Below are 72089 nucleotides of genomic sequence, written 5' to 3'. Positions count from 1 at the left end.
CACGGCTGCTGCTGGACATTTAGCCTGTCAGCATCACCTGTTGACACTAAACCCTCAGTATAGTGCCATCCCTGGAAGAACCCAACCTGCTCACTGGTGGCAAGGTGATTGATTGCATTGGACCATTTGTACCCTGGAGGGGCTAGTGGTTTGTCTCTACTGGAGTTCATCTGGATTCCAAGTATGGGTTTGTTTACCTTTCCTGTCCACCCAGTACCTTGGCCAGCACCACTATCAGAAGACTCACAAAGTGTCTGACTTTCCATCATGGGATCCTGGGTAACAAAGTCTTAGACCGAGGGCCTCCCTTTATGATGAAGGATGTGGACATGATATTCCACATCACTCAGAAGCTGCCTGTCTGAAAGAATGCTCAAATGGCCTCTTAAAAGCACAGCTAAGACACCAGCTCCAGGATGATACCATAGGGGGTTAGGATGCAGTCCCTCAAGACGCAATATATAATTTGAACCAACAGCCATTATATGATGGTGTGTCCCTAAAAGTTATAATGCATGGATCTGAGAACCAGAGACATCACTACCCCTCCACCATCACTCCCAGCAACCCACTTAGGGAATCTGTATTTCCTCTCCCTGCAATTTTAAGCTCTCCTGAACTAAAGGCCCTGGTTCCTAAAGGAGGGTGACACAGTAACCATTCCACTAACCTAAATCTAAGCTGCTATCTGGTCACTTTGGACTCCTTATGCAGGCAAAAAAAAAAAAAAAAGAAAGAAAGAAAAGAAGAAGCAGTTACTATATTAGCAGAGTAATTGACTCTCACTATCACAAGGACATAGGATTGCTGCTATATAATGAGGACAGAGAAGAGGATTCTGAAACTCAGAGGATTTCCAGGGGTGCCCCTTGGTCTCCTATGCCCAACTTTAACTCTGAAGAGGCAATTACAGCAACCCCAGCCTCCTTCTGGCATGGAAACCTGGGGCTCAGAGCCCTCAGGGATGAAGTTCTAGGCTAAATCATCACACCAGCAGAATTGGTGGCCAAAATAAGTCCAGGAAAATATGCTCAACGTCATCCGTCATTAGGGAAATACAAATACAAACCGCAATGAAATATCACTTCACACCCACTGGGAGGTCCACAGCCAAAAAGAAGAACAAGTGTTGGTGAGGAAGTGAAAAACTTGGAACCCTCATCATTGCTGGTGGGAAAGTAAAATAGTACAGCTGCTTTGGAAACAGTGTGGCAGTTTCTCAAAAAGTTAAGCTTTGAGTTACCATATGACCAAGCAATTCCACTCCTAGGTATATACCCAAGAGAAATAAAAACATATGTCCACACAAAGACTGTACATAAATGTTCATAGCAACACTGTTCATCACAGCCAAAAAGCAGAAACAACCCAAATGCCCACCTTGAATGGACAAAGAAAATGGTATATTCATGCCATAGAATAGTATTCAGCCATAAAAGGAATGATGTACTGATACATGCTGCGACGTGGATGAACCTTGAAAATACTATGTTACTATGGAGAACAGCATGGAGGTTCCTTAAAAAACTAAAAATAGAATTACCATATGATCCAGCAATCCCACTCCTGGGCATATATCTGGAAAAGATGAAAATTCTAATTCGAAAAGATACATGTACCCCAATGTTCATAGCAGCCCTATCTACAATAGCCAAGACATGGAAGCAACCTAAAAGTCCATCAACAGATGAATGAATAAAGAAGATGTGGTATATATACACAATGGAATACTACTCAGCCATAAAAAAGAATGAAATCATGCCATTTGCAGCAACATGGATGGACCTAGAGATTATCATACTAAGTGAAGTCAGACAGAGAAAGACAAATATCCTGATATCACTTATGTGGAATCTAAAATATGACACAAATGAACTTATTTACAAAACAGAAATAGACTCACAGACATAGAAAACAAATTTATGGTTACCAAAGAGGAAAGGAGGGGAGGAATAAATTGGGAATTTGGGATTAACAGCTACACACTACTATATATAAAATAGATGAAAAATAAGGAGCTACTATATAGCACAGGGAACTATATTCAATATCTTGTAATAACCTATAATGGAAAAGAATCTGATCTGTATATATATATATACATATATATTATATATATGTATATATATATATATATATATATGAATCACTTTGCTGTACACCAGAAACTAACACGACATTGTAAATCAACTATACTTCAATTTTAAAAAATTAAAAATTTTAAAAAAGAAAATACTGTGATAAGGAAAAGAGGCAAGGTGGAAAAGACAACATATTATATGATTGCATTCATAGGAAATGTCCAGAACAAGCAAGTCCACAGAGACAGAAAGTAGATTGGTGGTTGCCAGGGGTTGGATGGGGCGGGGTTGGCCGTGAAGGGAGTGGGACGTGGCTGCTAATGGCTATGGAGGGGTGAAAGTGACCTGAAATTAGATAGTGGTGATGACTGTACAAATTCGCGAGGATACTAAAAACCACTGCACTGTCCACTTTACAAGAGTGAATGTTATGGTTTGTGGATTTTATCTCAATAAAAAGAAAGGTATGAGAAAAAAATTGCTGGCCAAAGTTGAGGAGAGTTGAGAATGGTGATTGGAGATAAATGACGGCCTCAGGACCAAATGAAAGAGCAGAGATGGAGCTTATACCACGGACCCTCCTTTTGGCAATCTTTTTTTAAAGAAATTGTCATGATGGGCCACCACCCAGAAGGATCGGTGACAGGACAGAGGGAAGAACACAACGTGAAGCATGAGGGAATCCAAGCACACACCCTTCGCTGTAGCTTCGGCAGCAGCTAGTTTGGCCTCAGGGCTCTCTCTGGCCACAGGCAAGGAAGCCCACTTGGTCCACCTGCAAGGAAAGCCTGGAGTGCCCTTAACAAATGCTGATAAGAACTGATGGGGGACTTCCGTGGTGGTCCAGTGGTTAAGAGTCCCCTCTTCCACCGCAGAGGGCATGGGTTCGAGCCCTGGTCGTGGAACTAGGATCCCGCATGCCGCGCGGTGCAACCGAAAACGAAACAAAAAACTGATGGATTACCCAGCAATTACATTTATAATACTTTATACTATGAGACATTCTGATATGGTGTGTACAAAGATACAGTGTGTGTAGGATGCTAATGATAGCAGTGACGACAGCAACAAAAAAGGAAAACAACCAAATGTCCATAATAAAGGATGTAATAAATATACAGTAAAAAAAAAAAAAAAAGAATTGATAGATTAACAGCCCATCTCTCTCTTTGGGTTGCCTTAACTCTGTGGTGCGTGTTCTATACTATCTCCCCGAGTTCCCCAGTGGGGTTTGCACCCCAGTTGCCCACAGCAGTAACTTGTTGCACAAAACATTTTTAATTGGCTTCCTTCCTTTCACTGTCTTGTGACTCTAATGCCCTACTGAGGCTTCCTGGGATCAGCTGCCCAACAACCTACTTGCATTCACACCCTTGTCGCAGGATCTGCTTCTAGGAAAACTCCACTGGTGACAACTCCATTCCAGGCAGGGTCTCCCCAGTTGCCATCAGTACATTCAAGTTTACATTTTATCCTTTCCTCAAACTAAACTGGGAGGAGAGGGGTAGGGTGGAGATAGATTGTTTCTCCTGAATTACTTTATGGCCCTGGGAGGAGGGTAAAGTGAGGATCTCTGAGAGCACTAGGCATTTTCAAGGAAAAGTGACAACTCTTTTTTTTTTTAAACACCTTTATTGGAGTATAATTGCTTTACAATGGTGTGTTAGTTTCTGCTTTGTAACAAAGTGAATCAGCTATACATATACATATATCCCCATATCTCCTCCCTCTTGCCTCTCCTTCCCACCCCTCTAGGTGGTCACAAATCACCGAGCTGATCTCCCTGTGATATGCGGCTGCTTCCCGCTTGCTATCTGTTTTACATTTGGTAGTATATATAAGTCCATGCCACTTTCTCACTGCATCCCAGCTTACCATTCCCCCTCCCTGTGTCCTCAAGTCCATTCTCTACATCTGCGTCTTTATTCCTGTCCTGCCCCTAGGTTCTTCAGAACCATTTGTGTTGGGTTTTTTTTTAGATTCCACATATATGTGTTAGCATACAGTATTTGTTTTTCTCTTTCTGACTTACTTCACTCTGTATGACAGACTCTAGGTCCATCCACCTCACTACAAATAACTCAATTTCATTTCTTTTCATCGCTGAGTAATATTCCATTGTATATACGTGCCTCATCTTCTTTATCCATTCATCTGTTGATGGACACTTAGGTTGCTTCCATGTCTGGCTATTGTAAATAGAGCTGCAATGAACATTGTGGTACATGACTCTTTTTGAATTATGGTTTTCTCAGGGTATATGCCCAGTAGTGGGATTGCTGGGTTGTATGGTAGTTCTATTTTTAGTTTTTTAAGGACCCTCCATACTGTTCTCCATAGTGGCTGTATCAATTTACATTCCCACCAACAGTGCAAGAGGGTTCCCTTTTCTCCACACCCTCTCCAGCATTTATTGTTTGTAGATTTTTTGATGATGGCCATTTTGACCAGTGTGAGGTCGTACCTCATTGTAGTTTTGATTTGCATTTCTCTAATGATTAATGATGTTGAACATCCTTTTATGTGTTTGTTGTCAATCTGTATATCTTCTTTGGAGAAATGTCTATTTAGGTCTTCTTCCCGTTTTTGGATTGGGTTTTTTGGTTTTTTGATATTGAGCTGCATGAGCTGCTTGTAAATTTTGGAGATTAATCCTTTGTCACTTGCTTCATTTGCAAATATTTTCTCCCATTCTGAGGGTTGTCTTTTCGTCTTTTTTATGGTTTCCTTTGCTGTGCAAAAGCTTTTAAGTTTCATTAGGTCCCATTTGTTTAGTTTTGTTTTTATTTCCATTTCTCTAGGAGGTGGGTCAAATAGGGTCTTGCTATGATTTATGAAGAGTGACAACTCTTTGAGATTTCCAGAATTCCCTTGGACCCCAGCAAATTTTCAACAGTTGCCAATGTTCCCTATTTTGTCATATTAGAAGCTACTCCCACTGTCTTGAAAGAATCTTGGTGATCCTTTCCACTGGAGTGGAATCATGCCCTGTGAAATTTCCTTAAGCTTTTCTTTCACGGGAACATTTTAAGATGTCTTTGCACGCTGACAAGTGTTTCTAGATGTAGGCACTGCACCTTCACTAGCACAATATACGTGATCTAAAAGAGGTACTTCAGGAATTCCCTGGCGGTCCAGTGGTTAGGACTCCACGCTTCCACTGCCGGGACCCGGGTTCCATCCATGGTCGGGAAATTAAGATCCCTGCAAGCCGCACAACTCGACCAAAACAAGGGTGGGGGTGGGAGGTAGTATTTTAAGTGGAGGAGCAAAGTAAGCCTTTGCATGCCACCCCAGAAGCTTAGATTTTCAATGGTCCCACGAGGTTCATCTGGGATGTAGGGCTCAGGGGACCTGAAAGCAGACTTGATGGAGGCTGCTATGAGGCTATACAGTCCTGGTGGACAGAGAGTCCTGCTATTTTTCTTTCTTTCTTTCTTTTTCTGTTTTTAAGTGGGGTGGCTGGGAGAGAGGTGCATGACCAGTGTCTCTGTAGGGAGAGGAAGCACTTAATAAACCAACTCTAATTTGCTGGGTAGGGTTTGTGGCAGCATAAGTAAAGGATTAATTAGCTTCAGGCCTGGGCTGTGGCAGGTCTACCTGAGAATGACCCCAGGTCTCTGAGTTCTCACAGTGCAGTTTCCTTGGAAAACAAAGAGTTAGGGTGAATATGGAATGTCCTGAGTTTTTTCTGCTGTGTGGGAATACAGGAATGCACCTGTATTGGAGGCTCTCTGAATCTGCATGTGAGCCTTAGGGCCGTGTGACTAACATGGTATAAAAGATGGGTAATAAGTCAAGGCTGAGGCTTCTCTGTATAAAGGTGATGTCTACACACTTTGGCTCTTGTCAGGGCAACTGGACACAGGTGTTGGATGTCACAACTAGGAGAAGGATGCTACTGGTATCTAGTGAGTGGAGGCCAAGTATGCTGTTAAATATCCTACAATACACATGACAGCCCCACAACAAGAGATTATCAAGCCCAAAATGTCAATATAGTTCTGAGGGTGGGAAACTATTAAAGTCTGTGATGCCTCGAAAGTCTGATAAATAGCCAACCCAAACTTGTAACCAAAGCTGTGATGCTACAGGTTGACCTCGATCTTGGTCCCCAAAAGTGTACTCATGCTGCAGGGGTAAGAATGTTACTTCTTTACACCCTGGCCACGCTGAGGATTATCAGTTTGTTTACTCTCTCCTGGAAGCAGAATGCTAGTACAGAACAGAGACCTGACTTTCATCAGGAGAGTGGTGAGGGACCCAAAGGGGGTTTCTTACCCTCCAGTGGGAGCAGTTTTGAAATTTTCCACTAGGGGGCAGCTATCAGCAGCATCCCCTCTTAAAGGTGGCTTAAAATTAAATCAAAATAAAACTAAACAAGAAAAGACCTGCTACCTGTCACCATGCTCTCCTAAAGAGAAGTGAAAGAGCCTGGAATAAGAGAGACACATGGCTTAAAATCCCAGCTCTTCCATTTACCCATATTTGCCCAAAAAATAAGAGATGCTGATGAATAGCACATTCTGTTTTTCCAAGGAAATTTTTCAGTGAAAAATATATGTAAGCACTCTCAACATATTTGTATGGAAAGTTATTTTTTAAATGACTTTATAAAGACAAATTTGCTTTTAAAAATATATAGTAAAAATATATATAGTGTAACTTTTATAGTTGAACATACACATGGAACAAATGTCAAAATGTGCAAAAGAATACACAACGGAAAGTAGATCTCTATCATGCTTTTTATTTTATGCCATATCATTAAATTGGCAAAAAATTAAGAGTGTTGTCAAAAATAAATTTTAAATGGATCAAAGACATGAATGTAAGGCCATACACTATAATCTCTTAGAGGAAAAGCTAGGCAGATCACTCTTTGACATAAATTGCAGCAATGTCTTTTTGATCCACTTCCTAGAGTAATGAAAATAAAAACAAAAATAAACAAATGGGACCTAATTAAACTTAAAAGCTTCTGCACAACAAAGGAAACCATAAACAAAATGAAAAGACGGCCCACAGAATGGGAGAAAATATTTGCAAACGAAGCAACTGACAAGGGGTTAATCTCCAAAATATAAAAACAGCTCATGCACCTCTATATTGAAAAAACAACCCGATCAAAAAAAACGGGTAGAAGACCTAAATAGACATTTCTCCAAAGAAGACATACAGATGGCCAAAAAGCACATGAAAAGATGCTCAACATCACTAATTATCAGAGAAATGCAAATCAAAACTACAATGAGGTATTACCTCACACCGGTCAGAATGGCCATCATCAAAAATCTACAAATAATACATGCTGGAGAGGGTGTGGAGAAAAGGAAGCCCTCCTACACTGTTGGTGGGAATGTAAATTGGTACAACCATTATGGAGAACAGTACAGAGATTTCTTAAAAAACTAAAAATAGAACTACCATGTGATCCAGCAATCCCACTCCTGGGCATATATGCAGAAAAGACGAAAACTCTAATTCAAAAAGATACATGCACCCCAGTGTTCATAGCAGCACTGTTTACAGTAGCCAAGACATGGAAGGAATCTAAATGTCCATTGACAGATGAATGGATAAAGAAGATGTGGTACATATACACAACGGAATATTACTCAGCCATAAAAAGAATGAAGTAATGCCATTTGCAGCAACAGGGATGGACCTAGAGATTATCATATTAAGTGAAGTAAGTCAGTCAGAGAAAGACAAATATCATATGATATCACTTATATGTGGAATCTAAAAAAATGATATAAATGAACTGATTTACAAAACAGAAATAGAGTCACAGATGTAGAAAACAAACCTATGGTTACCAAGGGGTAAAGGGGGGGGAAGGGATAAATTGGGAGATTGGGATTGACATATACACACTACTATATATAAAATAGATAATTAATAAGGACCTACTGTATAGCACAGGGAACTCCAGTCAATACTCTGTAATGACCTATATGGGAAAAGAGTCTAAAAAGGAGTGATTACGTGTATATGTATAACTGATTCACTTTGCTATACAGCAGAAACGAACACGTTGTAAATCAACTATATTCCAATAAAAAAAATTAAAAATTAAAAGTGTTGTGATTCTATGTGTTGGTATGAATGGAGAGTCATAGACACTCCTTTACTGCTGGTGGAAATATGAGTGGGTACAACCACTTCAGAAAACAGTACGACATTATTAAAGTTAAAGATGTATAATTCCTCTCCTCGTATATATATGCAATACATGTATACATCTGAGAACATTCATAAGATCATTGTTCATAATGCTGTTGGGAACATCCCATATGTCCATCTATGGTAGAATGCATAAATAAATTATGGTATATTCATGCAATTGATACTATACAGAAGTAATTATCTTTTTGATCTCAGGACTCCTTTACACTCTTAAAAACTACTAACCACCCCAAAGAGCTTTTGTTTACATTTATACCTATACGTATTTACCATGTGGGAAGTTTGAACTGAGAAACTTTTTAAATGTTTGTTAATTCAGTTAAAAATAATAAATATATACCATAACATAAATAATATTGTTATGAAAAATAACTTTTTTTAAAGCCTTGCAAAAATGGCGACATTACATATATGCAAATCTCTTTAATGTCTGCCTTAATAGAAGGCAACTGCATTCTCATATCTACTTCTGCATTCATTTGTTGCAATATCTCACCTCATGTAGTTCCTAGAAAGCTCCACAGTACATTTTTTTCTAGAAAGCTACACAGTACTCATGAGAGAATAAAGATAAAAAAGGCAAATCTCTTCTTAGTATTTATATGCTATGTGTGTATACTCGGTACTATGAAAACAGTTTTGACCTCTTGGATGGTCTGATTTTAAGAAGCACCACTACATAGCGATGAAAATGAATGAGCTACATCATTATATGCCTCGTCATAGAGAGTTCTCACAAACATATTGAACAAAGGAAGCAAGACACGAAAGAATACGCTCAGGGGAAGGGGGAGAATGGGGAGTTAGCGTTTAGTGGGTACAGAGTTTCAGTTTTCAGTTTTGCGAGAGTAAAAATGTTCTAGAGATGAGTGGTGGTGATGGTTGCACAATATTGTGGATGCACTTAGTATCAGTGAAATGTACACTCAAAGCTGGTTAAGATGGTGAATTTTATGTTACATGCTGTTTTCCCCCCAGTTAAATGGTTCCTTAGATATGACACCAAAAGAAAAAACTGATACATTGCACTTTATCAAAATTATAAACTTTTCTGCTTCAAAGGACATCATCAATAAAGGGAAAAGGCAAACCATATAATGGGAGAAAATATTTTAAAATTATATATCTGATAAGGGAACTATATCCAGACTATATAAAGAACTCTTAAAACTCAACAACAAAAAGACAAATAACCCAATTTTTAAATGTTCAAGGACTTGAATACATATTTCTCCAAAGAAGATATACAAATGGCCAATAAGCACATGAAAAGATGCTCAACATCATTCAGAAAATACAGGGACTTCCCTGGTAGTCCAGTGGATAAGACTCTGCGCTCCCAATGCAGGGGGCATGAGTTTGATCCCTGGTCAGGGAACCAGATCCCACATGCCACAACTAAGAGCCCACATGCTGCAACTAAAGATCCTGCACATGGCAACGAAGATCCCGTGTGCCACAACTAAGACCCGGCACAGCCAAATAAATAAATAAATATTTTTTAAAAAGAAAATACAAATCAAAACCACAATAAGATACCACTTTATATCCACTTGATGGCTGTAATAAAAAAAGAGGCAATAACAAGCCTTGTTGAGGATGTGGAGAAACAGGGACCCTCATACATTGCTGATGGGAATGTAAAATGGAATAGCTATCAACTATACTTCAATTAAAAAAAATTAAAAAAATAAAAATGGGGACTTCCTTGGTGGTCCAGTGATTAAGACTTCACACTTCCAATGCATGGGGCGTGGGTTCAATCCCTGGGTGGGGAACTAAGATCCCACATGCCGTGTGGCATGGCCAAAAATATTTATGTTAATTTAAAAAAATAAAAAATAAAAATAAATAAAATGGAATAGCTGCTATGGAAAATATTTTGGTGGTTCCTCAAGAAGTTAAACATAGAATTATCATATGACCTTGCAATTCCATTTCTATACTCAAGAGAATGGAAAGATCTGTCCACACAAACACTTGTGCATGAACATTCATACAGCATTATTCATAATAGCCCCAAAGTGGAAACAATCCAAATGTTCATCAGGTGATGAATGGATAAACAAAACTATACAATGGTGTACTATTCAGCCATAAAAAAGCTGGACAGGGGACTTCCCTGGTGGTGCAGTGGTTAAGAATCCGCCTGCCAATGCAGGGGACACGGGTCCGAGCCCTGATCCAGGAAGATCCCACATGCTGCAGAGCAACTAAGCCCGTCATGTGCCACAACTACTGAGCCTGCGCTCTAGAGCCCGTGAGCCACAACTACCGAGCCCGCGTGCCACAACTACTGAGCCCGCGTGCCACAACTACTGAAGCCCCCATGCCTAGAGCCCATGCTCCCCAACAAGAGAAGCCACCGCAATGGGAAGCCCACGCACCACAATGAAGAGTAGCCCCCGCTCGCCACAACTAGAGAAAGCCCGCACGCAGCAACGAAGACCCAAGGCCACCAAAAATAAATAAATAAATTTACTTTTTAAAAAGTTACAGAAATTACTCCAGCCTCAATTTTTATAACACATTGTCTTAGAGACTTCTTTTAAGAATGATTAGCTTCTGTGTCACAGAAATATTTTTATTAAAGTATATTAATTCCTTTCAGTTTTTCTTTGTTAGTAAGTCCAAGTAAAATTAAATGTAAAACTTGTATTAAAAAACAAAAAAGAGAGAAGCCACTGCAAAGAGAAGCCCACGCACTGCAACGAAGAGTAGTCCCTGCTCCCTGCAACTAGAGAAAGCCTGCGCGCAGCAACGAAGACCCAATGCAGCCAAAAATAAATAAATAAATCTATTAGGAAAAAAAAAACAAAACTGGACAATTATTTGGCAAAAAGTACTAATACATGCTACAACATGATGAACCTTGAAAACATGAGCTAAGTGAAAGATGCCAGACACCAAAGAGCACGTGTTGCATGATTTCATCTACGTGAAATGTCCAAAATAGGCAAATCTTTGAAGACAAACTATGGTTTGGGGCAGGGCTGGGGGAGGGGAGGTGGGGTCAGGCAGGCATGCATGGGGAGTGACTGCTAATGGGTTTCTTGTGGAGGTGACAGAAAATGTTCTACAATTAGTGGTGATGGCTGCGTAACTCTGTGAATATACTTAAAGCCACTGAATTTATATGTTTAAAAGGTAAATCTTATGTATGTGGATTATACCTCAATAATGCTGTTATAAAGATATATGGTGGCAAACAAGCATGTGAAAAGATGTTCCTCATTGTTAACTATTAGGGACATATATATGAGATACTCCCACATATCTGTTAGAATGGCCAAAAAGAGGAAAAAGACGGACAATATCAAGAACTGACAAGGCTGTGGACACACTGGAAATCTCATACATTGCTGGTGGGAATGCAAGATGGAACCACTTTGGAAAACGGTTTGGCAATCTTTTTGTAAAGTTGCACATACACGTACCTTAAGGCTCAATAACCTATTCCTAGGTGTTTACCAAAGAGAAATGAACACGTGTTCATACAAAAACCTAAACATGAGTTTTATAGCAGTGTCATTACCAGAACAAGAAAACCCAAGGACTTCCCTGGCGGTCCAGTGGTTAAGATTCTGTGTTTCCAATGCAGGGGGCGTGGGTTTGATCCCTGGTCAGGGAACTAAGATCCCACATGCCACACAGCACAGCCAAAAAAAGGAAGGGAGGAAGGAAGAAAGGAAAAAAAGAAAGAAAGAAAGGGATGACCCAAATATTCAAATGATGAATAACCAACCATGGTTCATCCATGCAATGCAAGAGGAGTCCGCAACAGAAAGGAATGAACTGTGGCTATAACAGCGTGGATGAATGTCAAATTAAATAGGTTAAATGAAAGAAGCCAGCCCCAGAGGGCAACATACAGTATGATTCCATTTATAGGATGAACTGGAAAAGGTAAAACTGTAGGAACAGGAGACAGGTCGATGGTTGTCAGGGGCTGGAAGTAGAGGGAGGGGTTGACTGCAGAGGAGCACGCGGGAATTTGGGAGGCGACGGAAATAGCCTACATCTTGACTGTGGTGGTTGGTACGTGATTGTATGTGTCTGTCAAAATTTGGAAAACTGTAAACTAAAAAGAGTGAATTTTTATGTATGGAAATTATACTTCAGTGATTCTGACTCAGAAAAAAAACAAAACCAAAGGGGGAAAGAAAGTGGTTCTTCCTCTCATATGGTTGGACCAATCTAATTCCATTTTCCCTTCCGAGAAAGCAATCACTGTTACCAGTTTGTGTATCCTCTCAGCTTCTCAGAAATACTCTAGATATATACAAGTGCATATGTATATATGCATGTATATATATATATATATATGCATGTATATATATATATACATGCACAGATATGTATACACACAATTTTAGAAGCCTATTATACACTGGTTTTTACTGTGCTTTGCACTTTATATATTTTGAATATCCTTCCATATCAGTACAGAGCAGGCTGTCTCATTCCTTTATCTATTTTTTTAAATTAATTTATTTATTTTTATTGGGTTGTGCCGGGTCTTAGTTGTGGGCAGGCTCCTTAGTTGTGGCATGCGAACACTTAGTTGGGGCACGCAAGTGGCACGCAAGCGGATCTAGTTCCCTGACCAGGGATTGAAGCTGGGCCCCCTGCACTGGGAGCGCAGAGTGTTAACCACTGCACCACCAGGCAAGTCTTATTTTTGAAGCAGGCAGATAACTTGACTGAACTCAAGCTACAGGCTGCCCCCCGCCTCACCCCGGGTCTTAGCTGAAGTATATCCGTTCACTTTGTTTAACCGCAGCTGGAGTTGCCCTGTATACAAGGGTTCTGCTAGAGATTGGAGCAGGGCTCATGTATAGAATGGGGGGGTCCTCTTCTCTGGATCTCCCTTTCCAGGATTGCCCCCTCAATTTCCAGAGGCTGTGTTCATGCACACTTAGCTCTCTGATTCTTCAAGCCAGTAAACCAGGCATTCTGGCAGAGATGCAGCCACCCCCACCCCCACCCCCTTTGCCCTGCCTTTGAAAATGGGACATACACCCGGGTCCTGTCCCTTTCTTCTACGTGACAACACCCCTTCAGCAACGGTCTGGTTTTGGTCATTCTCCAGTGCCCTCAGGTAGTTAAGTGTTTTACATTTTATCCAGCATTTACAGCTGTTAGCTGCACCGGATTGCTCTGGGGAGGTGCTTGGCCATGACTGCGAGAAGGAGTTTGCCTCACTCTTTCTAATGGCCACATTGCACCTTCAGGACAACCCTGCAGGAAAGGTAATATTATTGCCCCCTGCCTGCAGAGCAGTGGGTCATATGGGCCCATTAGACCCCAGATCCTTTGAGCATTTTGGGATCGAGTGTGATTCTTTTTCCAAAGATTTTATTTTATTTTTTAACCATCTTTTAAAATTGAAGTAGAGTTAATTTACAATGTTGCATTAGTTTCAAGTGTACAGCAAAGTGATTCAGTCATATATATATTCTTTTTCAGATTCTTTTCCATTATAGGTGATTACAAGATATTGAATATAGTCCCCTGTGCTATACAGTAGGTCCTTGTTGTTTATTTATTTTCTATATAGTAGTGTGTATCTGTTAATCCCAAATTCCCAGTTTATCCCTCTTCCCCCTTTCCCCTTTGGTAACCACAAGATTGTTTTCTATGTCTGTGAGTCTATTTCTGTTTTGTAAATCAGTTCATTTATATCATTTTTGTTTAGATTCCACATATGTGATATCATATTATATTTGTCTTTCTCTGTCTGACTTACTTCACTTAGTATGATAATCTCTAGGTCCATCCATGTGCTGGAAATGGCATTATTTCATTTTTTTATGGCTAATATTCCATTGTGTATATATACTACATCTTCTTTATCCATTCATCTGTTGATGGACACTTAGGTTGTGTCTTGGCTATTGTAAATAGTGCTACTATGAACGTTTGGGTGCATGTATCTTTTCTAATTAGAGTTTTTGTCTTTTCCAGATATATCCCCAAGAGTGGGATTGCGGGATCATATGGTAACTCTATTTTTAGTTTTTTAAGGAACCTCCATATTGTTCTCCATAGTGGCTGCACCAATTTACACTCCCACCAACAGTGTACCAGGGTTCCCTTTTCTCCACATCCTCTCCAGCAATTTTTATTTGTAGACATTTTGATGATGGCCATTCTGACCAGTGTGAGGTGACACCTTGCTGTAGTTCTTTGTGGGTTTTTTTTTTTTTTTTTTGCCCATGCTACGTGGCTTGTGGGATCTTAGTTCCCCGACCAGGGATTGAACCTGGGCCCTTGGCAGTGAAAGCACAGAGTCCTAACCACTGGACCACCAGGGAAGTCCTGATGCCTCATTGTAGTTTTGATTTGCATTTCTCTAATACTTAGCGATGTTGAGCATCTTTTCATGTGTTCGTTGGCCATCTGTATGTCTTCTTTGGAGAAATGTCTATTTAGGTCTTCTGCCCATTTTTTGATTGGGTTGTTTTTTTGACAGTGAGCTGAATCAGCTGTTTGTATATTTTGGAAATTAATTCCTTGTCAGTTGCATTGTTTGCAAATATTTTCTCCCAGTCCATAGGTTTTTTCATTTTGTTTATGGTTTCCTTTGCTGTGCGAAAGCTTTTTTTTTTTTTTTGATTGACAATGTTTTATTTCTGTTGAACTGCAAAGTGATTCAGTTATACATATATATATACATTCTTTTTTACATTCTTTTCCATTATGGTTTATCACAAGATATTGAATATAGTTCCCTGTGCTATACAGTAGGACCATGTTGTTTATCCATTCTATATATACTAGTTTGCATCTGCTAATCCCAAACTCCCATTCCACCCATCCCCCACTCCCCCTTCCCCTTGGCAACCACAAGTCTGTTCTCTGTGTCTGTAAGTCTGTTTCTGTTTCATAGATAGGTTCATTTGTGTCGTATTTTAGATTCCACATATAAGTGATATCACATGGTATTTGTCTTTCTCTTTGACTTACTTCACTTAGTATGATAGTCTATGTCCATCCATGTTGCTGCAAATGGCATTATTTCATCCTTTTTTATGGCTGAGTAGTATTCCATTGTGTATGTGTACCACATTTTCTTTATCCATTCATTTGTCGATGGGCATTTAGGTTGTTTCCATGTCTTGGCTATTGTGAATAGTGCTGCTGTGAACATAGGGGTGCATACACCTTTTTGAATTATAGTTTTGTCTGGATATATGCCCAGGAGTGGGATTGCTGGATCCCACTCTATTTTTAATTTTTTGAGGAACCTCCATACTGTTTTTGACAGTGGTTTCACCAACTTATATTCCCACCAACAGTGTAGGAGCTTTCCCTTTTCTCCATACCCTCTTCAGCATTTCTTATTTGTAGACTTTATAATGATGGCCATTCTGACCAGTGTGAGGTGGTACCTTATTGTAGGTTTGATTTGCATTCTCTAACAATTAGTGATGTTGAGCACCTTTTCATGTGCCTGTTGGCCATCTGTATGTCTTCTTTGGAGAAATGTCTATTTAGGTCTTCTGCCCATTTTTCTATTGAATTGTTTGGTTTTTTTTGTTTTGTTTTGTTTTTTGTTTTTTTTCTTTTGCGGTATGCGGGCTTCTCACTGTTGTGGCCTCTCCCGTTGCGGAGCACAGGCTCCAGACGCGCAGGCTCAGTGGCCATGGCTCACGGGCCCAGCCGCTCCGCGGCATGTGGGATCTTCCCAGACCGGGGCACGAACCCGCGTCCCCCGCATCGGCAGGCGGACTCTCAACCACTGCGCCACCAGGGAAGCCCAATTGTTTGGTTTTTTGTTATTGGGTTGTATGAGCTGTTTGTATATGTTGGAAATTAAGGCTTGTTGGTCATATCATTTGCAAATATTTCCTTCCAGTCTGTAGGTTGTCTTTTCATTTTGTCTATGGTTTCCTTTGCTGTACAAAAACTTGTAAGTTTGATTAGGTCCCATTTGTTTATTTTTGCTTTTATTTCTATTGCCTTGGGAGACTGTCCTACAAAAACATTGGTATGATTCATAGCATACAGCTCTTAGAGTTTTGATATGCAGTCTGTAACCACCACCATGATCAATGTATAGAACAGTGTCATCACCCACAAAAGTTACCCCATGCCTCTTTGTAGTCACCCCCTCTTCAAACCTCAGCTTTTGGAAAGCACTGATTTTTTTTTTTTGTACCTATAGTTTTGCTTTGTAAGAATGTCATATATATATATATTTCTTGACTCTCTATTCTGTTTTATTGATCTAGATATCTACACTATCTCTAGTACAGTGCTGTCTGGACTATTTTTTTAACATCTTTATTGGAGTATAATTGCTTTACAATGGTGTGTTAGTTTCTGCTGTATAACAAAGTGAGTCAGCTATACATATACATGGGGATATATGTCTGGACTTTTTAGCTTTTATAGTAGGTCAGAAAATCAGGTAATGTGAATCTTCCAACATTGTTCTTCAATTTCAAAATTGTTTTGGCTATTCTAATTCCTTGACTTCTACAAATAAATTTTAGAATCAGCTTGCCAATTTCTACAAAAGTCCTGCAGGGATTTTGGATCAGAATTGCACTGAATCTGTAGATCAGTTTGGAGTGATCAGCTTTAAAACAAGAGCTTTTAAGTTCACTTAGGTCCCATTTGTTTATTTTTGCTTTTATTTCCATTATTCTAGAAGATGAATGCTAAATGACCACAATTCACGTCAACGAGTGTTCTCCTAGCGTATGTTTTCCTCTTGGAGTTTTATTGTATCTGGTATGACATTTAGTCTCTAACCCATTTTGAGTTTGTTTTTGTATATGCTGTTAGAGAATGTTCCAATTTCATTCTTTTATGTGCAGCTGTCCAGTTTTCCCAGCGCCACTTATTGAAGAGACTCTTTTCTCCATTGTGTATTCTTGCCTCCTTTACTGTAGATTAATTGACCATAAGTGCATGGGTTTATTTCTGGGCTTTCTATCCTTTCCATTGATCTATATGTTTGCTTTTGTGCCAGACCATACTGTTTTGATTACTGTAGCTTTGTAGTATAGTCTGAAGATGGGGAACCTGATTCCTCCAGCTCCGTTTTTCTTTCCCAAGATTGTTTTGGCTATTTGGGGTCTTTTGTGTTTTCCATACAAATTAAAAAATTTTTTGTTCTAGTTCTGTGAAAAATGTCATTGGTAATTTGATAGGGATTGCGAATGTGGTTTTTTGTTTTGTTTTGTCTTTTTATTTTGGCATCTATGCACTTAACCACGTGCAACCTAGAATGTGGTGGTTCTTAATCCTGGATGTGCATCGGAACCACCTGCATATCCCGCCAAGCCCTGCTGAATCAGACTTTTTGGGCTGTACTTTGGAAAGAAGCTCCATGCCTCAACACAGAGTCAGGGCTCAAATATGGGCATGCCTTTCCCCTCCCGTCTCCCTTTTTCTGCCTCCCTGGGGAAGATTTCTACCGCCAGCCTCTTCCTCTACCAAGTCTCAGACCTAGATAATTAGGGTTACCTTTGACCCATTCCTGCCAGATCTATGTCACCAGCCTGCACAACAGGTGGAACAGGCTCCAGGAGCTGCAGGAAGAAACAGCTATCCTTTGGATCATCCTTCTCCACCTGTCAGAAGCCATAACCCTGATTACGTGACTGCTGGGAAGGATGCTATGAGCCATGGTGTATGTGCCACCCAATCTCTGCCTTTAAATAAACCACACCTGACAGCCCCATGCTATCCTGAGCCCCTTCAAGTTCCTGGAACCTCCCAGATGCTTCTGAAGGTAATTGTAGTTCAGCTGTGGTACCAGCCATACTTAAATTGCCCTGAATGTTAACATGGGAGGGAGTTCTCATACACCTCTAGGACATTCCTCTCTAAGTCAAAATTTGTTCATATGGCTTTTATGGTCCTATGTGATTGGGCCCCTGTGTATGCCTCTGGCCTAAGCCCTGTCACTCCCCATCGTTATCCATACCTCAGCCGTCCCAGCCTTTTGACTGTCCCTAGATCACACCTCAGGACTCTTGCACATGCCACTCAGCCCAGCTAGAAACTTCTTCCCTTAGAACCTCACACTCAAATGTCACCTCCTCACAGAGGTCCTTCCTGACCAGCCAGTGTTAAGTCACCCTCACCCACCGCCCTGTCACTCTCCATCTCCCTAACCCGGTTTAATTTTCTTCATAGTACTTATCACATTCTACTGTTATCCTCTCTCTGCTTGTCTAGTTGCTTACTGTAGCTCTGCCCCACTAGATCGGAAGCTCCAGGATAGCAAAAGACTTGCGCATCGCTGCTGTACCCTGCATGCCTCAAGCAATGCCAGGAACAAGCCGCCACTCAATAAGCAACCGTGAGAGAACGATACCTTTGTCATCAGCGGCAAACCAAAGACAGGCAGACACCTGAGGCAGGCGCAGGGGACAGACACACGAGGAACCCCACACAGGGTAAGTCAGCTCACCCACTGGGTTTGAATCCCAGCTGCATCACTACTAGCTGTGACCTTGGTCTCACCTCTGGGGGATGTAACCTTGGGCTTCCTTCTCTGATCCTCGGTTTTCCTCCCGCATAAAACCGCGAAAAGAATCAGACCCACCTCACAGTGCCATAGTAAAGGTAAAGGAGATACTACACTTTCAGCATGCAGCACAGAGCCAGGCCCATTGGATCAATAATCCTGGATGCAGAGTGGGATAGGGGCACGCACAAAGCCTGAGAGATGGCCTGTGCACCTAAAGGCGGCCCTGTTTGCACTTCCTTAAAAGGCAGATTCAAGGCCACTGCCCTGTGTTAATCTACCAAGCTTGTTACTGCCGGAGAAGCCAGACAGAACCACTTATCAAGCGTCCTTTTGGGGCTCCACAAATAATTATCTGGGGCACCTGCCAGGTGCCTGAGGGAAGACAGATGAAGCAGATGAGGTCTGTGCCCTCTGAGAACTTAATCCAGGAGCAGAGACAAGATAAAACACAGGATCAAAGATAACAGAGGGTAACTGTGAGACGGAAGAAGGCCGGGGACAGTCTGTTGGCAGTGGGTCAGCCTTGCTCCTGGTACACGAAGATAGGATGCCCCTCCCCGTGGGCCCCTCCATAGGATGCCTCTGCTGTCAAATAGAGTCGTGGTTAGGAGACCGTCCTCCCCAGCCAGGCACACCCTGTTTTAAATCGTGGATCCTGTGTGACCTCAAGCACATGACTTCACCTCTCTGAACCTCATCGCCTCGTTTATAAAATGGGGATAATATTAGGACCTATTTGCAGGGTTCTTGGGAGAATTTAAGGAGCTTTGCATTAAAAATACTTGGCATGGGGCGTGGTGAATAGGAAAGGGGTGGCAAATGCCAGGCAGAGTTGTGGTGGTGGTGTTATGTTTATCCAAATGGGAAGCGCGTCAAAGAAACATCTCTAGCGTGTGCCGCTTGAATTTATTTACATGGTGCTTGTGTGCTAGACAATGTCAGGGAATTGTCTTGACAAACATATGAGGAAGGTACTATGTTTTTCATCTTTTTTTTTTATGCATAACATAAAATGTATCATCTTAACCATTTTTAAGCGTACAGCTTAGTAGTGTTAAGCGTATTTACTTTTGTTGTGCAACAGATCTCTAGAACCTTTTCATCTAGCAAAACTGAAACGCTTCCCATTTCCCCCGCCGCCAACCCCTACTTTCTGTTTCTAGGAAAACACTATTTTAACTCTGTTTCACCAATCAAGAAAACCAAGACCAGCTACATACTTTGTGGGATTCAGGGCCAAATGAAAATGAAACTTAAAAGGAATGTCTAGACCGCAATATCAGAGCATTAAACCAAGCACAGGACCCTTCTGAGTGCAGTCACACAGGGCCCATGAAACAGGTCCCAGAGGAAACCAAGGTCCAGAGAAGTTAAAGTACTTTCCCAAGGTCACACAGCAAGTTTGGGAGCCTCTAAAATTACACGATTTCCCTAACTTATTGTAAACACCCTGCAGGCAGGGGCTTTGATATGTTCACAGCGGATTGCCCAGCAGCCAGCACAATGCCTGCCACACACTGGCACTCGTTACAAAGTTCATATCTGGGGAGATGAATGAATAGGTCACATTCATCCTAGAGAGAAGAGGCTTCTCCAAGTTTCTGAGCTCTAACTCAGCTCTGACGCAATAACATTCCCATTCCCACTCGTCTTTTTTTTTTTCTTAACATCTGTATTGGAGTATAATTTCTTTACAATGGTGTGTTAGTTTCTGCTGTACAACAAAGTGAATCAGCTATATGTATACATATATCCCCGTATCCCCTCCATCTTGCGTCACCCTCCCATCCTCCCTATCCCACCTCTCTAGGTGGCCACAAAGCATGGAACTACTCATCTTTTGCATTTACCTAGAGCCCTCGCATTCCTAGGAGAAGCAAGCGTGGCGTGTGTCTGTCTCTACATAATGTCCCCTGGCACTTTTATGAGGCCACACCTCTTCAGAACATTCCTGGTTTTGAGTCCCACTTTTATGAGGTGAAGTTAGAAGACACAGGACAACATGAGGTCCCTGGTGGCACGTTCTGGCTCCAGGTCCCTAGGTCACCCAGAGTCTGGTCTGAGGGTCAAGTCGCCTCTCTGATCTGAACACAAGAAAACTAGAACAGAAGTATACAAGTATAAGCAAAACATGAGGTGTTTTTGTTTTGTTTTGTTTTGTTTTTTACAGTTATGGCATTAAGTGCTACAAGAGTTTAGGGAGCTAGCCTAATTTTGGTTTCTTTGAAAGGGACTCCATTTTTCTGTCTGTTTGTGAGATTCTTTGCTGGTAGTGGGAAGAAGGGAGGGCTGGAACTTCAGGAGCACATCAGTGGATTAATCATAACCCTGATCTCATGACCTCTTGTCATCATTGCTCTGTGCATGGCTCTCTTGCAGTTTAATTGTTCTTTCTTTCTTTCTTTTCATTAAAATAATGAATACCTGTGAACCTACCCAAGACCAAGATCATTACCAACAACTCTGGGTTCCTCTTCTGTATCTCATCCTTCCTTCTCAGAAGTAATGAGTCTCCTGAATTTTGTGTTTTCCAGTTGTCTTTTTGCCGATGTGTTATATCCATATGACTAACTAAATAACGCATTGTTTAGTTGTACTAGTTTTTGAAATTCACAGAAAGGGTATTATATAATACGCCATCATCTGAGACTTGCTTTTTTGATTCAGGAACAGCTAAAAAGATTCCCATCACAATATTGTTACATGTAGCTGTATTTTACTTATTTTTCACTGCTGTACAATATTCTAGTGTCTGGATGGAGTTTAATGAATCTATTCTCATGGCATGGGCATTTGGGTTGTTTCAGCTTTTTGTTACTAAAAAGACAGCCTCCATGAAATTCTTGTGCAAGTACACGAGTTAAATTTTGCCTTGGGTATATAACCGATATAATATGAGAAAGATACTATATATATTTTTTTGTGGGGGTGGGGGTGGGGGAGTGTTGCATGGCTTCTGGGATCTTGGTTCCCTAACCAGGGATTGAACCCAGGCCCTCAGCAGTGAAAGTACAGAGTCCTAACCACTGGACTGCCAGGGAATTTCTGAGATACTATATTTCTGGTCTTTATTTTTTATGAAACACAAAATTTATCATCTTAAACATTTTTAACTGTATGCTTTAGTAGTGTTAGATATATTCACTTTTTTGTGTAACTAGAATTAGAATTTTTTCGTCCTGCAAAACTGAAAGTCTATACGCATTGAACATCTCCTCCTCATTTTCCCCCTCCCCCAACCCCTACTTTCTGTTTCTAGGAAAGTAGCATTTTAACTCTGTTTCACAAATCAAGGAGTGGAATTACTGATTCATGGGGTATAGGAATGCTCAATTTTGCAAGAGAATCCCAAACTGTTTCTCCAAATGACTGTTCCAATGCACACCCCACAATGATCACAGGGGATCCCACTGTTCCCCATCTCCCCACACATGGTGTTATCTTTTTTTTTTTTTTTTTGCCACACCACATGACTTACGGGGATCTTAGGTCTGGGACCAGGGATTGAACCTTCGCCCTCAGCAGTGAAAGCACCAACTCCTAACCACTGGACTGCCAGGGAATTCCCAGTCAAACTTCTTACTTTTGCCAATTGAATGAGTGTTGAGTGAATACATGAATTAACAGTGGAGGGAAAATAGGTTGCTCATATCAATTTTCAAAAACTCAGTTCATATGAGGACTTAAATAATCAATGACCTTCAGCTTTCAGCAAATTAAATGTGCCTTAAAATGCTGCTAAGAAGGCAAAATGGAAGGAGTCAAACATAAGGTTGCAAAAATATTCTAAAAACTAAAATCACCTATTATAAACAGATGTAAGATAAAAATAGTTTACAAAGTCCCTTTATAGATCATATTGTAGTTTGCATCAAATCATAATATATATATTTATGCTTTTTTCTTTGTTAACAATATATTTTACAATTTTATTTTATTTTTTATTTTTTTTTTAGAAATGGGTTTTTTTTTAAACAAGTTATTTATTTATTTTCGGCTGCATTGGGTCTTCGTTGTTGTGCGCTGGCTTTCTGTAGTTGCAGAGAGTGCGGGGGCTACTCTTCATTGTGGTGTATGGGCTTCTCATTGCGGTGGCTTCTCATTGCAGAGCACGGGCTCTAGGCACGTGGGCTTCAGTAGTTGCGGCATGCGGGCTCAGTAGTTGTGGCTCACGGGCTCTAGATCACAGGCTCAGTAGATGTAGTGCACAGGCTTAGTTGTTCTGCGGCATGTGGGATCTTCCCAGACCAGGGATCGAACACGTGTCCCCTGCATTGGCAGGCAGATTCTCAACCACTGCGCTACCACGGAAGCCCCGCAATTTTAAAAGGGATAAAATCATCTTTGCTCTGTGTATCCTATACACAGAAATATTCAAATAGATTACAGAGTTTAATTTAAACTCAGGAAACTCATACATAAACTAGAAGGACACATAAGCAGATAAATATCTAAAGTGGGTACTGAATGGCCAGGAACTACTTTTTTAAGTATACAAATAAAGGTAAAAACCATGAAGGAGGGAATTCCCTGGTGGTCTAGTGGTTAGGACTTGGCACTTCCATTGTCGAGAGCACGGGTTCAGTCCCTGGTTAGGGAACTAAGTTCCTGTAAGCTGAGTGGTTCGGCCAAAAAAAAAAGTGAAGGGAAAAAGACTGATGGATTCTATTAAAAATGCAAAAATTTTTGTAGGCCCCAATATTAAATAAATATAAAGGTAATATAAGGGCAATCAATCAACCATCTGGGGAAGATACATTGGTGGTATGGGGATATATGTATCTACCTTTGATGAATTTGGCCTCAGAGTGTGCAGGCCAGAGTAAGAATCTGGTGATGTCGCTGCTACTGGGGCACTTGGGGGATTGGATTATAAATGTATATAAATACAGTCTCCGTGGGGGCAGGCCTCACTCTAACTTCTGGAGCCCGGGTAGTAGTCCAAGTCCCCTTCAGTGGACAGGCAGAGCTTCTTCAGTCTCCCAATTAGGACATTTTAGCAAAAGGAAATAAGGTAGGAGATCTACTAAATGTATGTGTTTGGTGGAGGTGTGAGGGTACGGTGGGTTTGAGAATGACAAAGGTGTAAGATCCTAGATGTGAGAGCCCCAAAATTGCTACAGAGGAGGAGCTTGGAAAGGGATGCTTCATTCACCATAGGTATAGCACAAAAGGCTCTTCAAGGGCTTACAAAAATATTGGGGAGGTAGGTACAGCAGTGGCAGGGAATGTAGTTCCATATAACCAAAAGAAATTTACAAAATTGATATTAGTAAAGGAATCTGATGAAATGGACCAGATGTAACATTTTGTCAATTAGTCAGGCAGCTCAGTTACATCTCATCAGGGACTTCCCTGGTGGTGCAGTGGTTAAGAATCCGCCTGCCAATGCGGGTTCGATCCCTGTTCCGGGAAGATCCCACATGCTGCGGAGCAACTAAGCCCCGTGCGTCACAACTACTGAGCCTGCAAGCCACAACTGCTGAAGCCTGCCTGCCTAGAGCCTGGCTGCTCCTCAACAAGAGAAGACACCGCAGTGAGAAACCCGCGCGCCGCAAGGAAGAGTTGCCCCCGCTCACCGCAACTAGAGAAAGCCCACGCACAGCAACAAAGACCCAACGCAGCCAAAAATAAATAAATTAATTAATTAAAAAAAATCTCATCAAAAGTATATTTAATGTGGGTTGTGAGTACATTTTGACCTGTTTGATGTGCTAAGGCGTGAGCTCTCCATAAATGAGTGCCGAGGGTGAGCAAAGCTTTGTAAAGGGCTCTTGGCTGACGAGAACGGTTGGACCAAGTCATACCACTGACTGTATTCTTTCAAAGTACACTTACTCCTCTTCTGGCAGGGGTCTGATCTACTCTACCCTAAGGGTGTGGCCTCCTTTGAATCCCATCAGGTTGATTAATTAAATTGGGTGTGGAGGAATTAACCAAAGACCACTTTGGAGGCAGGGATACCAAGACGATTCACCATTCTCTTGTCCAGTTTTTCTTTCATTAGATGTGATTTTCCCCCTTTCGTTCACACAGAGATTTTTTTCAAGAAAAGCAGCTGTTCTACAGTGGACCCAAGAGCAAGAAAATTTTAGTGAGTTACCAAAGATAAAGGAGAGAGAAATTTGTTACATGTGAAAAGCACTGATGATGTGGTTGAATTAAATTGTATTTGTGTCTCTGGGACTGCCCTTGATTTTCCAAAATCTTATCGCCATGGTATTTCTATAGGTTACATAAAAATGTATTTAGTTATTCAACAGATATTTCTTGAGTGCCTACTATGTCCAAGCAGTGTTCTAAGATCTGGGGATACGGTATAAGCAAAAGAGACAAAAATCCCCTTTCTCAGCTGAAGGGGAGACGGAGGATTTAAAAGTAAACATACACCCTGTAAGTAATGATGAGTGAGTGCTTGGAATAAAATTAAGAGTAAAGGAATGGAGAATGATGACGGTGCTATTTAGATAAGGTGGCCTCAGGAGACTTTTACAATAAGATAATTGATTTAAACCGAGTTCAGTAAGAATTTGGTGTGTGTATTTAGGAAGTCCCTGGCAAACTTTGCCACATCTTGGCTGTGTGACCTTGCTCCCAGTGACTAACTTCTCTGAGCCCAGCCTGTAAAATTCAGAGGATGCGGAAAATGCATTTGTAAATAATAGTGATTATTGCAGTTTATGAACACAATTTTATTACATTATGAATTTTATGAATGTAATAATAACTTCCCCATGCACCAAGGAAAAAATATTCCAATCTACTGAGGGGGTTCTTGGTACAGTTCCCGGCATGTATAATTAGCGATGGAATTTCGGACCCCGCCACTGAGCAGACATTCCCCTGATTCTGCGAATTCAGAAAGTGCATGATCGCTCACTAGCTTCAGTTCCCTCATCTACAAATTGGAGATAACGGTAGTGCTGACCACCTCGGGTTTTTCGTTGATGTTGTTAAACTAACATTTATTGAGCCACATTGAACCATGTGCCAGGGACGGTCCTAAACAATGGATATGTATTCATTAATTTAATCTCTAACAACCCAGTAAACCAAATACGATTTTTTTAACAACATTTTATAATAAAACCGAGGAAACTAAGGCACAGAGGAGTAAAATCTAGAGTCCCCACAGCTAGGATTCCAACCCAGACAACGAGGCTCCCGAGCGTGAAAATACTGTAAAGCGCTTACCCCCATGCTTAATATATCAAGCATATACTTAAAGAGCTCAATATATCTTTACAGTAGTGGTTGTTATCAGTTCAAGCCCGGGGCTGCTCCAGAATTTCTCCTTAGGAAGAACTTTCGGTAACCAGTTTGTTGTAAGAGGAAGCTAGGGGGTGCTTGCATAGCAACCATAGTTTACTGCATTTCAACCATAATGCTTATTTAAACTGGGAAGAGGAATCGGTGGTTCCCCCCCGCCCTTTGAGGCAGATGGTTTCTTCCGTTCTCCCGGATGGTTTAGGTTACGCGCTCGGGAGTCACAAAGCACGGGGTCACGTGGGCGGGCCGGTGCGCTTTGTGACGCCGCAGGCCCCGCCCTTCGTCCCGCCTATGCGCGCACGTCAGGCCCGCCCCGCGCGCGCCGCCCGTGCAATCCCTGCTCAAGAGACCCCGGAGTGGGGCGCTCGTCCGAAGCCAGGCCGCGTCCGCCATAGTGGTTGGCTTGGAGGTGTCGCCGGCACCTGGCGAGAACCCGAGAGCGGCAGGGGGGGCAAAACAAAAAGGGAGCCGGCGGAGCCCTCGCCGTTGCCCGGCGGTTTCCGGGCCTAATCTTTCGGTACTGGGCCGAAAGGCGACGGAAGCGAAAGGCGAGAGAAGCGCGGAGCACTCGGCGAGAGGAAGCGTCGGGGAGCCTCGGCGGTGTCGCCAGGGTCAGCCGAAGCCCCCCGGCCGCTGGCTGGGGCCCGGGGTGGTGAGGAGGCGCTGCAAGGCCTAGCCGAGGCCTAGTACCGGCTTTGTGTCTGAGGCGGCGTTGGCGGCGGCGGCGGCGGGGGGGAGGCGGAGCTGGGGGCGGCCTGCGGGAAGGCCTCTCCTCCGCCGACCGCGCGTTTCGGCCTAGGCCGCGGGGCCGCCCGTGGCCTCCGGGGAGCAGGCGAAAGGGGTCTGTGTGTGGTGGGGGCCTGGGCCTGGGGCAGCCGACGCCGGTCGTCCGGAAGCCAGGAGGAGGCGAGAGGCCGCTGGTGGACTCCGGGCCTAGGCCCTCTCCCCTCAACCTTCTCCCGGGGCCTGGGTCACCCCCGTCCACGGAGAGAGAGACCAGCCGGGAGGTGCGGCCGCGCTATGGACCCCTGACCCCGCGGGGTCGCTCGGACTTTAACGTGTGGACTGACCGCTACTGACTGCACCGCCTGCCCCCGTCTCCTGCCGGCCCTTAGCATGAGCGAGGGGGACCCAGCGGGGTGACATTGTGCCCGTTGGCGGATTCTCGCTTGCCCCCTGCCCCGTCCTCGTCCTCCTCCTCCCACATGAAGCGATTTTGAATATCCGGGGGGGGGGTGTTCTGGATTATTGTTTTTACGAACCCCCGCTTGTGGCTGGGGGGGTTATTTAATCTGAGGCCTTAGGGTCCTTCGGTGTCTCTTGAGTGTTCTGTGTGTGTACATATTTTGCTCTTAAGTTTATAAATATACATACATTGAGCGTGTCCACGTCTCCTCGCTGAACCTTAGGAATCCTTTGGCACCATGTCCTGTGTGCATTATAAATTTTCCTCTAAACTCAACTATGATACCGTCACCTTTGATGGGCTCCATATCTCCCTCTGCGATTTAAAGAAGCAGATTATGGGGAGAGAGAAGCTGAAAGCTGCCGACTGCGACCTGCAGATCACCAACGCGCAGACGAAAGAAGGTAAGAGCCACAGGGGCTCCAGATCCTCGCTGGTGGAAGAGAGATGCTGGTGGCGAGGTGCCTGGCAGGAGACTAACCGCCATGATGTCTCTTGTGGGACTGTTCGTTCAAACACTTCGGGGACGACTTTCATTGATAGCCAAGGGTTGCAGCAGTCGGCCCTGGAGTTTGACTTATTTGATTTCTACGTACTTGGATCATCTGGAACAGGCTGATCCCCAGTCGTGCAAAGTCTGATGATTCCTCCCAAATGATTTTTTAAAACGAGGATTTCCGTGGCACAGGATGGGGGTGTCGTCCAGGTTCTCTGAGTGCTTGCCCTGGGGCGTTTTCTAACCTGTTTTTCTTCAGAAGGAGGAGAGGAGCGCATAAGCCAGGCTGCTTATTAGTTGAAGCAGCACTAGAGATACTTTTCTACCTTTCTAACCTAACCACCTTTGGGGGTTTAATGGCAAATTCTATGTTCTCTTCTCCCTCTCCTGATTTATTTAGTTAGTTTTAAATTTTGGAGTTGCCTGCGTTGTGGTGAAAGATCCTCACTTTAATGTTTTAGAGGATTTAATCCAGCCAGTCTTTAATATTGGAATTGCTTTTGGAACTTGGTATATTCCGGTGTGACCACTTTTGTCTTGTGTGTAAATTCCAGAATTAGTAATGCAGTAATTAGGTAGTTGAACTCTTAGTTCATCACATTACTCTCAAACTTTAGCAATTTCGTAAAGATCAAAAGTACAGGTTTTTCTTTTTTTTTGAATAGTAATTGCCAGACTTTACATGATTATGTTGATACTAGGATACTGAAAAATAGTCGGCTGCTACCATATGAGTAGCTTATTTATAGAAGCCACTCATTGGAATCTTTAAGTTCTTTCTCCTTTTTAAAAGCAGTTTATACAATATTGAGAATGTAGCATAGGTATGAGAATGAGACAAAATGGCCTTTTCAGGTTCTGACTTTGAGCTTGTTTTGGTTTCTTTTTCGCATTACTGTAATGCTGATGTGTAGTTTTTAGTAGGTCAGTCTTTTGAGTTTTACTGATGGGATGAGAAGTAAAGTGAAGTTAGGGTATTTCATTGATCACTACATTTGGCTTAAGGTGGAACATGGGTTCTTCTGGTTGAAATTTGGGGTGGGGGGCCCACATCTAGCATATAGTTTGGTAGGTAGAGTAACTCTTGTCATGTACAAGAGCTGTTTTCCATTTATCAGTACATCCAGACATAACTAATTGTGTTATGTTAAGAAACTACTACTGGCATATCACAACTCAAAAATACTCAATAAGGAAGAACTTTATATACTCACTTGATAACACGTGAAAGAATAGTCTCCACTTCCCCCCCCCAACTTTTTTCAGTGTATCAGACCTAAGGGACACTTCATGTGAGGCTTTAGTGATTGTAATTACGTGGGAAAATTACTGGGGATCATGAACAGTTGAGAAACAGCTTTTAAAAATATTATTCAAGAAAATACCTTAAAGAAGATATTCTTTAAGGCCACAAAAGCATCCCTTAAGCATTATAGTCACGCTTAACAGAACAGATGGATTTACACGAATTTTAGGCCATCTTTATATGTTAGTGATACTTAAAGAATGAGAGGAAAGAAAATATAAATGATATTAGAGAATATTAAGGCAATTTTAATCACATACTACGCAATTTCATATTTTACTGGAGTATAACAGGATGTAATCATTTAAGGCTAGACTTTGTCCATCTTTTCCACCTAATAATTGATAACAACTTTGTTAAACTGGAGTAAATTATTGTTGATGGAATTCTTGTCCATGAATTTAAGAGTTTTGTCATGTGTTGTGTTTTTTTCTAAGCCAGGAAATTATATGATACGTTATTTTTACAAACGCTGAAAGCAGGGAAGTGCTTTGCCCAGCAGCATATTTTTTATGTATTTGTGAACTGTCATTATTGGAGAAAGCTTTGCTATTAGATTGGTTAAGAGAAGAGAAAATTTGCATCTTATGCAGTCCTCAAATTAGGAGAGAAAAAGATATCTAGGCACTTAATGAGTTTTTTGAGAAATAGCATCCAGTGTCACAAGGTAGCTGAGTAAGAATGCCACTTGGTTTTAGCACCATCCAGTGAATTAAAGAGGACGGAATAAATATAGCTTTCTAGTTAGGAGATTGCCTAGGAAAGAAGGCCAAACTGGATCACTTTCGTTTGTTTGAATTAATATTTCTATCATGTTTCTATAAGACATTCCTTACAGTTTTGGAAATCTGTCCATGTTTAGGACTCTTACATCTTAATTAGACTAAAATGCTTGGATCAGAATTTCATGTTTTAGATTTAAGAATTCTTCTTTATTTCTAGACTGTATTTCAAAATGAATCTCAAATTATCTTTTTTAATGTTTTTCCTGAATAAACTTGTTTTCCTAATTTTCTGCTTATTTGCAATCCCCCTCCAAAAAACACACACACACACACACACAACAAAACAACCTTTATCCTGAACTTAGTGTGAAAGATTTGGAAGCTGAGGATGAAGTATTTTCAAGACTGTTTCTCCATTTCTTAAATTCATCTTGTTTTTCATTTCATCCATAGTCTTCATGTTTTGGATCCGAAATGACAGTGTTGCATAGAAAGGGTCTTTTGAAGTTAACAGACTACTTATTAAGGAGGTATTTAAAGGGTAAGAAATCATCAGTGTAACTCAGATACTTTAAAAGGTCAATTAGAAAGCATGTGGCATCAGGGCACCAGACTTCAAGCTTGACAGAGCACTGTGTTGATCAAATGAATAAGTTGGATTGGAGAGCTCATGAACATATTTGCTATTTGTTCCCACAGTGAACTCTTTTGAGGGTTGTTACATAGGTAGAAGCTTAACTGTCCTGTGTTTGACACCAAGTTTTGGTTCCAGAATTTTTTAAAGATACCCCACCTCCCCTGCTCCCAGTTTTTCTTACTCAGATCTTGCTTGGAATTTGGGACTATCCTGAACTATCCAAAAGGTAATGATTGTAGTCTTACATTGGTATGCGAAATCTAGGAAATTGCATCACTCTAATTGGATACTTGTGAAGATACAGCTTACTACCTGAAATATACTGAAAAGAGCCCTTTCCTGAACACTTCAGTTTATAACAGGAAATAGTAATAGTGTGATTAAAAATAATAGAGCTGATACATATATAAAAGCTTAAAATGCTTACATATGTGATAAACTTAAAATAATTAGAACAGTGGTAGTCAGCCCCTAGGTGCTGAGTAACATTAGTGAATCAGGTAAACTCAGTAATCTTAAAAGAGTGAACCCTGTTACCTGATTGTATGATTAAGGGAGATGGGTACATTTTTACATCTGTCTCCCTGTAGTGGATTATTTTTCTTTTTGGTAATTTTACAAATTCCTTTCATAGCAAATCTTTTTTTTTTTTTTTAACCATAGTTGAATTCATTGGTCCAGCTTCTTTTTTAATTTCGTTCTTAGGAAAGTATTGCAAGCAATAGTCCAAAGAGTAGAAAAATTCTTCCTCCCTGTTTGTCTTCTGAGAAAGTGACATCCTTGTTCATCCAGTTGCTTAAGCCAGGAACCCAGGAATTCATACCTGATTCCTCTTTCACCTTCATCTCTGCCCCCGCATCCATCCGAAAGCCTTCGTTCTACCTCAAAACACTCTGACTCTTGATTTCTCTGTCACATTCCAGAACAGATCATTATTCTCTCTTACCTAAACTACGCAGCAATCTTCATATTAGTCACCCTGTTTCTATTCTTGTTCCCATGCAGGTTCATTCTCCACTTAGATACCAGAGTTATCTTTGTTTTTAATATTGTTTTTAAAATTATCATCATTTTTATTTAAAATCCTTCAGTGGCTTCCTGTTGTACTTAGAAACAAGATATGAAGCAGTATATATAATGTGTACCTTTCTACCTGTATTTCAATTCATTCTTTCATTTTCATCAGCTCTTCTGGCCTTTTTGTGTCATTTTTTCACATGCTTTTCCCTCTGTCTGAAACATTCTTTGTCCTGTGTTTTTGCACATCTTGCTGGCTTCTTAGTCTCACATGTCAGGTCCTCAGAGGGGCCTTCCTTGAATCAACGTACTATCCAAAGTTGCATCCACTTTTAATTCTTTATTACAAAGCCCTTTATTCTGTATTTGAAATGTGTCATATTTTAATTTTTTACTGTGTCTTCCCCAGTAATACTGTGTTTAGGGCCTAGGAGAGATAGAATGTTTGCATTCTAAATAACAGCTTTTTCTCATGTAGTTCAGATGTTCTGCATTACTGGCTAAATAGAGAATGACTTAGTCTTACTGAGATTTGGGGTTCCACAAAAGTAGAGGTGCCAGAGCCAAGAACCTGCTGATACTATTGGGTGTCCTTTTAAGAGAAACCCCTTATGGCTTTGGATATTTGTTCTGACAATTTCAGTAATCTAGATGTAAGGAGCATGTAGTTACTAATGCTCCTTTATATTTAAGATCATTTCCCGTAACATATATGTCTGGTTGAAGTTTTCTATTTCTTGAGGACTATGAATTATCCAAATCCCAAATAGAAATTCAAATCTTTATCTTTTTATTTACAGAATATACTGATGATAATGCTCTAATTCCTAAGAATTCATCTGTAATTGTTAGAAGAATTCCTATTGGAGGTGTTAAATCTACAAGCAAGACATACGTTATGTAAGTATTTATTAAATCCCATGTCTAAGTTCTCAAAATAGACTTTTTTTGTGAGAAAGAACAAGTATATTTTAGAACTGAACTCATTACTTTACCCTGATAAGTATGTCTTCTTAATCCTTAAAATTGTGAGGATGAGTTTGTTTTTTCCTGATTTCTTCCCCCAGCTAACTTAACCTCTAGTTAGGAGTAAGAGCTAATTAGAAAGATTTTTTGCTCTGTATAGGTAATATTTACAAAGACAAGAAAATGATGTTCAAATTAGTGAATAAATATTTCTGAACCCTTCTTTGGTTTTTGTTTGCCTGTACACTTTTTCCCCCTACCATTTTTTCACTACAGAAATGTATATTAAGTGTCTTAAGAGATCTGTCCTAAATGTTTTGTCAGCATCAAGAGTATTCAGTAATGCTAACATTTGTTCCTAATCAGTATGGGGCTTTTGTTGGGAAGCAACCACAGACACTGGAATCAGGCTTAGGTTTGACTCCATTTACTACTTCCCACCAGTTGTGTGAAGTTGTATTTGGGTAAGTTACCTAAAGTTTGTGACTCAGATTCCTCAAAATAAAACAGGGATATGAGTATTTAACTCCAGGGAGTTGTAGGAATTAAATAGTGCCTGGCACATGGTAAATGCCCTTTATTGGAGTAAGAATGTGGTAATATCCTAGGAGTGGTCTAGAGCTTAAGAAATGCACTAAAGGGGCAGGATTAAAACTTTATATCTAACTTTCTCTGCTTTCTTGAAATTTCAATGGTGATAACCATTAAAATATGTGAAAAGGGTAGCAACTTGAGCTATTTAAAGCGTAGAGATTTTTACCGTACTTGAAATTCTGGCAAATTCTGCTTTTGGTCAATGAAACATTCTGGAATTTGCCAGTCCTAGGAAATGGAATGTGTTCTTGGAATTGAGGGAAAATAGTCATTTCCTCATTTCCATGAGGAAAATAGCTTTACCTCATGTGGACAAGTTTTCTAAGAATATTCTCATTAGTTTAGTGTAAAGTTATATTCCATACGTTAATGTTTGGAGGTTCTTTTGTGTAATATCTTCTGTATAGCAACAACTTAAAAAGCTGAATACTTTTATTTTTCCTATAAATACCAAGTGAACTATGTGCCTTTTACTTTACATAATTTTGAGACATGGTAAGAGAAGAATTAATTCCTAGAATCTAGTGTGAAGTTATTCCTTAATTTACCAAGTGCTTTTTAAAAATAGCAAGCATTCGATTTCAGTAGATTTTTTTGATATTCAGAGACTTTGAGGAGAGAATTGTTCAAAGTATCAATACTAGGGAAAATAGTTGCCCCTTAAAGAACTAAATGTGAATTCACTGTGTATATGATTTCCTTTGTAATGTACTTGCCTCGTGAAGTGCCTTTGAATTTGTTGAGCAAATACTAGTAAATTAAAACTTCATTTTTATCTCAGGACTTCCAAATCATGCACAGATTTAGAAACTCCATTCATACGCTGTCTGACATTTCTTTGTAGTCAGGATAGTGTAAACTTAAAACTAAAACTAAGCCTTTAAAGGCTGTATTTTAGCAACTTGACTCTTGTCCCCTTTTCTGTGTGGACTTTTAAAGGAATTTCTCCTTGAGCTTATTTGTGTATGTATTTTAAAAATCAATTTGTTCAGTTCTCCATAACCAACTTATTTAACTTATTCTTTTAACCAAAATACTCTGTCAGACTGTTGATTTTTTTGGAACTTAGAATTCTTAGTCTTTGGTCATTGTCTTGAGACTTTTTTAAAAAATTAAACTGCCAACCTTTCTGGATTTCAAATTTAGTTTTTGGAGCACAGCAATTTCTCAGGGAATCCAAATTAAAAAATGTTAACAACAGTGGTCTTGCTTTAAGGAAATCCGATGTATGAAAATTCACGTCTGTACCTATTAAGAAACTGAGGAATAATATTATTGTTCAATCTATTAAGAAATAACGACAAAGTTTCTTAAATAACAAAATCCTCATACTACCTTTCAGAAAACATTTATTGTATAAGTGGCAAGATACACATCTATTCTAGAATTCCCCAGTATGGATTTTTTTTTTTAAAACCAGAAATGCATCTTAAACTGTTCAAAGATAGTAAAGATTAATCAAGGTAATGTGTTTATTACTTCTGAAATTGGCTGTTCTAAAATCTTTATGCCAAGGAAAAATTGTGTTCCTAAAAATGTGTGATTAGAGAGATGTTTTTATCACAAAAATTCATTAATAGCTACTCACAGAGAGCTAATGCTGATTTTCTTTTTGTCGTTTTAGAAGTCGAACTGAACCAGTGATGGGAACTTCAAAAGCAGTATGTAAAAACACAATCTCACACTTTTTCTACACATTGCTTTTACCTTTATAATGTAGCAGTGAAGTAAATCATTTTAGAACTTAATATCCAACTGATCATAGTACATATTGTAAATAAAATGTATTTGATTACAGCTCAGTTGAATATGGATATATGTGGCATAACTTGCACACTTTATTTTGTAGAAATGGGTAGTTTGTGCCCAAAAAACACTGTTTCATATTAAATATGATAGCATTCTTCCTGTATGACGCTGTGTTGTACAGTTAATGTATGATCTTTTTTTAGATCATGTAGGTTTTACACTAATGAACATGGTAACATGTTCTACATCTGTCTGTCTATAGTTAGTATTTTGTATGTATGTACAGGCTGTTGTGTGCTTTTTGTTTCTTGCAATAAAAAATGTTTGGAGTGTATATTTTGCCATTTTCACGTTGTATCACTTAGTTTTTCTTTTTTTGGTTTTTGGTTTTTTTTGGTTTTTGGTTTTTTTTCTGCCTGATTGATGGCTTTGAAAAATGCATTAGCAACATCCAAAGCATATATTTAAGGTTTGATTCTTTCTCCAGTTTCAGACACGTCATAGAAAAGAGCTTTCCAGAGACCATTGATGCAGCTTTTATTATTTACTTTTGCTTTATTTGGCAATTTTGAGCTCCTATTCTTTGTTTATATCTGTACTGTAAAGTGAAACCTGGAATTGGGCCCCCTACAAGTATATCAGTGTCTCGTCGATGATTTTGATGATTTTATACAATTGAGTACACCGTTCTCAAGTTTTAACAGAGGTCTTCTACTTCTCTAGTCTGCTCAGTTGTCCAAATTAAAATATTTCCTGTTTCTCATAAGATATTAAAATGCTGCATTAATTGTAAGCCAGCTGAAAGCTGTAGCTTATCAAAGGTAACTCCCCTTAACCAGGGTAACATCTTAACCTTAAGTATGACACCATTTTGACTTTGAGCTTTTAAGTGAAAGGTAGCAGCATTCCTAAGTTGTGGGGTGAAACATCCATTTCAGAACAGAGATCTGTAGTAATTGGGTTCTGTAAACTTGATGGTGCTCTAAACATTTGACTGCTCAGGCTTGATTTGTACACAATACAAGATGTCTGAAATCTTCACGTAGAATTTAAGGGTATTGCTTGCTGTTTCAACTTTATCCTTTTAAAATGCTACTGATCTTTTAATTGTGTATCAGGCATTTCACTAACCTTGGATCATTGGATCTTAAACATGATAACATAGAATATCTGAACTTTGGACTTGTTCTCTATAAAGTATATGGCCTTTAGTTCTCATGGAACTAAATATAGTGATTCAAAAATCACAACTCTTAGTGTTTTGGGTTTTTTTTTTCCCCTCTTTGGGGTATATGGATTTTTTTGGGGGGGTTAAAGCGTAATGCTGTAAAGACTGTCCACAGTTTCTGTTTTGCTGGTGATTGGTTTAAAACTGATTTTTATGTATCCAAATGCTAGCACAAATCAGATTGACTATACTGGTGACTGTAGTAGTTAATGTAACACATTTTGTATAAAGTACATTTTATATAGTATTTAAACTAATTCAGATGAAGTTTTATTTCTTGAAAACAATTATTTCCTTTTTGTTTATTAGCATGTGTATGAACACAGATCACATGTTCATAAATAAAGTTAACGTTCTTTTAGCCTTGTGTGTTCCCTGGCATGTCTGTATTACACTTACAAGAAGCAGTTTATTTTATGCTTATTTAGGTTTCTCTTTTCTTTCTTCTTTTTTTAAAAAATAACTTTAAAACTGACTTTGATTTTTAGGTAGAATAATTTTAAATGGAGATATTAAGTAACTTAATATCCCCATCATTTATTTGCTTGGGGTACACTTGCTGACATTTAAGATTTGAGAGAATATATTCATAAAGTGTAATTAGTGCCCATCTTAGGAGACTTACGTGCATTGTGCAAATTCACAAAAGCCAATTAAGACAGAATCACTAAACCAGATTTTTAAATTCTAATTAGTAAATGTATGTACACTTTTGATAATTTAAGCCAGCTCTAATCAAGGATGACTGTTTCTATCTATATTCCACAACTTTTGTTTGTAGTCATCCTTCTATGTTGGTACTCCAAAGCTGCGGGTTCTTCCTGCTTACATTTTGTAAGATCCTTTAATTTCAGGCAAATATAGTTGGCATAAAAGATTTCAGATTCTTGCTTCCAGATGCAAGACCACAAATTAGATGTGAGAATGTGGGTTAATTTTGATGTCTATAGTGTGCATTAATCAGTGTTTTTGGAGACTGTTTTTTTTAAGTAGGGTTTTTTTTTAAATCTGAAAGTTACTGTATTTATTGATGTTTAGTACGTATAAATTCCTAGTTTCTAAAGCATTTCTTGTCAGCATTTTACACTTATTTCTTAGTACCTTGCTATATGTAGAAAACAATTGGATGCCTTTCTAAATTTGTGGTAAATTTGACTTGTGAATTATAAGGTATTAAAGTGTTATAGGGATTATTTGGTGGAAAAAGGTGATTTAGATGCTGTTGAATATCTGAAACCACTTTTAACCAGATAAATATATACTAATAATAACAAGTTGGCAGAAATCTAAAAGAAACGATAGGAAAGCCCAGCATAATAACAAAAAGACAGCTATATCTTAGGAGTGGGAAGAACAACAAAATGTTAGTTTTTTAGTTCCAACAATAAAAAAGAGTGATATAACTGATTGCTTTCTTTCTGAGGAAATGATCAGTATGCATATTCTAGACAGTAATAGGCTATTTTTAAAGGCTATTAATTTCATGGATTGACAGCAGTTTGTTCAGTCCTTGTTTCTTAAAATTCAGGTAATTTCTGGTTGATATATCAATAAAATGTTACCCTCTTCAAAATAGATTGAATAGGTCAGAATTTGTTCTGGATAAAAATAGTCTATTTATGTGTTCTTTCAATTTTTCTTTTTTAAATTTACCTCCTGAGATACTCGTTCTTTAAGGAAAGAACACTTCAAAGCTGCACGAGAGTGAGAACCCACTGGTGGGTTATATGGCTAGGAATGTATGTGGGATTAGTGCATTATGGACTCTGTAGTCCCTCGAAGTGGAGCTAAGAACCTTTTGTTTAAATAAACATACCAGTAATAATATCCATCAAACTAACATTTAAAACTCTTAAGATATTTATAAGATGTATTTTAAATTTAGCCAACATCAGTTTTGTTTCCATTTATTGAATTACTGCTGTGGTGGGCATTGGGCTAAGAACTTCATATCAAAACTGATTACATTTCTGTTTGGGGCTCTAAGTCATGCTGCTTTTATTTTAATACTCTTAGTTCTCTGGAATACCTGAAAAATACATGATGAAGACTCACTTTTTTTTCTTTGATGCAGACAACTTGTTACATTCTCTCCATTTTAAAGAAGAGTTCTGACCAGTAATGCATGAGAAATGTATAACATGTTGAATAAGCGGCCCACTTACCGCATAGGAAGCTAATAATGTTTTCATTTTGGTACACTTGTAGGGAAATCATATCTTTAGAGTTAGAGGCTGAAGGTGTGTGCATACACACATACATAAACATTTTTTTTAAACTGATATTAACATATTCAGGGGAACAATAAGAAGTTTTAAATGTCACATTTGAAAATAAATGTTTTTTAAAGCCCTTTTATATCCATGTTTAATACTTGCTCTGTTTGATTAAATTAACTTTCTTTTCTCTGCATATTAAAGTCCATTCTGTAACTGCTCTGTTTGCCCTGCCCCGGGGTACCTTTTGTTCCCTTTATTTGGCTTAACATCTTTGCCCTGATAAAGCTGTGGTTTCTTTGGCAAGATTAGCTATTGTTACTCTTTGTATGGGAGAATAAACGAACTTATTCAGACTGAGCAGTACATACTCAAAGAAGAAAAAGTAGCAATTATCTGGAACCTGTTTTATTAAAGCAATTATCTGAGCCTTTAAAGAGCTGCTTGTTTTTACAGTGTTATGTAATGGCATTATGGGAAAGTTCGAAAGATTTCTTATTCTCTCTTCTAGTGTACATTGTCTTGAGCATTATCAAATTTAGAGACCATTGATAGACATGGGACTCTTTCTTAGTATTAAACCACCACTCTGAACAGGTTTCCTATGTGATATAGTGTTCTTTACCCTGTTTTCTCATTGTAATTGAGTCCCTATCAATGGTTAGCCTTTATTTACTGTATGTGGGATGTGTGGAGAAGGATAAGTGGGGTGAGTTACATTTCAGCTTTAAAACAAGATAACATTCTTTAGAAAACGTCTAAGAAAAATGCCCAGTATTTGAACATTAAGTGGCAGTAGGGACTAAATGATCACTTTCAGATGTTTTCAGTGTGGAACTTGAATGTGTGTTTAATTTTTTGTGAACAGATTGATGACTCTTCTGCATCTATTTCTCTGGCCCAGCTTACGAAGGTATATATATATATATATTCTTGAAAATATAAATCTTTTTCTAACATCGTATTTTTTTGTTGTTGTTTAATGTGGAACAGTGTTTTAAGAGGGGTTGGGGGAGGAGATATTTTGCAGACACATTGTACGTACTATTACTATCCTGTAAAGAGTAGTTGCTGTTTTGAGAAGATAGGGGGAGTATTTTGAAATCAGCTTCACCATAATGTTGGAGTGTTGTTCATCTTCAAGACAGAAGAAACACATGAAGCTACACTTACTCGCTTTTTTCCCCTCATACATTTTGTTTAATTATACATTGGAAACTAGCAAATTTCTGGAGGAATTCCCTGGTTTTGGCTGTAAATTATGTGGACTTTACGCAGCCAAAATAGAAGCTTTCCTTTACACGGACGATTGTGTGGTTATTTCTTGAATATTTGAATTGATCCCTTGAAGGTCAACATTTTAAATGTGATACAATTGTTTCTTTATGCTATAGACTTGTAGTCTGTCTGCATTAGAAAAAGTTTTAAACAACCTAATTTGTTTGAACACAGACTACATGAATTGTGTAAATGTATAAAGTTGTTTGCAGGAATATACCAATGTGTATGTTTGGCAGAGGGGAAAATTGTTACCTCCTGAAATCATTGTATATGCCATGTTTTGCGATAAGATTGCTTGCAATTTTCTGCTCAACAATGTGTACCTTTTGTTTGGGAAAGCACTAGTGATGGATTAATTTTTAAAACAATAGACTTAGTTTGCAAATTGTGCCTTTAGGGGAAAAAAGGCAAATATTACAGATCAGGCAGATTTTTGAGGGCCAAGAAGGAAGTTTTCCAGTTTTCCGAAAATCATTTTTTCCCTATCAGAAATGTAAAACCAAATTTATCAACCGAGGTTAATGAGTTAGATGAGTTTTCCATTAGTGCTGTCCCTATCTTGTCTTTGGCTTTGTTATAGGTTTTGTCCTTATCCCCTAGAATGTATCCCCCAAAATGTCCTAGTAACAAATACAGCTTTTTAAGTTCCTGTTGTGGGAAAAGTAAACATTAAAGTTGATGATTCTAAAACATGAAGTGGGCTAAAACCAATCTCTATAATTTTTTAATGCAAAGTGGTTTAGCATAGAGTTAACATCTTAAGCAATTTATAGTTCACTGTTTTAATTCATGTGTACTGTAAGGACCATATTTGAGTTTTGGTCTATTCCTACCATTGTTTCTTTGTGGGAAGCAGTTGCGGAGTTTTGGAGGTGTGGGGGATTTTTTTTTTTTTTTTAAACTATCTGTAAGTTACTGTTTGGGTTCAAACAAATTAGTTGTTCAACATCTGTAATCCAGTTTTCTGTAAATGTTGCTGTTGTTCTAAGCTCTGTTAATGTTAAGCATTCTTTGTATATAAAATTACAATAAAGTGTTAAAACTGGTTGCTTGTTTTGTGGATGAATGTAAAGCTAAAACCTAATGAATGGCTGATATGAGTGCTAGATGCTTGAAGATTCAAGTTATTAGGACTCACTCCCTTAGACCCTGCTTATATCTAGACTATTGTATGTAATACCTTAAAGTTCATAAATCTTTGGAGAGTTGGATTTAAAATTTGAATGCTCAGTGCATGTGCTTTGCACTTAGTTTGAAATTTGACACCACTACCTAAAGAGCCTTCTGACTTGTAGTATCTGCTGCATAATATGTTCAATTGTTCTACCCCCAACCCTACCTCCAAGTTATATGCTTGACATTTGATGCTTAATGCTGTGACACTTGAACTATTTTTAAGACTTAAAAACATCAAGTGTTTCTCTCCTAGCTTAATCTCAGTTTTTAACTCTTAGAAGAGTAGTATGCAAATCTTAAATGTAAGGTACAAACAGGGTCTAAGGTTTGAGTGCCCCCAGAAAGACTTTCTTCAGCACCATAGACACCCAAACATCATGTAATGACCTAATGAACTCCCAGTGCGTCTTCTAGGTTATACTTGTAAATAACTGTTTTTATGCAAGATTAGATACTGCTCTTTACAGGATGAGTGGTGTTGTCTTTGGCTGTGTGGTCTTAAATGTGTTTCTAATGTGTGTGTCAAATAATTACCTGTTAAACAGACCGCCAATCTGGCTGAAGCCAATGCTTCTGAAGAAGATAAAATTAAAGCAATGATGTCGCAATCTGGCCATGAATACGACCCAGTCAAGTAAGTTCATAAATACTTTATACTAATAGGTACTTTGGGGTGGGGTCTCCCGCCCATATCAAAAGCATTTTTTTCAAGTCTTTGTGTACATGTAATTTTTTTTTCCCCTTTCAGTTACATGAAGAAACCTCTAGGTCCACCACCTCCATCTTATACTTGTTTCCGTTGTGGTAAACCTGGCCATTATATTAAGAATTGCCCAACAAATGGGGTAAGTTCAAAGTAGAAGCTATGATACACCTTATTTTTCTTAAAATCTTTTCTTAGCCCTATTATTTTTCTTGGTAAATACTGCCTTCTCTATTACAACGGCAAATGAGCATAGCTTTTAGAGCCAAACTGCCAGGCTTCAAATCTTGACACTGCCACTGAGTGAGCAAGTTACTTGATTTCTCCAAGCCTGTTATTTCTTCTCTGTGAAATGGAGGTAATAATAGTACTTACCTTACATGGCTGTTGTGAGGATTAAATGAGATCATATATGATAGCACTGCGTGTTAGCTAATATTAAATAAAGGTAACTGCTTTTTCTCTTCCTCCTCTCTCCTTTCCCATACATATAGGATAAGAACTTTGAATCTGGTCCTAGGATTAAAAAGAGCACTGGAATTCCCAGAAGTTTTATGATGGAGGTGAAAGATCCTAACATGAAAGGTGCAATGCTTACCAACACTGGAAAATATGCAATACCAACTATAGATGCGTAAGTATTCAAATTAGGTATGATCTATGGAGACTACAGTCAGTCCAGGTGATAGTGTTTTATTCAATCTTGGGCTTGTGAGTTGGCTACTTGGATTCCTTATGAACGTTGTATACCAAGACTTAGTCTCCACATGTTGCATTTCTGTGTTACGAATGAGAGGCTGCAGTCTGCTCCATTTAAAGCAAATTTAAAATGGATTTGGGGTTTTTTTGCTGCCAGTGAGTGCCACTTCCCTTGTGATCTTCTAATTTTTCTTTTTCTGTCATTCCCTGCTTTCTTCCTCATTCACATACATACTCCCACATAGTCTTATATGCTGTTTGCATCCTTTAAAAGAACAAGACAAGTATCTTAAACTTTCTGAGAAGCAGGACGGTTAAGAATAAAAGTTCTGCAAGATATCAAGGCAAATTTAAGTGCCAAGATTAAAGGAAATGCTGAGGTATCTTGAATAAGTTTGGATATACTGTGTGAGTCTTAAGATTCTGAAGTGTGGTTTATTTTATAAACCATTAGTTCAGATCAGCTATAGCTCTATAAGCTATACCTTAATGCTTATTTTTAATGTGTTTTCAGATTTTATTTTATGAGCCAATTTTTAATGAAATGAATAGACAGTAAACCTAGAGGCATAGTTCAACTAGGTAACTTCCCATTTTATATGCTTTTATTAATACATTTAATTACCTTTTTGATTACCATCAACAGTTGTAAAGTCTCACAATGTAAAACACAATATTAAGTGTTCTTTGGAATATGGTTCGCTAACTTAATCGTGCATAAGAATCTCTTACAAAAGTATGTTAAATAACCTAGGTACCCTGCCCCGCCCCCAGGGATTATATGATGAGACTCTGAGTCTGCATTTTTTAACAAGTCCTCGAGGAGATTATGAGTTTAGGGGATCCTTAGGGCATACCTTGAGAAACATCAATTTAGAGAGTAGATGTCCATGTTCTTAGTGACAAAATGTATATTAAGAACAGTTCTCCTCAGCTTCATGCTATATTGTCAGATGTGGTGAGCAGGTAAGGATGATGAAAATGGCTATGCTTACAGAATGATACTGAAAAAAGATTGTGTTTTTGAGTAGGTAAATACATTGTTTTTGAGTAAATACATTGTTGTAGTTCACAGATAAGAATTAATGTTTTCCTAAACTCCCAGCCCTACTCACTTTCTCAACTTCACTCCCATCTATTTTTTATCAGTCTACCATCCTGTGTTTTTGTGGTTCATCTTAGAGCAATTTGTTGTTACGCTGTTTCTAATTCAGACATTTCATACATGATTCCAAACAGCTTTAGGTTGAAATTGATGACTTTTACAGACACAATTTAAGAGCAGACGGCTACATATTAATATAATATGTAGATATTAAAGTATTTAAATAGAAATTTGTGTTGGAAAAATTAACATCACCTGTGAACCCCTACTAATAATTAACTTCATTGCTTTTGAATACTGAAATACAGAAGCCCATTTGTGCCAAACACACAGCAAATACTGGGGAAAATGGGAACCCAAATATTTTAAATGAAACTTTCACCTTCTCCACTAACACCACTGATAAGCAACTTAGACTCTTCTTCTGTTTCTTTTTCTATCCTCTCTTCTCCTCTTTTTTTTTTTTTCTTTTCTCTCTTTTGGGCAGTGGGAGACTCCTCTTTCACAAATTGGGAACAATGGGGCATAAGCAAATTGATACATATTTCTGGAATCGTGGTGATGTCTATGGAGCAACTGCAACACAAATAACACACCTAAGGTACCCTGCTCTGTCCAGATGAGATTCTTTCATTTTAGCATTTGAGATGAACACACTCTGTTCCTGAATGAAACAGAAAGGATTTCTCTAGGAATTCCTGTGTTTTACGAATGTGCCTGTTTACAAAGATGGGGGTGTTGGAAGCACTGGTGATAAGTCTGAGAATAGAATATTTTGGTTTTTTATTTTTAATATATTTAATACCCAACATTTCTGCAAAGTACATTTCTACGAAAAATGGACCTCCAAATATCTAATGAGGTGTTCCTTTAAATTTTTCACACATATTTTTAATATCTAAGTCATGAATATTTCTTAATTGACTATAAATAGATTAATCTCTCTTAAAATGTTAAGTATAGTAGACCACTGTTTTGAAGTCTAATTCTGGCTATTAATTACTGGTGTGATTAGTGACATATTTCCCTTGAATTATCCCCCTTAATTGTGTAATGTCAGTTCCAATTTTAGTTTCCCATATTGTGGTATTCACATTAGTACCTTCACAGGTTTTGGGGACTGTTAGACTATGGAGGAAGAAAAAACAATTTTTTCCCCCAAGAAACATGGTAGTACAGAAAATAGTGATTAGGGTGTTGTCATAGCTTAAGCTCAAATCCCGTCTCTGCCACCCATATAAATATAACTTTGTGGCACTGATTGTGTCGCTTTACTTCTCTGGCTCTCAGTTCTTAGAGTTACAGATTCGAAGATCCTTTTAGCCACTTTCATAGCATTTTTTTTCTTTTTTGTTATACTTGTTTAGGATTTTGTTTTATATCTTTTTGTTCAGGGGAGGATGTTCATAACTGCTCCCTTATTTTGGGAGGTACACACTTACATAAACTGATTTGACATTGTACTGAATTATAAGTATCCATTATGGTATAGTAGAATATATAAATTTTTTTGGAAATACTTTGCCTTAACAATGTTAAAACACTAAAACTTTCTTTTACAGAGAAGCATATGCAATTGGGAAAAAAGAAAAACCACCTTTTTTACCAGAGGAACCATCATCATCTTCAGAAGAAGATGATCCTATCCCAGATGAATTGTTGTGTCTCATCTGCAAAGATATTATGACTGATGCTGTTGTCATTCCATGCTGTGGAAATAGTTATTGTGATGAATGTAAGAAATGTTGAATCTTTGACAATACATAATTTAGAGTATGTGTATTTCCTTGGAAAGGCTGTTAGCAATATTGTATATTTTAATAATATGAATTATTGATAAATCAATGAGCATTTAATAACTTTTTGTTGCTACTTTTTTTAAAAAAAAACAACCACCTCCTTGTCCTTTTAAATATTAGAATTGACCACATTCTTTACCTTCATCAAGGTGATTTTACTGAGGTTTTATAAAATGTAGGATTTTTATTTCCTCTGTGTTTTAAATGGTATACAGAAATTTAAAAGCCTTTTGGGCTTTAGATATTCCAGAAGTACTTTTAAATGATATCTAAGTCCCTTTCTAGGAATGTGAAAAATAGCTTATTCTAAAATTCTTAAGTGTGATTGAGAACTACTCTGTAAAGATATTACCCAACATTTGCCAGGGGGTTACTTGTGAATCATTTATATTCTATTAGCACTTGATTTTTTTTCTGCCACTTATCTTAAGTTTGTCCCTTCTTACGTCATCTGAAAATTTCATTGCTCAGTCCTGCTCTGGTCTTCATCATTTCTAAAGATGGTTTGGGGGGACTTCCCTGGCAGTCCAGTGGTTAGGATTCCACACTTCTACTGCAGGGGACGCAGGTTTGATCCCTGGTCTCACGGCCACAAAATAAAGGTAGTTTTGGAATACAAATCTTTTTTATGGGGCCTCTTCAGTGAAGACCAAAGTCAAGAAGAGGTCACTTAAAAGTTGTTTCAGAGTGTGTCTTGAATTTAACAGACCACTTATGATTGGATTTTTTGCAACACTGAAGCATAGTCAGTGCATCTATAATTTAGTGTTGGTTCTTACCTGCTGTACTATAGATGTCTCTGATTTCCTTGCCTGAATAATGCTTCTGTTATTTATAATGCCCTTTTCTAGTGATGCTTTTTTTCTTAGCACCACATACCTTGTGGGATCTTAGTTCCCCTACCAGGGATTGAACCCGGGCCCTCAGCAGTGAAAGTGCGGAGTCCTAACCACTGGACCACCAGGGAATTCCCAAGTGATGCTTTTTTAAAAGCCCTATATTAGCCATATAATGTTTTTGTCTCTTTGTAGACTATTTCTTTTCCTTTTTTTTCCCCTATAATATTCCGATTACTAGCTAAACAAAGAGAATAGTATTTGGGAAAGAGCATCTTTTCTCTCAGTTTAAAATGTTTGTTTAGCTTATATCCATTACTTCTGTTTTTAAGATAGAGATTAGAGCAGAGGAGTGCTATCAGGCGAGAAATTTTACTTTTAAATTTCTTAATCTAAGAATAGAAACGGTTAGTGATGTGTGCTTGAAAAACAGTAATGTAACTGAACACATGTAAACTGTCTTTTTAATTCATTCAGTAAAAACTGGGTTCCTAACTATGCTTTTGTTAATATTTAAAATCTTATACATAGGTATAAGGACAGCTCTCTTGGAATCAGATGAACATACATGTCCAACATGTCATCAGAATGATGTCTCTCCTGATGCTTTAATTGCCAATAAGTTCTTACGACAGGTAGCTATATTTGTATCACTTTTTATGAAAAAATTTTAAAAATCTTTTAATTGATTTAACCGTACTTGAGTAAATACATTACATTTTTCTGCATTTTTATGATTGGTGTCTGTAGGCTGTTAATAACTTCAAAAATGAAACTGGTTATACGAAAAGACTAAGAAAACAGTTACCTCCACCCCCACCCCAACTACCACCTCCAAGACCACTCATTCAACGGAACCTACAACCTCTGATGAGGTCTCCAATATCAAGACAACAGGATCCTCTGATGATTCCAGTGACATCATCAACTCACCCGGCTCCATCCATATCTTCATTAACCTCTAATCAGTCTTCCTTGGCCCCTCCTGTGCCTGGAAATCCATCTTCTACCCCAGCCCCTGTACCTGATATAACTGCAACAGTCTCCATATCAGTCCACTCAGAAAAATCAGATGGACCTTTTCGGTAAGTCTATGTATTTCTCGCTGTTAGGAAACAAGTGAGATCAGTGATGTAGTTTTTTTTATTGTATATTGCTTTAACAGTTGTTTTAGTGATCTTCAGTCTGTTGCATCCCACTGTGCTCAGTAAGGTGGATGACTTGTAAGAAATGACCTAGTCTTTGGGAATTCACTGGCAGTCCAATGGTTAGGACTTGGCACTTGCACAGCTGGGGCCCAGGTTCGATCCCTGGTTGGGGAGCTAAGATCCCACAAGCCACACGATACAGCCAAATTAAAAAAAAAAAAAGAAAGAAAGAAATGGCTAAGTTTTACTGGAGGAACAGACAAATGAAGGAGATTCATTTGCAAATTATTAAGCATCCCAAGGTCAAAAACTATATACATTGCCAGCAAGTCACATTAAATGTTGAATAATATCCCATGACAGTCAGCTCTGCAGTTCACAAGAGGGAGAGGTCACTTATGGTCACCTCTTATGGTGTTATTAGAAAACAGTAGATTTGAGCAGAACTAAGAACAATTTGGATAAATAGAGAAAGAGGGGATGAAATACTGGTAGAAGGAGAGAGGTCAAGAAATGATTGTTTTGGAGCATAATTATGTAGGAGAGTAGTGAAAACTCATTTAAATCCTACCACTCCTGAAATGAAAGGGACCTTTATAGTCCAATGGCTCATAAAGGCTTAAAAAATCAACCAGCTTTTAAAAAATAGATGCCAGGGGTTTGTTCCCAGAAACAAAATCTTTAGGAGTAGGACCTTTACAAGTATATTTAAGAAATCCCTGCAAAGTATTATATATAGGATGGATAAACAAGGTCCTGCTGTATAGCACAGGGAACTGTATATTCAATATCGTGTAATAAACCATAATGGAAATGAATGTGAAAAAGGATGTATATATATGTATAACTGAATCATTTTGCTGTACAGCAGAAATTAACAGAACATTATAAATCAGCTATACGTGAATAAAATAAAAAATTTTTTTAAATCCCACTTAACCTATTTCAGCCTTTTATTTGATTAATAGTGGGAATAAGGCCCAGAGAGTTCATTGACTTATCTAAGGTTACCCTTTGATTTAGTGGTAGAGGTGGAAGTAGAATTTACTCTTAATCCTTTATTTATTTATTTTGTCTCTCAAGTTGTTTTTTTTTTTAGCTTTACTAGTCTTAAAACTGAACCAATTTCTATCATATCTATCATAGATTGTACTTCTTTTTTTTTTTTGCGGTACGCGGGCCCCTCACCACCGCAGCCCCTCCCATTGCGAAGCACAGGCCCTGGGCGCACAAGCCCAGCGGCCATGGCCCACGGGCCCAGCCGCTCTGCGGCACACGGGATCCTCCCGGACCAGGGCACGAACCCGCGTCCCCTGCATCGGCAGGTGGACCCCCAACCACTGCGCCACCAGGGAAGCCCGATTGTACTTCTTAAGGAGGCTTCTTCATTTTACATTTCACTTACATATGAAGAACTCTTCAAAAGTCCAGTCCTCTCTCACTTTCCCCAGAAGTTTTCATCATCTTTGATGTAACTCATCTTAATGGAAGTGTGATGGATGAACAGTAACAAGATGTGACTTTTACTCTTTATTTTCCTTTGATAATTTTTACTCATTACATGCAGAAGTAAACTTTATAATCCTATTATCACAGATTATATATTCCTGAAATAAGAATATTTGTGTAATGCAGACATTTCCTTCAGGTCTATTATTTTTCAAACTTTACAAGTATTATATATAGAGGCCTCTTAAATATGACTCACATCCTTGTAACATGGAATTTTTTTTCAAAAATATGGAAAATATTGCCTATTTTTTTCCAGTTTTATCGAGAAATAATTGACATACATCACTGTATAAGTTTAAGGCATACAGTACAGTGATTTGACTTACATATATTGTGAAATAATTATCACAGTAGGTTCAGCTAACATCTGTCTTCTCATGTGTAAATACAATAAAAAGGAAAAAAAATTTTTTTCTCTTGTGATGAGAACTCAGGATCTATGCTCTCTTAACAGCTTTCCTATATACCATACAGCTGTGTTAGCTATAGTCATCATGTTGTACATTACGTCTCAAGTACTTAATTATCTTATATAACTGGAAGTTTGTAACTTTAATCCTCCATTTCTGGTGACTTTTTAATGTATTGTAAATTATATTATTATCTAGGGATTCTGATAATAAAATACTGCCAGCTGCAGCACTTGCATCTGAACATTCAAAGGGAGCCTCTTCAATTGCAATTACTGCCCTTATGGAAGAGAAGGTAAGTTTCACTGGCTTTTAAATTTGGAGATTTATTATTATCACAGTAGAGTTTTTTGTTTTGTTTTTTTAACTATACCTTTTTGGTTTTTTCCTAAAGGGTTACCAGGTGCCTGTACTTGGAACCCCATCTTTGCTTGGACAGTCATTATTGCATGGACAATTGATCCCCACAACTGGTGAGTAAAATCATTTTGGTTTGAACTTTTTTCCTTAAAAAATAATTTTAACTTTATTTAACCTGTAATTTTATATTTACTTATTGGTTTTGTTTATTTTTGTTTCCAAGGTCCAGTAAGAATAAACACTGCTCGTCCAGGTGGTGGTCGACCAGGTTGGGAACAGTAAGTATATGTCTCAAATAATCTTCAGATGATTGCTTTCTAACCGGATGATGGAGATTACAATCTCAGCAGTGTGTGCTGAGTGTCTTTTACTGTGAACTCCTCTTTTATATGCCATGTTAACGCAGTTTTTATGTAAAATGTCACAAATTCAAGACTATATGAAGAATTCTTCCTAAAAAATTAGTATTTCTTTTCTATAATAATAAGATGTAAACTCATGTAAATTCTTTTTACTTTTATGGCTTAACAAATGGTGATCTTGGCAGAATCTCAGTTAATGAACAGATAAGAATTACTTGAAAGAATATTTTAAATACTGAGTCAGTTATTATGCTGGTAGATTAAACTTTCCTCTTTAATTTGGATGTTTTTGATTTGAGTAAATAAACACATAATAAGATTAAAGTCTGTCAAACGCAAAATTTCTCATTTTGACTAGCTATGTTAATGAAATTTTATTGCGTATTAAAATCTGTAGGGTGTGGGAGACACTGCTTTGTGAATGATCCCTGGTGTTCTCCTTACTGCTGCAAGTAATAAATCCTTCCGTCTCCCAGAAGAAAAAAAAAAAAATTCTTTAGGGTATGATTTTCTACCCTGGAGTACTAAGAACTTTGATCTTCTATAGGATGTTCTATGGCATTAAAAATCAGATTTATTTATTGTTTTTATATAATTATTTCTATTTATGTGACCTATATAAATGGGCTCATATATTTATGTAAACTGGCTTATATTCTAAAACTTTAATCTTTTTGTTTGAAAGATAAACCAAACTTCTTATAGAAAAAGTATGTTAGAAAAAGTATGTTAGTTGAGAGACTAGCAGAATATATCAGTAGAAAGAACACGGGATTTGGAGACAGACCTGGGTTTGAGTCCCATCTCCTGCATTTGCTAGCTATGTGACAAGGGTATGTGATTCTACTTCTCAGCCTCCATTGCCTCATCTGTAGAATTGGAATGGTGCTACTTACCTCACATGTCAAATGCCTCTGCATAGTGTCCAGCAGATAAAAGAGCTCTTTTCCTTTTCTATAACAATAAGTCATAGAGAAACTTAAAGAATGCTAATTAAAATACAATATTACATAAAATATATATTGAAGCTTAATTGTTTATAATATGTTAATCAGAAAGAATATTTCATTTTAAGTAAATATAACACTTGCTCATATCTCTGTCTGAAACAAGTTTAAGAATCAGGATCAGGGAGTAAGGAAAAGTTTTCAGAATAGTTAAAATAGGTATATTAAAGTCTACACACGAAAAGGTGTGTATAATACTCAAGCCTATTTTATCCTTCTTTCCACACAGTTCCAACAAGCTTGGATATCTGGTTTCTCCACCACAGCAAATTAGAAGAGGGGAGAGAAGCTGCTACAGGTAGGCTTGCTAAGAATCTTGAAAAACAGTAATCTGATGACACACTGAAAAATATAACACAAATTAAAGCACAGTAGTGGTAGGGGGAGTGGGTTCATTTGGTTTAGACTTTCCTCACTTATATCTTAAGTAGTTGCCCTTAAGAGGCCTATAAAAGAATAGATTACATTTAATATTTTATATATATATAAATTTATTTATTTTTGTCTGCGTTGGGTCTTCATTGCTGCACGCAGGCTTTTTCTAGCTGCGGCGAGCAGGGGCTACTCTTCGTTGCCATGCGCGGGCTTCTCATTGCTGTGGCTTCTCTTGTGGAGCACGGGCTCTAGGCACACGGGCATCAGTAGTTGTGGCACATGGGCTCAGTAGTTGTGGCACATGGGCTCTAGTGCGCAGGCTCAGTAGTTGTGGCGCACGGGCTTAGTTGCTCCACGGCATGTGGGATCTTCCTGGACCAGGGCTTGAATCCATGTCCCCTGCATTGGCAGGCGGATTCTTAACGAGTGCGCCACCAGGGAAGTCCCTACATTTAGTGTTTTAAATGGGTTTTTAAAATTTTTATTTTTAAATGGTTTTTTAAGGCTACATCTTTACTACTCCTTCCCAAGGACTGCTTTCTCTCTGTCAGCACACAGCAGAATACTGGCTTACATTTACTCTGTTGAGTGTAGAGGGTGGTCAGTAAGGCCCAGACAAACTAAGGTGTCGATTTAATTTAAGATGGATGTTAACGAGCTCAGCTCCCAAATGTGAAGAAGACTTGGATTTATTTCTCCCCTAGACTCAGTTATCCCCATCTTCTACCATCTTCTCTTCCAAAAGTTTAGACAGAAGATTGTTAGGGGCCCTTGCCCAGAAGATGCACAAGCAGTGTTAATCTAAGAAGTAAGCCATATAGTTCTTACTATCTAGGTCATACTTAAGGGTATCTTCTAGTGCTCCAAAGAGAATTGCTAAGCTTATGAAAGATAACTACTGTTTTGTTGCTAGATCACATATTTAATAAGAAGATAACATTTACTAATCAGACTCTGAAAAGAGACCTGAAATCTAAATCCCAGCTGCTGCTATTGTATACCAGTTACCTATAATTTAAAGATCCTTTTAGCTTAACAGAAATAAGCCCACTTTTTTTGAAGAAGCCACTGTTTGTTTGATGAGGCAGAATTTAGAAACTTCGGCTAGCACTGTTAATTTTAATCTAACCCTTTGAGAGAAAAAGTGAGATTTTCAGTTGTTAATTACAAATGTTAAAACTAGTATTTATTCTACTTTGTTTTTAAATAAATTTGTTTGTTTGTTTTTGGCTGTGTTGGGTCTTTGTTGCTTGCACGCGGGCTTTCTCTAGTTGAGGCGAGCAGGGGCTACTCTTTTTTTTGGCGGGGGGGGGCTACTCTTCGTTGCAGTGCATGAGCTTCTTATCGCGGTGGCTTCTCTTGTTTGCGGAGCACGGGCTCTAGGCGCGCGGGCTTCAGTAGTTGTGGAATGCAGGCTCAGTAGTTGTGGTGCATGAGCTTAGTCACTCCACAGCATGTGGTATCTTCCCAGATTCTTAACCACCATGCCAGCAAGGAAGTCCCATGTTTATTCTACTTTGAAGGGTCTTATTTCCTCAAAAATATTATAGGAAGTGGGTTTTCTTCATTTAAACTTTTGGTCTTGGAAGGCATTTTGGGGAGAAATAGGTCACAGAGACATTAACCTGTCAGTTCCTTTAAATGACAGATTAGGAAGTAATGAGATCATTGTGGAGTGATATTTGGACTTCACAAAAGATAACTTTTATCAAAAGATAAAAGTATGGCATCTCCATGTAAAGAAGACCTTGTAAACTTATCTCAATCCCTAACTGGCCTTAAATGTTGTTTTTAACATATAAATGATGTTATTTTTACATATAAACAATATCAGTGTCCCTGTGCTTATTTGAATAGTTGATTCTTTTCCTTGTTTGTGGATTGAAAAGATTATGAGTGGAAAAGATAAGGTTACTTGTCTCAGATGCTTTAATATCTTGGAATTTATTTTTCCAGAAGTATAAACCGTGGACGACACCACAGCGAAAGATCACAGAGAACTCAAGGCCCATCACTACCAGCAAATCCAGTTTTTGTACCTGTCCCACCCCCTCCCTTGTATCCTCCTCCTCCCCACACGCTTCCTCTCCCTCCAGGTGTTCCTCCTCCACAGTTTTCTCCTCAGTTTCCTCCTGGCCAGCCACCACCTGCTGGGTATAGTGTTCCCCCTCCAGGGTTTCCTCCAGCTCCGGCCAATTTATCAACACCTTGGGTATCATCAGGAGTACAGACAGCTCATTCAAATACCATCCCAACAACACAAGCACCACCTTTGTCCAGGGAAGAATTCTATAGAGAGCAACGACGACTAAAAGAAGAGTAAGTGTTTGAATTTGAAATTACTCTACACTTTCATTTTCTGATGTAACGTTAAATAGGTATCTTTGGAAGCATTTTCCAGTGTTTCCAGTTAGTATAAGAAAAATCACCTAAAAATTAAACCAAGCCATACAAGCAGCTTCCTCAGGGATTCCTAGTTATTTATAGTTTTAAAGTGGAAAACTAATGACAATTTCATTCATTTCATTCATGATCTAATTACATTTGTCTTGTTAGTTTTCTTAAATGGTTTTTGTTAACTTTCGCTCTTTAACTTTATTTTACTAGGGAAAAGAAAAAGTCCAAGCTAGATGAGTTTACAAATGATTTTGCTAAGGAATTGATGGAATACAAAAAGATTCAAAAGGAGCGTAGGCGCTCATTTTCCAGGTTAGTGTTTTGCAAGCCTTCACAACAGAATTACAAATGGGACTTTGAATATCCAGGGATTAGCTATGGATATAAATAACATTGCAGTGATGGAATTTTTCTGATTCGGTCTAGGTTTATAAAAATGGAAATGTAGCTTATTTCCCAATATCTGTTTATTGAAATATCTCACTGTAAATTCTATTGTGTAGAACTAGCAGTTATGGGGATTAAATTGCCCTTGTCCCTTGAAGTTATTTATAGTGTGAAATAATTGGGAAATGTTTGTGGAAGGAAAAAAATAGTGGACTAGCCAAAGATTACATTTCTGAGGCCCCTTTTACCTAAGGCTACAGCTTTCTGCTGGAACATTAACCTGTGTGATTATGAACTAATAGTAGAATACAAGTTGCTTTATTGATAGAAAAACTGAATTATAAATATTCCCAGGAAGTTTGTTTAAAAGACTTACTTTTTATGCTTGAGATGTTCCTTTTAAAGCTAGACTATTGGCCAACGTAGGACAAAAAAAGTTACTCCTACTTAATAATCAGATAGGAAGTAATGTTTAAATTTAATTGGCATTTTATTTAATGCTAGGTCATATAACTCACGGTACATTAATGCACTTCACTCTAATTGTTAAGATTTCACTCTTGTTTTATAACAAGTGATTGCTCCGATCTTTGTGTACTTTATTCCATTCCAGTAGAGGTCACTGTGCCTCTTTAATCATCTAAGATGAAATGATATAAATAAATAATGAACCATGAGGAGAACATACTGAAATCTGAGAGTCTGTGTTTTATTTTGTATATATTTCTCAACTATCAACTATTGTTTTATTTTTGCTTTTAGGTCCAAATCTCCCTATAGTGGTTCATCCTATTCAAGAAGTTCATATACTTACTCTAAATCAAGATCTGGTTCAACACGATCACGTTCTTATTCTCGATCATTTAGCCGCTCACATTCTCGTTCCTATTCACGATCACCTCCATACCCCAGAAGAGGCAGAGGAAAAAGTCGAAATTACCGTTCACGGTCTAGATCGCACGGATATCATCGATCTAGGTCAAGGTCACCCCCATATAGACGGTATCATTCACGATCAAGATCTCCTCAAGCATTTAGGGGACAATCTCCTAATAAACGTAATGTACCTCAAGGAGAAACAGAACGTGAATATTTTAACAGGTACAGAGAAGTTCCACCACCTTATGACATGAAAGCTTATTACGGGAGGAGTGTTGACTTCAGAGACCCATTTGAAAAAGAACGTTATCGAGAATGGGAGAGAAAATATAGAGAGTGGTATGAAAAATATTATAAAGGTTATGCTGCTGGAGCACAGCCTAGACCTTCAGCAAATAGAGAGAACTTTTCTCCAGAGAGATTTTTACCACTTAATATCAGGAATTCTCCCTTCACAAGAGGCCGCAGAGAGGAGTACTCTGGTGGACAGAGTCATAGAAGTCGAAACATAGGTGGCAACTATCCAGAAAAGCTTTCATCAAGAGACAGTCACAATCAGAAGGATAATACAAAGTCAAAAGAGAAGGAGAGTGAAAATGTTTCAGGAGATGGTAAAGGAAATAAACATAAGAAACACAGAAAAAGAAGAAAGGGGGAAGAAAGTGAAGGCTTTCTAAACCCAGAGTTATTAGAAACTTCTAGGAAATCAAGAGAGCCAACAAGTGGTGAAGAAAATAAAACAGACTCATTGTTTGTTCTCCCAAGTAGAGATGATGCTACACCTGTTAGAGATGAACCAATGGATGCTGAATCCATTACTTTTAAATCAGTGTCTGAAAAAGATAAGAGAGAAAAAGATAAACCTAAAGCAAAAGGTGACAAGACCAAACGGAAAAATGATGGATCTGCTGTGTCCAAAAAAGAAACTGTTGCAAAACCTGCTAAAGGACCTCAAGAAAAACTAGATGGAGAGCGTGAAAAATCTCCTCGATCTGAACCTCCACTTAAAAAAGCCAAAGAGGAGACTCCAAAGACTGACAATGTGAAATCATCATCTTCCTCTCAAAAAGATGAAAAGATCATTGGTACCCCCAGAAAAGCTCACTCTAAGTCAGTAAAGGAACACCAGGAGACAAAACCAGTCAAAGAGGAAAAAGTGAAGAAGGACTACTCCAAAGACGTCAAGTCAGAGAAGCTAACTAGTAAGGAAGAAAAGACCAAGAAGCCTAATGATAAGAGTAAACCACTTGATAGCAAGGGAGAAAAAAGAAAAAGAAAAACTGAAGAGAAGGGTGGAGATAAAGATTTTGAGTCATCTTCAATGAAAATCTCTAAATTAGAAGTAACTGAAATAGTGAAACCATCACCAAAGCGCAAAATGGAACTTGATATTGAAAAGCTGGATAGGACGCCTGAAAAAGACAAAATTTCATCATCAACTGCTCCAGCCAAAAAAATCAAGCTTAACAGAGAAACTGGTAAAAAAATTGGAAGTACAGAAAATATATCTAATACAAAAGAACCCTCTGAAAAATTGGAGTCAACATCTGGCAAAGTTAAACAAGAAAAAATCAAAGGAAAGGTCAGGCGAAAAGTGACTGGAACTGAAGGATCCAGCTCAACACTCGTGGATTATACCAGGTATCTGATAATGGGTGGGTGGAAAAAGTGGAATATGATAATTAAGAATGTATTGATGTTGGGGGTTAGCTGGTTACTCTTGTCTTTGAAGAAAGGAATTGTTAAAAGATAAGTAGATTTTGGGGGTGAGCCACATTTGTTTTTATATAATCATACACTTAAATCTTTATATCTCAGCAAAATAAGTGGCTTTTGAAAGTTAAAAGGACATTTATCATGTTTAAGTTGGTCTTTTTATACTTATCAATGTTTAATAACTGTAAGTTCTTCATGAATTAAAAAATATTTTAATTCTTTCTAGTACCAGTTCGACTGGAGGCAGTCCTGTGCGGAAATCTGAAGAAAAAACAGATACAAAGCGAACTGTCATTAAAACAATGGAAGAATATAATAATGATAACACAGCTCCTGCTGAAGATGTTATTATTATGATTCAGGTTCCTCAATCCAAATGGGATAAAGATGACTTTGAATCTGAAGAAGAAGATGTTAAATCCACCACACAGCCTATATCAAGTGTAGGAAAACCTGCCAGTGTTATAAAAAATGTTAGCACTAAACCATCAAATGCAGTCAAATATACTGAAAAAGAAAATGAGTCGTCAGAGAAAATTCAGAAACTCACCAAGGAAGTGAGCCATGAAATTACACAGCATGAGGTCAAAAGTTCAAAAAACTCTGCATCTAGTGAAAAAGGGAAAACCAAAGATCGAGATCATTCAGTGTTGGAAAAGGAAAACCCAGAAAAGAGGAAGAACAGCACTCAGCCAGAGAAAGATAGTAATCTGGACCGTCTGAATGAGCAAGGAAATTTTAAAAGTCTGTCTCAATCTTCCAAAGAGACTAGAACTTCTGGCAAAGAAGATAAGCATGATTCCATTCGAGGTTCCTCAAATAAAGACTTCACTCCCAACAGAGACAAAAAAACTGATTATGACAACAGAGAGTATTCAAGTTCCAAACGTAGAGATGAAAGGAATGAATTAACAAGAAGAAAAGACTCTCCTTCTCGCAGTAAAGACTCTGCAGCTGGACAAAAAACTAAGCCAAGGGAGGAGAGAGATTTGCCTAAAAAAGGAACAGGAGATTCCAAAAAAAGTAACTCTAGTCCCTCAAGAGACAAAAAACCTCATGATCATAAATCCACTTATGATACTAAACGTTCAAGTGAAGAGACGAAATCTGTAGATAAAAATCCCTGTAAAGATCGTGAGAAACATGTGTTAGAGGCAAAGAACAATAAAGAGTCAAGTGGCAATAAATCACTGTATATACTTAACCCACCGGACCCACAGATTGAGAAGGAGCAAGTTACTGGGCAAATTGATAAGAACACCATCAAGCCTAAGCCCCAGTTAAGTCATTCCTCTCGACTGTCCTCTGACTTAACTAGAGAAACTGATGAAGCTGCTTTTGAACCAGATTACAATGAAAGTGACAGTGAAAGCAATGTATCTGTAAAAGAGGAAGAAACTTCAGGGAAAATTTCTAAGGAACTGAAAGATAAAGTAATGGAGAAAGCAAAAGAGAGCCTGGACATGGCAGCAGTCAGCCAGGTAGGTGGAACCAGGAGCCAGAGTCAAAGCAGCCCTAGTGTCAGTCCAAGTAGAAGTCATAGCCCTTCTGGAAGCCAAACCCGAAGCCACAGTAGCAGTGCTAGCTCTGCAGAAAGTCAGGACAGCAAGAAGAAGAAGAAAAAGAAAGAAAAGAAAAAGCACAAGAAACATAAAAAACATAAGAAGCATAAGAAACATGCAGGCACTGAAGTAGAATTGGAAAAAAGCCAAAAACACAAACATAAGAAAAAGAAGTCAAAGAAGAGCAAAGATAAAGAAAAGGAGAAGGAGAAGGATGACCAAAAAGTGAAATCTGTCACTGTGTAAAAGGGCAGATTTTAAAAATTGACTTAATTACTAAGTCATCTGTATTAAATTTTGTTATAATGTAAAGAGATTCAAGCCTTGTAAATAATGATATGGAAGACCCTGTGCTGCACTTAAAATATTGCTGCTTGATTATTTGATTTTTACATCAGAGCTTTATAACACGAACTTTTGTACAGAATTGTGAGTTGTGACCATGTAACATGAGAGGTTTTGCTAGGGCCTATTATTTTTAACCACCATAATTAGTTGGGGTGGAGTTTACTGTACTGTGAAATTTTCACATTGAATTTTTTTAATTGCCTGGCAAAAGCTGATATCAGTTCTAAAATATCAGCAGAATGATTTGCTGAATTCATTACAACTCCGTTATGTCACTTTTTGATTACAATAAAAGTTTTCAGTAAACTTTTCAGATGTTGAATATCTGCCTTATTTGAAGGAAAGTGTGTCATGTCTCTTCCCCTTTCCATTTTCATATTTAAAATATCCTTTGAGGCTTTAGTATAAGCTGAACTGTATATGTAAAATTCTGAAGTAAACATGGAAAATGTACTTTATTAGTGGGCTGGTAATAGGTAGCCAGAAATAAGAAATCATGGTTAATTGGAGATCTGGTTGAATAAATCTGGAAGGGTCTTAAATATAGTAATTAGAAGTTTGGACATGAATTTTAGAGATGAGGAATTTTGATTTGTTTATGGTTATGTATTTTTCTTGAAACCCTGATAAATGAGTATTAAATTCCTTGATAAAGTACTAAATAACACAACAGTCTGTGGCCTACCCAATCTGTCCAGTTGACAGAAGCAAGCAGCAATAGGAGGCAAGAAGCACTAGGTAAGGCTACAATGGATTTCCTTAATGGCTCTGGTTTTGGAAGTTTATTGTAAGCAATAAAAAGCTATTGAAAGGATGTCGGGAAGTAGGATAAGAATGGTACGTTAGAAACATAGCTGTATAAATGCAGATTAAGAATACAATGGCTAAAAGCAGGAAAAGACCAGTTCTAGTGTGAGGTAGTGGTCCTAAAGTACTTTGGCAGGGGGCATTGGACTATGGTAGTAGAAGAGGAAAGGGTTTACATTAGCAGCAACTTTTATTAACTTCCTGTCTTGCCTTGATTTATTTCCAGAGTGTACAGTACAATATTTACAGTATTGTATACCATTGTTGGTACTCGGTTTTAGATGGTATACAAACATACTTAAATGTGTGTAATGCAGTATTTAATATTTAAGGAAAAAGTGATTTAAAGAAAAATTGTAAGGGTGATAGTAAGAATGCTATTAGCCTTATGAAAGCCATTCAGGACTGAGTTAAGTTTGGGAAATGTTAAGTTTGGGAAATGCTGGGAAAAGTTTGGGAAATGTTAAGTTTGGGAAATGCTGCCTTTAAATGAAACCGACTTGACTTTCTGAAGTCACATTTTTTTATTCCTAGACATCTCCATCACTGGGGATGGGATGCCTGTTCTACCCACTGCCAACCTCACCCCACCCTACCCACAACACATACCACTTGTATTTTCAGATACTCCAGCAAGACTACACTTTTTAAAAATTATTTATTTTTTGGCTGAGATGGGTCTTTGTTGCTGCACGCGGGCTTTCTCTAGTTAACGGCAAGTGGGGCCCACTCTTTGTTGTGGTGCACAGGCTTTTCATTGCGGTGGCTTTTCTTGAGCACAGGCTCTAGGTGCGTGGGCTTAGTTGCTCCGCAGCATGTGGGATCTTCCTGGACCAGGGCTCAAACCCGTGTCCCCTGCCTTGGCAGGTGGATTCTTAACCACTGTGCCACCAGGGAAGCCCAAGACTACACTCTTAATACTTAACTAATCTCGACCCCAAATCTAAACTATATCTCGCACGTCCACCGAGGATTTTGGCATCTAGAACTCACTTTTTATCATAAATTCTGTCATGTGAGGTCAGTTTCATTACCTAGGTGCATTGTTATTTCAAGCTCAACTCACCTTCACTTTAATTGCAATCCACTCCTACGACAATTTTCCAGAGTTGTTAATCACCTGTCACCATTCCCATCTTAAATTAAAACTCCATTATGTCATCTGCAACTTGGTTTTTCAGCTCCATTCTCTATTGGCCTGAGGTTTCAACTCATCCCGTAGTTATTCTTTTATTGTCCTTCCTTCTATAGTTGCCTATATCCCATCATTTCAGCCACATGCCAACACTCCCCAAACCTGCTCCCCCTTGTCCATCTTGCTGTATCTGAACAGGTTAAACCCCAAATCTAGATACAGGTGCTGCGTGCTGCTTAGCAAAATTAAAAGGCTTGAAAGAAAATTTAAGAAATAAGTGTCGGGTACTGTACTAGGTGCAGTACTTGATCTTTAAAAATCCTGATGGCTCATGTTGTCTAATGCTGGTTTGAGCACGCAACTCCACTGCCTCTGAAGGTTCAGTCCAGCCTTGGGTACTCCAACTAGTGCCTAACTTGTCCACTTCACCCCTGCCATTTGGTGTTGGACATGTGAAACCTCTCCAAAAAGACAAGGTTATATCTGAACTCAATTGGCTGTTTCACCTCGCTGGAATTTCCTTCCTCCTCTGCCTGTCTTCACAAGTTCCTACCCATTGTTTGAGAGTTAGCTTGATTGTTTTGATTTCTCTCAGTGCTGTCTGCCGTCCTCAATATACATACTCAAGATGCAGTAGAATCACTGAATATGCTATAGTAACACCAAAGTGCTTACTAACAGGCTCTGTTTGGTTGTCTCCCTCAATGGATCACGGAAACCAGGAATATGTCAACTTTTTAAAGACAGGAAAAAACTTTTGAGCTACTATAGACTTGGGTGATAGTATCCTTCCAATGACTAGCTGCTTCAGTGTGCCAGGGAAACTCCAAAGCCTTACAATTAGGAATCTAAAAATAACTCCTTTGCTAGTCTCAGCATGCCAAATGAAGAAAGCAGATGCCCTCCAAAATGTTTAGGACAGGGATTCAGAGAGGTAGAAAGCTAGTTAATGGTTTATGCATCCTGATTTGTGCAAGTGTCCTCATCTATGTCTTGTCCACTTTTTCCTGCCTTTAATTCCTTTAATGAGCACTGTTCTTATTGTACAAAACTACATAGAACAGAACCTCTGATTTGGAACTTCCTTCTGAGTGCTTTTACACCACTGCCATTTACTTAAGCTAGCTTCAGTGGGTCTCTTAACCACAAAGGCCTCTCTAATACATGTATATAGTGTACCCTGCTTTTTCTTTTTATATGTCATAATCACATCCTTTTGACATTAACATTTTTCACATTTTTTAAGAATTGAGAATGATCATGAAAAGAGAACTGAATAAAAGTAAACCATTTAACTCCTTGATAAAGGGTAATGTAGAGCTGCTAGAAGTGAATAACAGGCATACAATGTGAAAGAAATGGGGTTAACAGGAATATTCAAAGATTTCACGTGAATTTTTTCAGTAACCTCAAGTATAAACAGTTCATCAAGTCTTTGTTGCCTTTGAGATTATTTTTAAGATCATGTTAAAAGGACCTTTTTAGGGCTTCCCTGGTGGTATAGTGGTTAAGAATCGCCAGTGCAGGGGACAAGGGTTCGAGCCCTGGTCCGGGAAGATCCCACATGCTGCAGAGCACCTAAGCCCGTGCGCCACAACTACTGAGCCCGTGCGCCTAGAGCCCATGCTCCGCAACAAGAGAAGCCACCACATGAGAAGCCTGTGCACCGCAAGGAAGAGTAGCCCCCGCTCACCTCAACTAGAGAAAGCCCCTGTGCAGCAACGAAGACCCAATGCAGCCAAAAATAAAATAAATCTATTTAAAAAAATTTTTTAAGACTTTTTAAAAATAGCTATTGATAATTTCATTATGCACTTAAAGCTGGAGGGTGAACAGTGATCTTTTATTAAAGCCGACACCAACATGAATCTTTTCCACTTTGCAATGTGGCTGTTTAGTAATTTGCTATGAAGTTGGCTTGGCCAGTGTGAATCTTTCTCAATTTAATTGTTAAAGTCTTTAGTAGTAAAAGATACTAATATAAGAGTGGACATACATTTAGGATTTAAAAGAAAATATTCTTTTGTAAAGATGTTAGCACCTTAAAATTATAATAATTGCTTATAAATGTTTTTACCTAGGCTTAATGATATATGAATAAAGCTGGTAGACTGATTCTTTTTCATGTCCTAAAAATTAATAAATTTAATGAAAAATGAACATGAGGGGGGCTTCCGTGGGGGCGCAGTGGTTGAGAGTCCGCCTGCCGATGCATCAGGGGACGCGGGTTTGTGCCCCGGTCTGGGAAGATGCCACATGCCGCGGAGCGGCTGGGCCCGTGAGCCATGCCGCTGAGCCTGCGCGTCCGGAGCCTGTGCTTCACAACAGGAGAGGCCGCAACAGTGAGAGGCCCACGTACCGGAAAAAAAAAAAAAAAAAAATGAACATGAGGCAAACTATATCAGTGCTAGATACGAGGTAAAGCATAGGAGGGGCAGACATAGAAGTGTGTAATTTCTGCCACAATACCACATTTTTTGGTCACTCAGTGGTGGGTGGCCATCTGGTGATTATTACTGTTGGAAATATGCTAAGAATAACAGTAGCAGTTCATCAGTTAGTAGCAATTTTTCTATTAAGAAAAGGTTGAAACTGACAATTCATGAAATTTTGAACCCCCTAAATTGAACTGATATTTTGGAAGGATTTCAATTTGACTTCATCAAATTAATTCAGATTCAAAAAGAATCCAATCCAAGAATCCAAAGAATCTTGGCTTTACTGGAGTCAGAATCTCAGGCTAAAGAATAGACTTCCTGTGATGCAATCAATCATTACCTCTTGTAATTACTCTGGGAAATGTTATTTTTCTATATCTAGTGTGTATTTCTTAATTTAATAATATATATTTAATAATTATCTTAAATATTAATTGGCTTTGGAAGTATAAATTTAATAAATATCAATTTACAAAATCACACTGATGATTAATTTTATTTATTTTTATATATATATATATTTTTGGCTGCATTGGGTCTTCGTTGCTGCGCACGGGCTTTCTCAAGTTGTGGCGAGTGGGGGCTACTCTTAGTTGCGGTGCGTAGGCTTCTCATTGCAGTGGCTTCTCTGTTGCAGAGCACGGGCTCTAGGCGTGCAGCCTTCAGTAGTTGTGGCATGCAGGCTCCATAGTTGTGGCTCACGGGCTCTAGAGCGCAGGCTTAGTAGTTATGGCGCATGGGCTTAGTTGCTTCACGGCATGTGGGATCTTCCCGGACCAGGGCTCGAACCCATGTCCCCTGCATTGGCAGGCGGATTCTTAACCACTGCACCACCAGGGAAGTCCCTATCTTGTCATTTTAAATGTTTCTAATATCAAAAACCCTAATTAGCACAACTCTTATTATATATAACTGACATAACCTGTTTAAGGTGTATAATCTGTTGATTTGATAGATTTATATATTGCAATATGATTGCCAGCATTGTGTTAGCCAACATCTCTATCACGTCATGTAATTATTATTTATTTTTGTGGTGAGAACAATTAGGATGTAGTCTGTTAGCAACTTTGAAGTTTGTAATACAGTATTGTTGGCTATAAAAAAAAAGTAAAATAAACACCTATAATTCTTTTCCTTGAGAAAGCAGATGGCCTCTTGAGAAGTACAAATAGATCATCACAGGCATTATGAACACCTTGTAAGTTGGAGGGACAGGGCAGGTTGTGGAGCACATGAGGAATATTCCCTTTGAGTCCACTTTTGATATGAGTCCACTTTTGATATGCACTTCAGGTTTCCTTAACCTGGATCTTAGGCTACGGTGTTGATTGGTAAAGGGGACAATTTTATCCAAAAATAGTTTGCTATACCTGGTCTCATTGCCAGGAAGAAGGCTAGGCCACACAGGCCTCGTTCCCCTTGCTGTTACAGGTAAGGGGAAAAAACACTTAAAGATATATAATTTTCAAATCATTATGGTATTGGTACTAGCAAGGGCAGACAATTAAGTGGAATTGAATAAAATTCCAGAAATTGATCCAAGTATAAGAGTAGTAACAGCTTCAGCATAAATAAATGTGAGAAAGATTTTTCAGTAAGCAGTTTGAGAGAACTGGATAGCCATTTAAAGTAGCTTTTTTTCACATCTTAAAATTCTAGACAGATTAAATATTTTTTATCCAAAATTTTGTTTTATTGCATAACTCAAGTGTTGATCAGTTTTCCTCCTGCCTTGTAGAATCACCTTTTCTTTACTAGTTTAGTTCTTTATTTTTCAAATCAGACAGTCAATTGGAAACCCAGGTCCTTCCTCATTATTTATTTCTCTTTTTTTTTTTGTGGTACGCGGGCCTCTCACTGTTGTGACCTCTCCCATTGCGGGGGCACAGGCTCCGGACGCGCAGGCTCAGCAGCCATGGCTCACGGGCCCAGCCACTCTGCGGCATGTGGGATCTTCTCGGACCAGGGCACGAACCCGTGTCCCCTCCATCGGCAGGCGGACTCTCAACCACTGCGCCACCAGGGAAGCCCCTTCCTCATTATTTCTGATGGTACCTGTTGAGATCTGTTTATCTTGGTTTACCCCTTTTTGATTTCCTGATGTCCATTCTTGGTGCTGATTTTTCTCTTCTAATCTTACTAGGGTCTCAGTCTTCATAAGTTTTATGACATTTCTCCTAGAACAAATTTTCCTCTCATTTTTCTATGTACAGCATCATCCTTCTTTTCAGTCCTATACCATAGGCTCTTCATCTTTTAAACTGAAATTAATCATTAAGTTATTTTTCTGAACCAAGAAACAATTCTCCTGTGATGAATTATGCCATTAGGGGGCAGAAGAAGCTACAGTTTGTTCTTTAAAATAGCAACTTATTTTCCCTCTACAACTTTAAAAAATTACAAACTCAGCTATTACTCAGTAATACAAATGGCCAATTAACATCTGAAAAAGATGTCACTGATAATAAAATTCCAATAAAACAAAGTTCCATTGCCCTCAGGTGTTTAGAATTACAAGTCCAAAGCCAACCTGATTCTCCATTCTCCCCGCACCTTGACATTTCCACCAGGATTTGTCTATGATGGTTAGTTTTTCCATGAAGTTCACCCAGATCATGATTTACACATTCTCAATTGGAAGGCTTTTAAATTTTGTTTTTAACAAAGTTGTACATAGTTTTAAAAGTCACAAATTGCCTCAAGACTTCACATTCAGTCTCCTGCGCTAACCCATTGCACCCTGACTCCAATTCTTCAGAGGCAATTTCAAGTCTGCTAGTTCTTTCTTTAACAACAAAAGCAAAACCCAAAACCCAAAAATAGAGCATTCGCCTCTTATTTCTTGATTTTCCAGTCACGTATTAACTATTACTTTAGCTCTTCCTTGTCCCTACCTGCCCCTTCCCCACCACGTATACATCCTCTCCCAGCCTCCAAATAAAAGTTTCACTGTTTGGGCTAAATCGAATGGTGTGTACATTATGATATATTCAGAATCAAGTCATTTGGTATATTAGGATTTCTTTCTTATGAAATTTTGTTTTTCCTGGAATTAATAACTGGCTCATTTTAAAATGTGTTTTGTTTCCTATGGATTACCAAAAATGTAAACAACCTCTTGGCATATTCAAATAAGTCCTGTTCCTTCGGTTTTATCTTTTTTCTTGTGACAATTCTAGAACCTTCTTTATATCTATTCCTATTTTTAAAAAAATGGGTTCTCTTCTAGGCCTGCTGCACAGCTCTGATCCCACAAGCTTATTTTACTATCCTGGGAATTTTCCTCACCCTCTCACCTGCACTCTATCTTTGTGTTTTCCATCCTGTGTGCCTCTTTCTAGGTTTGTTTCCTCATTTGGGGTGGAGGGCACATGCTCTAGTAAATTCCTGAGAGGTATATTTTTTGAGCTCCTATAATATTAAAAGTGTTTTTACTCCACCCCACAATTGATTTATGGCTTGACAAGGCATAGAATTCTAGGTTGGAAATTATTTTCAATCGTACTTGGAGGCCTTTCTCATGATACAGCTTGGCATTGCTGATAAGGAGTTCAAATCCATTCTGACTTCTAATCCATTTGTTTATTTTTTTTTTCTCTCCCAGGAAACTTTTGGGAACTTTCTCCTATCCTGGGTGCATTAAAAAGCCCAGTGATGTACATTGATGTACATCAATGTATTTTTAAATTTATTTTGCTGAGTGCTCTATGAGCCCTTTCAATCTGGAAATTCATGTCTTTCAGTTCTAGAAAACATTCTTTTATTACTTGTGGGACAATATCCCCCCATTCCATTTTTCTCCTGGGACTTATTATTTAGATGTTAGATTTCCTGGACTGATTGTCTAATTTTCTTACCCCTTTTCTCTTATTTTCTATCTATGTTTTTTATGGTGAAGACTCCTCAACATTTCCCAATTTTTATTTCTGCTAGCATATTTTTAATTTCTCAGAATTATTTCTTGTTTTATTCCCTTTTTGTACTTTTTTCATGGATGTAATAGGACTTGTGGAGAGATGATAGGTTTTGAGTTTTTTTTTTTTCTTTTGGTTGTTGTCCCTTGCATTAGAAACTGTGTGTGACGTTTGTCAAGTGGGTTCTGTTGTTCTTGTTGGATCATTTCATTAGGGGAGCCCCAGCTGCTAGTATCTCCCAGACATTTTTCTTGGGCTAGTTTCCCCAAAGAGGAATTTTCCACTCTTCAGAATGGGATAGAGAAGGTGCAATATAATTACAAAGCTTGCTACCAGGAACTTTTGGGGAGCCAGGTAGGCTTCATTCAGTATATAGACTTAGAGTCAATCTTCCTATTCTCATTATAGCACCCCTGATGTCCTCAAATCCAGAGGCTTTCTGTTCAGTGGTTCTCACAGGGCTGTGTATTGAAATTACCTGGGGGGCTTTAAAAATACTGAAAACTGGGTGGATGCTACCCTCCAGAGTTTCTGATTTAATACATCTCCCCAGGGGATTCCAATGTGCAGCCAAGGTTTGGAACCACTGCTCTAGTTGAGCTAGTCTTCATTCTTTTGCAGGATGAGCTGCTGTGTATTCACCCTTCTGGCCCTACCTGCATCCCCGCTTTCAGTAGTATCTGTCACCTATGTATTCTGATTCTTCCTGGGCTTCTATCTTATGAATAGCCTCACTTTGGGCTACTGATTTAGACCTCTGATTTTCTGGTCAGTTTCTACTTTTCCATATGAATTTCACCTTCCAAAAATGTGTTGCTATTATTTCTTCTCTTTGTTCTTGTTCATTTGTGCCCCTTTTCTCCCTTTATTATCATTATAGTGAATTTTCAGGAAGAATCAGAAGGAATTATATTCAGTCCACTATGTTTAGCTGGAATCCCTCAATCCGACTCTCTATCATCAATGATATTGTTAAACAATGTCAGCTGGGAGCTTGCCAAGTCCTACAGATTAGCAAAATGTGGGCCTGTAAAATGTCAAAGTTTTCCCCCAAGATTCTATAAATTTCTGGACTTCTCATGTTTTCAAGGCCATTCTAGATTTGTGCCTAGAATCCTTGGTCAACTATATCAACCTAAGTTTTTCCTTTAGATCAGGAACTTTTTCTTCCACTGTTTCCTTATTTCTTCTTCTCTTCCTCCACCTCTTTTATTCTGTTGGTAACTCTGATTCTTTGTAGGGTATAGCTAAGGGATTTGTCTTCCATATACCTTTCCATGAGCTTGTTTTTTAATTAAAAATTTTTATTGAGTTATAATAAAATAAAATATATTAGTTTCAGGTGTATGACATAGTGATTCAATATTTTTATACATTATAAAATGATCACTGCAGTAAGACCAGTTACCATCTGTCACCATGCAAGTTGTTACAATATTATTAACTATATTGCCTATGTGTACATTACATCCCCATGACTTATTTATCTTATAACTGGAAATTTGTACCTCTTAATCCCCTTCACCTATTTTGTCCATTCCCCCCATCCCCTGCCTGGCAACCATCATTTTTTTTCTCGGTATCTGAGTCTGTTTTTGGTTTTTTTGTTTGTTTCTGTTTGGGTTTTTAGATTCCACATGTAAGCGAGATCATAAGGCATTTATTTTTCTTTATCTGACTTATTACACTTAGCATAATAACCCTCCATGTGTCTATCCATATTGTCACAGCTGGCAAGATTTCATTCTTTCTTATGACTGAGTACTATTCCATTGTATATATATATATGTATATATATACACCACATTTTCTTTATCCATTCATCTATTGATGGGCACCTAGGTTGCTTCCATATCTTGGCTGTTGTAAATAAAGCTTCAGTGCATGTAGGGGTACATATATCTTCTTGAACTAGTGTTTTTGCCTTCTTTGGATAAATACCCAGAAGTGGAATTGCCAGATCATACGGTAGTTCTATTTTTAATTTTTTGAGGAACTTCCATATTTTCTATAGTGGCTGCACCAATTTACATTCCCATCAACAGTGCATGAGTGTTCTCTTTTCTCCACATCCTTACCAATACTTGTTATTCTTGTCTTTTTGATAATATCCATTCTGATAGATATGAGGTAGTATCTCATTGTGGTTTTGATTTACATTTCCTTGGTGATTAGTGATGTTGAGCACCTTTTCATTTGCCTCTTGACCATCTGCATGTCTTCTTTGGAAAAATGTCTATTCAGGTCCTTTGCCCATTTTTTATCAGGTTTTTTTTTAAATACTGATTTGTATGAGCTGTTTGTCATTTTGGAATTAGCCCCTTGTTGGTTCACATTGTTGGCAAATATTTTCTCCCAGTCTGTAGGCTGTCTTTTCATTTTGCTAATGGTCTTATTTGCTGTGCAAAAGCTTTTAAGTTTGGTTAGGTCCCATTGGCTATACCACTTTTTGTTGATCCCTCAATAGATGGGCATTTGACTTATCGCTCCTTTTTGGCTAGTATGAATAATGCTGCTATTGAACATTCATGTGCAAGTTTTTTGGTGGATGTATATTTTCAATTCTCAGTCTTGTGTATTTGCTGGGTTACATGCCAAATTGTTTTCCAAAACAGCTGTACCATTTTATGTTCCCACCAACAGTGTGAGAATTCCAATTTCTCTACATTCTCCTCAGCACTTGTTATTGTCCATCTTCTTGTTTATAGCCATCCTGGTGGATGTAAACTGATATTTCATTGTGGTTTGGATTTGCATTTCCCTCATTCCTGATGATATTAAGCATCTTTTCATGTGCTTATTGGCAATTTGCATATCTTTGGGGGAGAAATATCTATTCAGATTCCCTGCCCAACTTTTTCTTGGGCTATTTGTCTCTCCTCTGTTGAGTTGTAAGAGTCCTCTGTATAGTCTGGATCCAAGTCCCTTATCAGATATACAGTTTGCAAATATTTTCTCCCAGTCTTTGGGTTGTCTTTTTATTTCTGCTATGGTGTCTTTTGAAGCACAAAAGTTTTTAATTTTGATGATGTCCAATTTATCTTATTTTTTCTTTTGTTAATTTTTGTGTCACGTCAAAGAAAACTTGCTTAATCTAAGGTCATGAAGATCTACTCCTACATTTTCTTCCAAGAATTTTATTATTTTACCTCTTACACTGAGGTCTATGATGCATTTTGAGTTAATTTTGGCCTATGGAAGGAGGTAGGAGCCCAAATTCATTCTCTTGCATCTGGATGTTCACTTGTCCTAGCACCATTTGTTGGAAGACTACTCTTTCCCCATTGAATCTTGACACATTCTCCAAAATCAATTGCCCATAAATGTGAAGGTTTATATCTGGATTCTTAACTCTATACTATTGATAATATGTGCTTATCCTTAAGCCAGTACCACATCATAGTAAGTTTTTAAATTGGGAAGTATGAGTCCTCCCACTTAGTTCTTTTAAAATATAATTTTTTGGCTATTCTGAGTCCCTGACATTTCCATATGAATTTTAGGATTAGTTTGTCCATTTCTGCAAAAAAAAAAAAAAGGGAGTTGAAATTTTGATAGGGATTACAATTGAATCTGTAGATCTCTCTTGATAGTATTGCCATCTTGATAATATTAAGTCTTCCAGTCCATGAACAGTGGATATCTTTCCATTTATTTATATCTTCTTTAATTTCTTTCAGCAATGTTTTGTGGTTTTCAGTGTACAAGTTTTGTGCATCCTTGGTTAAATGTATTCCTAAGTATGTTTTTTCATGCTATTGTAAATGGAATTGCTTTCTTAATTAGATTTTTGGTTGTTCATTATTAGTGTATAGAACTACAATAGATTTGTATATATTGATCTTGTATAGTACAGTATTCTTGAGTGAGCTTTGATCATTTTTGTCTTTCCAGGAATTTGTCTAATTTATCTAAGCTATAAAATTTATCAACATAAAGTTATCATAATATTCTCCATTATCCTTTTTAATATCCATAAATCTGGAGTGTTATCTTTCTCATTCCTGATATTGGTAATTTGTGTCTTCTCTTTCTTTTTTCCTGATCAGTACGGCTAGAAATTTATTAATTTTATTGATCTTGAAAATATCCGGGTTTTTTTCATTGATTTGTCTATATTTTCAGTTTTCTATTTCATTGATTTCTGCTCTAATGTTTATTATTTCCTTTCTTTTGTTTACTGTGTGTTTCGTTTGCTCCTTTTCTCTAGTTTCTTAAGGTAATAGCTAAAGTTACGTAGTTGTGATCTTCCTTTTCTAAAATATTCACTTAGTATTGCAAGTTTCCATTTAAATATTCCATTAGTTGCATTCAACACATTTTTATATGTTGTGTTTTCATTTTCATTCAGTTCAAAATTCTTTCTAGTTTCCTTTTTGATTTCTCCTTTCACCCATGGGTTATTTGGAAGTGAGTTTTTAAATATTTTTTTCCACATCTTTATTGGAGTATAATTGCTTTACAATGTTGTGTTTGTTTCTGCTGTACAACAAATTGAATCAGCTATATGCATACATATATCCCCATATCCCCTCCCTCTTGAGCCTCCCTCCACACTCCTTATCCCATCCCACTAAGTCATCACAAAGCATCAAGTTGATCACCTTGTGCTATGCAGCAGCTTCCCACTAGCCATCCATTTTACAGCTGGTAGTGTATATATGTCAGTGCTACTCTCTCACTTCATCCCAGCTTCCCCTTCCCCCACTGTGGCCTCAAGTCCATTCTCTATGTTTGTATCTTTATTCCTGCCCTGTCACTAGGTTCATCAGTACCACTTTTTTAGATTCCATGTATATGCGTTAGCGTACGGTATTTGTTTTTCTCTTTCTGACTTACTTCACTCTGTATGACAGACTCTAGGTTCATCCACCTCATTACAAATAACTCAATTTCATTCATTTTTATGGCTGAGTAATATTCCATTGTATATATGTGCCACATCTTCTTTATCCATTCATCTGTTGATGGACATTTGGTTGCTTCTATGTCCTGGCTATTGTAAATAATGCTGCAATGAACATTGTGGTGCATGTATCTTTTTGAACTATGGTTTTCTCAGGGTATATGCTCAGTAGTGGGATTGCTGGGTCATATGGTAATTCTATTTTAGTTTTTTAAGGACCCTCCATACTGTTCTCCATAGTGGCTGTATCAATTTACATTCCCACCAACAATTCAGGAGGGTTTCCTTTTCTCCACACCCTCTCCAGCATTTTTTTAAATTGAATTTATTTAATTAATTAATTTATTTATTTTTGGCTGCATTGGGTCTTCATTGCTGTGCACAGGCTTTTTCTGGTGCGGCGAGTGGGGGCTACTTTTCGTTGCCGTGAGCTGGCTTCTCATTGCGGTGGCTTCCCTTGTTGCTGAGCAAGGGCTCTAGGTGTGTGGGCTTCAGTAGTTGTGGCATGCAGACTCACTAGTTGTGGCTCATGGGCTTAGTTGCTCCACAGCATGTGGGATCTTCACGGACCAGGGATCGCACCCATGTCCCCTGCATTGGCAAGTGGATTCTTAACCACTGCACCAACAGGGAAGTCGAGCCAGCATTTATTGTTTCTAGATTTTTTTTG

General features: G+C 38.3%; 1 protein-coding gene across 4 annotated transcripts; it reads left to right on the top strand.

The window, feature by feature from the left end:
* The first annotated feature begins 26424 nt into the window (after nucleotides 1-26424).
* Nucleotides 26425-58479, top strand: RBBP6 (RB binding protein 6, ubiquitin ligase). 4 transcript variants are annotated; one of them, XM_082858121.1, is made up of 19 exons: nucleotides 26425-27624; nucleotides 32202-32301; nucleotides 34586-34622; nucleotides 39023-39067; nucleotides 41157-41245; nucleotides 41360-41456; nucleotides 41809-41948; nucleotides 43606-43719; nucleotides 44681-44853; nucleotides 46285-46388; nucleotides 46504-46838; nucleotides 49022-49118; nucleotides 49218-49296; nucleotides 49407-49461; nucleotides 50782-50850; nucleotides 52884-53246; nucleotides 53535-53636; nucleotides 54474-56231; nucleotides 56533-58479. In XM_082858121.1, exons 1-19 carry the CDS (start codon nucleotides 27459-27461, stop codon nucleotides 58112-58114), a joined length of 5505 nt encoding a protein of 1834 aa, XP_082714247.1. In that variant the 5' UTR covers nucleotides 26425-27458; the 3' UTR covers nucleotides 58115-58479. The 4 variants fall into 4 exon arrangements, with proteins under 4 accessions (XP_082714247.1, XP_082714245.1, XP_082714244.1 ...); XM_082858119.1 differs by lacking the exon at nucleotides 43606-43719 and having other exon boundaries at nucleotides 52887-53246; XM_082858118.1 differs by lacking the exon at nucleotides 43606-43719.
* The last annotated feature ends 13610 nt before the right edge of the window (nucleotides 58480-72089 follow it).

The sequence above is a fragment of the Leucopleurus acutus genome (genome assembly GCF_964270905.1).
Source record: "Leucopleurus acutus genome assembly, chromosome: 16".
Classification (NCBI taxonomy): Eukaryota; Metazoa; Chordata; class Mammalia; order Artiodactyla; family Delphinidae; genus Leucopleurus; species Leucopleurus acutus.
The sequence above is the reverse complement of the archived record's forward strand: the minus strand, read 5'-3'. Positions and strand labels throughout refer to the sequence as shown.

Excerpts from the sequence above, each read along its gene's own strand:
- RBBP6 (XM_082858121.1), top strand. The coding sequence starts at position 27,459 with ATGTCCTGTGTGCATTATAAATTTTCCTCTAAACTCAACTATGATACC. Across the intron at positions 27,625-32,201 it reads CAACGCGCAGACGAAAGAAG|AATATACTGATGATAATGCT; the intron begins GTAAGAGCCACA and ends TTTTATTTACAG. Across the intron at positions 49,119-49,217 it reads CTGCCCTTATGGAAGAGAAG|GGTTACCAGGTGCCTGTACT; the intron begins GTAAGTTTCACT and ends TTTTTCCTAAAG.